The 57,692-nt window shown below is 45.9% G+C and overlaps 1 protein-coding gene across 1 annotated transcript; it reads right to left on the minus strand.

Moving 5' to 3' along the window:
• Window positions 1-15,481: 15,481 nt before the first annotated feature.
• ACADS (acyl-CoA dehydrogenase short chain) lies at window positions 15,482-44,122 on the minus strand. Its single transcript, XM_068238683.1, has 10 exons — window positions 44,014-44,122; window positions 43,788-43,936; window positions 40,370-40,519; window positions 25,351-25,462; window positions 23,710-23,861; window positions 18,707-18,877; window positions 18,495-18,632; window positions 18,328-18,423; window positions 18,189-18,245; window positions 15,482-15,790 (listed from the first exon to the last, which is right to left on the minus strand). The coding sequence occupies exons 1-10, from the start codon at window positions 44,051-44,053 to the stop codon at window positions 15,638-15,640; spliced, it is 1,218 nt and encodes a 405-aa protein (XP_068094784.1). The 5' UTR covers window positions 44,054-44,122; the 3' UTR covers window positions 15,482-15,637.
• Window positions 44,123-57,692: the final 13,570 nt, after the last annotated feature.

Here is a 57,692-nt window from a genome sequence, read left to right on the forward strand (position 1 = left end):
ATATGCCTCGGCAAGCGTATCTTTTTTACTGTGGAGGAGAAATCTCGTCCTACAGCGCTGCATGCACTGATTTTGTGCAACCTGACAGAAGCGCAATGCTTCTGTCAGGATGCACCATCAGTGCTGCAGCTGATTGGTCGGTCGGTCGGTCTGGATAGAGAAAAGAGAGAAGAAAAACGAAAAAACAAAACAAAAAGGAGGGGAAGGTGTCCGCCTGGACATAGGAGCTGCCACCCCAAAAATCCAAACCCACCAGCTCGTATGCCCAGGCAATCCTGATTTATTAATCCACATTGATCGATGTGAATGGAGAAATCATTGCTTGAGTTCTTTTTTGATACAAAGTGCTTGCCAAAGCATATGAACCCCAACACCACACCTTGGCCCATATGCCTCGGCAAACGTATCTTTTTTTTTTACTGTGGAGGAGAAATCTCGTCCTACAGCGCTGCATGCACCGATTTTGTGTAACCTGACAGAAGCGCAATGCTTCTGTCAGGATGCATCATCAGTGCTGCAGCTGATTGGTCGGTTGGAAAAAAAGAGAGAAGAGAAAAAAAAAAAGCAAGCAAGCAGCAAAGCACTTCAATAACATTAACTTTTTAAACTTTATTAAATATGTTCAAACCAAACAATAACATTGGTAACCAAATATTAACTTTTTTGCTTACCTGTTTTTTTTTTTTTGTTTTTTTACCTGCGAGCTGAGGATAAACTTCTCCTCCCCCATGGGTCAATGTGCAAAGTGCAAATCGCACAGATATGTGGCGAAGTACATTATGCATTCTGGCCCAAGTGAAAGGAGAGGTTTCTGGCAGGCCAGTGTATTTGGATCTCTCAAAACCTGATGTTTGGGTTCACACTGCATACTGGCCTATCCGGTCGGTCGAGCCCGCCGCACCGTCTCGCCCAAAATAGATCTTCAGGGAATACCACAAGAGTAGCATTCGGCCTAGTAATTAACTGCGTCGCCGTAAACTAACATGACTTCCGGGCCGACCCAAATTGCCGCAGAAGCCACGCAGTAACGTAGGCATTCACTAGCGTTAAGTCAAGCACTTCCGGCGTAGGGGGGGGGACCGCAAAGTGTGACTTTTGCTAGGCAATTTGCCCTAACGCATCGCACCAGTGTGAAATAGCACTGAGAGACCCTTGTGTGCCTACTGCTGTGTCTGTAGTTCCCTAGGTTCTAAAAGTGTGCCTTCTCGTGGTACCTCTCATAACACTCCCCTAGGCATAGGCCAGGCTGGTCAGGACAGCGGGGACAGTAAACGGGGGTGTCACGCCTTATTCCAGCCTTGCTGCAGACACGACATCTTTTTCTGGGGTTGCGTTGAGTTGGGGTACTGGGAATCGGGTAGGCGTAATGCCTTCCATGCAGCCGGCTAGTTGCATTTGGGGGTTGGGCTCTGGCACCTTCTGGATAGAGGAGTGCCGAAACGATCTCTTCCTGGAATTGAAGGAAAGATCCAGTTCTCCCAGCCTTACTGTAGAGAACAAAGCTGTTGTACATCGCCAATTGAATTAAATACACAGACACTTTCTTATACCAGCGTCTGGTTTTCCGGGAAATTAAATAGGGCCCTAACATCTGGTCATTGAAGTCCACCCCCTCCCATGTTGGCATTATAGCTGTGGACGGCGAGGGGCTTTTCAATTACCTCTGTTGCCCGTGTAATTTGTACTGTCGTGTCTGTGTGAATGGTAGACAGAAGGTAAACGTCCCTCTTGTCCTTCCATTTCACCGAGAGCAAGTCATCGGTACACAAGGCGGCCCTCTCCCCCCGTTGAAGTCTGGTGTTAACGAGCCGTTGGGGGAAGCCCCGGCGACTAGGCCGCACGGTGCCACAGCATCGGATTCCTTCTAACTTTAAGTGCTGAAAGAGGGCCACACTTGTGTAAAAGTTGTCCACATAAAGATGGTACCCCTTCTGGAACAAGGGTGACACCAAGTCCCACACAATCTTTCCACTGCTCCCCAGGTAGTCAGGACATCCGACCGGCTCCAATTTTGAGTCTTTTCCCTCATAGACCCTAAAACGAGATGTATAGCCTGTGGCCCTATCACAGAGCTTATACAGTTTCACCCCATACCGGGCGCGCTTGCTTGGGATGTACTGTTTGATGCCAAGGCGCCCGGTAAAATGTACGAGGGACTCATCTACACAGATGTTCTGTTCAGGTGTATAAGCCTCTGCAAATGTGGATGACAGGTGGTCTATGAGGGGCCGAATTTTGTGGAGCCGGTCATAAGCTGGGTGGTCTCTTTCATGACAGGTGTCGTTGTCATTGAAATGCAGGAAGCACAGGATGATCTCAAATCGCGTCCTGGACATGGCAGCAGAGAACACGGGCATGTTATGTATTTGGCGTGTAGACCAATAAGAGCGCAATACATTTTTTTTGGTAATACCCATGTTGAGGAGAAGGCCCAAAAAAATTTTAAGTTCGGAAACTTGGAGTGGTTTCCACCGAAAAGGCTGGGCGTGGCAGCTTTTCGGATGGGCGGTTATAAATTGTGTGGCATATAGGTTGGTCTCAGCCACAATTAAGTCAAGGAGATCCTGGGTGAGGAACAGTTCAAAAAAGTCTAGGGCCGATCCTAGTTCAACTGTCTCCACCTGGACTCCAGACTGGGCGGTGAAAGGGGGCAGTATGGGTGCGGCGGGATCAGGGGAATGCCAATCAGGGTTTGCCAGCACCTCTGGAAAACCAATGGGAGTACGGGCCCGTCTACTTGGTGGCTGCGGATCGGATCTTAATTCACGTACCACCGAACCAGTTTCTACTTCCAGGATGGTGTTCGCCACTTCATCAGGGTCTTCTACGGAAGTACTGGTGTTGATAGGTCCAGGAGATGCTGCGCTGCTGGTGCATGCCTCACCAAGAAAAATCAGATCAGCGCCACTCTGCTGCCCTTGAGACTGATCTTCCGCCACCTGCAGTCCAGTGACATGGGGTGTGGTACGCCTGGCTCTAGCCGGGACCTCAACCTCGTCATCGGAACTATCGGTCAGAGAGCCACTGCTGTCTACAGGATCGTACTCTGAACCCGAAGATTTGTCGAATAAGTCGACCCAATCATCCTCATCCGACTGGTCCATGTACCTGTAGATGTCTTCATTGGAAAACCTCTTTTTTGCCATGGTGGCCTGCTAAATTTAGGAGGTATTCCTCTGAGACTACCCAGGAAAAGAGCACCTACCTAGCGAAAGGGAGTACTTGAGAGGTAGAAAGCTGTGGTCACTGAGTTTAGATAAAAAAAAAATCAAAACTGATGTTTACAGTGCCACAGTGTTTTTTGCAGTGATCAGAAAAAAAAAATTTCTGTCACTGCAGTGGGGCAGGCTGAACGCAGTGCAGGCGAACGATCAGGTCTGATCGGGCAAACACTGCGTTTTTTTGTGGATCCTAGTGACCCTAATGTAGATCTGACTGTGATCACTAATAATCACTTACAGATACTATATAGTACCAATGCTGATTAGCGACAGTGATGACGCTAATTAGTGACTGTGGTGCAGTGGGCTGAGCACTAACTGACACTAACAACCCTTTTGCTTAGCTAACTGGCCTAACTGTTTGTTACCACTAGTGATACTAAAAAAGTTTTTAGATCACTAGGATAGTGATGGTGAGGGGGGGGGGGGGGGGGGATCAGAGAGCAATCACAAAATCAAAAACAATCACGAGACAATTACAACACAATTACAGCAATCGGCGTAATCAAAGCCAATCACGGACCAATTGAATCCAATAACGCGACAATCAAAAACCAATTACGTGACAATTGAAGCCAATCACACGACAATCGATGCTAATCACAGGGCAAAACAGCCAATCAGTGGGCAATTGGCACAATCAAAACCAATTACGGGCAATTGAAGCCAATCACGCGACAATCGAAAACCAATTACGTGACAATAGAAGCCAATCACACGACAATCGATGCCAATCACAGTGCAATTGAGACAATTGTAGCCAAACAAAGCACAATCAAGCCTTACAGACAGGAGATAAGATACACAATGGCAGGGGGGAGAATATACGCAATCAATGAACTAGGACGGTGTGGGGAGGATCGGAAGGGGTGGGGGGTGATCAGATACCCCTAAGGGGTAGTTGGGGGTCTAATCTGATGGATAGGAGTGACAGGTGGTGAGAGGGGGTGATAGATGGGTTATTGACGAGTGATAAGTGGGTGTTTACAGGGAAAAACAGAAGTAAACAATGGACTGCTGATGTGATCAGGGGGGTGTCTTGGAGGGATCTGAAAGGGTGGGTGATCAGAAGCCCCTAATGGGCAGTTGGGGGTCTGATCTGATGGGGGGCAGTGGCAGGTGGTGACAAGGGATGATTGACAGGTGACTGATAGGTGATTGACAGCTGATCAGCGGGCAATTACAGGGAAGATAGATAGATGCAGTATACGGGGGGGGGGGGGGGGGAGATCTGAAGGGGTGGGGGGTGATCAGATACCCCTAAGGGGTAGTTGGGGGTCTAATCTGATGGATAGGAGTGACAGGTGGTGAGAGAGTGTGATAGATGGGTTATTGACGGGTGATAAGTGGGTGTTTACAGGGAAAACCAGATGTAAACAATGGACTGCTGATGTGATCGGGGGGGGGGGGGGTTCGGGGGGATCTGAAAGGGTGGGTGGGTGATCAGAAGCCCCTAAGGCAGTTGGGGGTCTGATCTAATGGGGGGCAGTGACAGGTGGTGACAAGGGATGATTGACAGGTGACTGATAGGTGATTGGCAGCTGATCACTGGGGAGATAGACAGATGCAAGGGAGATAGATAGGTTCAGTATACAAGGGGGGGGGGGGTCGGGGGGGAGATCTGAAGGGGTGGGGGGTGATCAGATAACCCTAAGGGGTAATTAGGGGTCTGATCTGATCGATAGGAGTGACAGGAGGTGACAGGGATTGATTGATGGGTGATATGGGGGGTGGTTAGGTAGAAGCTGCGTGCTGCAGGGGGGTACAGGGGGGTGTCTGATGGGTGCTGCGGGTGATCGGGGGGTCTGTGGGGCTCCTAAGGTGTGCGTGTGTGCTTCTATACTGTGCCTGCTCTCCTCGCTGGTGGTCGATCGCTAAGTGTGACCACCAGCGGGAGGCAGGCAGTATAATACAGTTTGTTACGTAAACAAACTGTATTATACGCGTTCTATTGGGTAATTTGAATGTTTACAGCCCGCCGGCGCTGCTGATTGGCCGGCGGGCTGAAGTTACAAGGAGGCCTGAAGAGTGTGACGTAGCGATCGCTCGTTAATTAGGCTGCAGCCGGCGACGCAGTTCTGCGTCGCTGGTCCTGCAGCTGCCACTTTGCCGACGCACGGTATAAGCGTGCGGTCGGCAAGTGGTTAATACAGATTACAGGGGTTGGACAAAATAATGAAAATACCTAACATTTTGGCATCCTAATCTTTGAACATGTTTTAAGCAATCAAAACTCGACATGTCAAAATTTTTTGGGTTTATTTTGTTATTAGATTAATTAAAATATTTTTTTTTTTTATATTCAAACAAAAGTTGGTTATAATGTATAAAAATGGCAGATCTCAGACTTTCAGAGAGGCTAAATTGTTGGTGCTTGTATGGCAAGAGCTATTGTAACAGAAACTGCCCGAATGCTTGGCATTTCAAGAGGTACTGTCTCAAAAGTAATGACTGCCTTTGAAAGAGAAGGAAAAACGTACTTCGCAAAGTGCAGTTGTGGCCGAAAGTTGAAGTTGTCTGAGAGAGACCGTCGGACTGTAAATCGAATTACTAGAAAAGCTTGCAAGACCACGGCTCCTAAAATCACTGCAGAGCTGAACGAACGCCTACAGAACACAGTTTCCACAAAAACTGTTCGTTGGGAGCTGCTTAAATCTGGATTCTACGGAAGAACTGCAATTAGAAAACCTCTACTCTCAAAGACAAATGTTTCAAAGCGTTTAGAGTGGCGTACAGACCACCAGAATTGGTCCCTTGAGCAGTGGAACAATGTGATTTTTCTCTGACGAATCATTTACCTTATTTCCGACCTCCGGCCGCATGCACGTTTGGAGACAGCCGAAAGAAGCATTTCATCCGGGGGGGGGAGGGCGGCGCGGCGATCGGTGTGCACACGCAGCTAGCAAAGTGCTAGCTGCGTGTAGCAAAAAAAAATTATGCAAATCGGCCCAGCAGGGCCTGAGAAATCCTCCTGCGCGGCTTACTCCGAGGTTACCACCAGGAGGGTTAACAGCCACTATGCCCTGATTTTGAGAGGAGACAGTTGGTTTAACCTCCCTGGCGGTAAGCCAGAGCTGAGCTCGGGCTATGCCGCGCAGGAGGATTTCTCAGGCCCTGCTGGGCCGATTTGCACACTTTTTTTTGCAACACGCAGCTAGCACTTTGCTAGCTGCGTGCACTCTGATCGCCGCCGCTCCGATTAGCCGCCGCCACTCGCCGCGCCCCCCCCCCCCCCCCCCAGACCCCGTGAGCTGCCTGGCCAATCAGTGGCAGGCAGCGCTGAGGGATAGATCGGGACTCCCAATGACGTCACGACGTCGATGACGTCATGCCGCCCGTCGCCATGGTGACGGGGGAAGCCCTTCAGGAAATCCCGTTCTTTGAATGGGATTTCCTGATCGGAGATCGCCAGAGGCGATCGAAGAGGGTGGGGGGATGCCGCTGCACAGCGGCTATCATGTAGCGAGCCCTGGGCTCGCTACATGATTTAAAAGAAAATAAATTACAAAAAAAACTACTCTGTTGCCCCCTGGCGGTTTTTAATAAACCGCCAGGGAGGTTAAAGGGACCCAGAGAGGAACGGCAAATAAAAATAGAACAAGCTTTTATACATACCTGGGGCTTCTTCCAGCCCCATAAGCCTGGATCGCTCCCACGCCGCCATCCTCCGCTTCCTGTATCGGCGGTACCGGGTCCCGTCACTTCCGGCGGACGCGGCCAATTGTCCGCATCACAGGGGCTCCCTCCATACCCGTACGCATGAGGCTGCGCAGTAGGCAGCCTCATGCGTACTTATATGTAGGGAGCCCCCTGTGATGCGGACAATTGGCCACGTCTGCAGCAATAACTGCAATCAAGCATTTGCGATAACTTGCAACGAGTCTTTTACAGTGCTCTGGAGGAATTTTGGCCCACTCATCTTTGCAGAATTGTTGTAATTCAGCTTTATTTGAGGGTTTTCTAGCATGAACCGCCTTTTTAAGGTCATGCCACAACATCTCAATAGGATTCAGGTCAGGGCTTTGACTAGGCCTCTCCAAAGTCTTCATTTTGTTTTTCTTCAGCCATTCAGAGGTGAATTTGCTGGTGTGTTTTGGGTCATTGTCCTGCTGCAGCACCCAAGATCGCTTCAGCTTGAGTTGACGAACAGATGGCCGGACATTCTCCTTCAGGATTTTTTGGCAGACAGCAGAATTCATGGTTCCATCTATCACAGCATGCCTTCCAGGTCCTGAAGCAGCAAAACAACCCCAGACCATTACACTACCACCACCACCATATTTTACTGTTGGTATGATGTTCTTCTGCTGAAATGCTGTGTTACTTCTACGCCAGATGTAACGGGACACACACCTTCCAAAAAGTTCAACTTTTGTCTCGTCGGTCCACAAGGTATTTTCCCAAAAGTCTTGGCAATCATTGAGATGTTTTTTTAGCAAAATTGAGACGAGTCTTAATGTTCTTTTTACTTAAAAGTGGTTTGCGCCTTGGATATCTTCCATGCAGGCCGTTTTTGCACAGTCTCTTTCTTATGGTGGAGTCGTGAACACTGACCTTAATTGAGGCAAGTGAGGCCTGCAGTTCTTTAGATGTTGTCCTGGGGTCTTTTGTGGCCTCTCGGATGAGTTTTCTCTGCGCTCTTGGGGTAATTTTGGTCGGCCGGCCACTCCTGGGAAGGTTCATCACTGTTCCATGTGTTTGCCATTTGTGGATAATGGCTCTCACTGTGGTTTGCTAGAGTCCCAAAGCTTTAGAAATGGCTTTATAACCTTTACCAGACTGATAGATTTCAATTACAGTACTTTTGTTCTCATTTGTTCCTGAATTTCTTTGGATCTTGGCATGATGTCTAGCTTTTGAGGTGCTTTTGGTCTACTTCTCTGTGTCAGATAGCTCCTATTTAAGTGATTTCTTGATTGGAACAGGTGTGGCAGTAATCAGGCCTGGGGGTGAGTACAGAAATTGAACTCAGGTGTAATAAACCACCTTTAAGTTATTTTTTTAACAAGGGGGGGGGGGGGGGCAATCACTTTTTCACACAGGGCCATGTGGATTTGGAGGTTTTTTTTCTCACTAAATAAAAACCATCATTTAAAACTGCATTTTGTGTTCAATTAGATTATCTTTAACTAATAGTTAACGGTTTTTGATGAGCAGAAACATTTAAGTGTGACAAACATGCAAAAGAATAAGAAATCAGGAAGGGGGCAAATAGTTTTTCACACCACTGTATATGTCTACTTTGCAGTTCCTGTTCTACTAAACTGGTGCTAGAAAAGGTATGCTGCATAAAGTGACTATGCACTATCCTATATAATAATAGACAACTGTCCCTGCGTACAGCAGGGACAGTTGTCTCTGTGTGGCTCAGTCCGTGCTTTTTGCTACTGCGCATGTGCGCAGCACGGACCCAGCCTCACACAGGCAGAACAGGGACGGAGCCAGGCGGGCGGGTGTGCGTAGACAGACCTAGCCCGTTTTTAAACAGGTTAACCACTTGTCGACCGCGCACTCGTACCGCGCGTCGGCAAAGTGGCAGCTGCAGGACTAGCGACGCAGTATTGCGTCGCCAGCTGCAGGCTGATTAATCAGGAAGCAGCCGCTCGCGCGAGCGGCTGCTTCCTGTCAATTCACGGCGGGGGGCTCCGTGAATAGCCTGCGGGCCGCCGATCGCGGCTCGCAGGCTAAATGTAAACACAAGCGGAAATAATCCGCTTTGTTTACATTGTACGGCGCTGCTGCGCAGCAGCGCCGTAAGGCAGATCGGCGATCCCCGGCCAATCAGTGGCCGGGGATCACCGCCATGTGACAGGGGACAGCCTGTCACTGGCTGCACAGGACGGATAGCGTCCTGTGCAGCCCCGATCACCGGGGATGAGCAGATAGGAGAGGGAGGGGGGAATTTCGCCGCGGAGGGGGGCTTTGAGGTGCCCCCCCCGCAACATGCCAGACAGGAGGAGCGATCAGACCCCCCCCCCCCGCACATCATCCCCATAGGGGGGGGGGGAAAAAGGGGGGGCGATCTGATTGCTCTGTGTGCCAGCTGATCTGTGCTGGGGGCTGCAGAGCCCACCCAGCACAGATCACAAAAAATAACGCTGGTCCTTAAGGGGGGGTAAAGGGTGGGTCCTCAAGTGGTTAATCTTACCCATCAGCCATCTTTTTCGCTGGTCCCTTGGCGCCTCCCACGATGCGTTCCAATCTGGCGTCATGTGACTATACACTTCCTCCTTCAGTCCGGAAGGAGGAAGTGTATGTAATCACATGACGCCAGATTGGAAGGCATCGTGGGAGGCGCCGAGGTACCAGCTAAGAAGATGGCTGATGGGTAAGATTAATCGCCCTGCCCCCCCCCCCCCCCCCCCCCGCACAGGTGATTAACACCTATTCGGATTTCATCTGAAGTCATTATTTGAGCATCCCTGGTGCGGAATGCTCCCAACATGCAGGATAGCCCATGATTGGGTGGGGTGTAGACTTTAATTTGTTGTAAGTGAAAATCTTTGTCCTCCCCTCTCAGGTAAGCTTTAAAGTACAACTGTAGTGAAGTATATGAAGGCTGCCATATTTATTTCCTCGTTACCTGGCAGTCCTTCTGATCTATTTGGCTGCATGAGTGTCTGAATAACACCAGAAACAAGCATGCAGCTGATCTTGTCAGCCCTGCCTATAATGTCAAACACCTGATCTGCATATGCTTGTTCAGGGTCTACGGGTAAAAGAGAGAGGATCAGCAGAGCTGCCATGCAACTAGTATTGATTGAAAAGAAATTCTGGCAGCCTCCATATATCTCGGACTTCAGTTGTCTTAACTATTTAAGGACCGTGGTGATTTGAAATCTACGCTCTGTTTTTGCGCGTGCATCCGCGATTTCCGTTGCTCCCCGCCAATCGCACTGCTCAAACCCGACGTCTCTCGCCGCAGCTTACTGGCTCTGCCTGTCTCTATGAAGGCAGAGCCATGTGAGCCGGTCAGGAGCCGATTTCATTGGCTTACATTAATAGTCACTGTCAGGAGCCAATGAAAGCGGCTCCTGACCGGCTCACATGACTGCCGTAATAGAGACGGCAGAGTCTATGTCAGGAGGATCCCGGCGTGCGGCAATTCGTCAGGATTCCGTCGGTATTGTACCAGCGGTCTCTGGCCCTTAAAGTGAATGGGAACCGCATTTTAAAAAATGAAATAGATACTTACCCAATTAGAGGGAAGGCTCTGGGTCCTATAAAGCCTTCCCGCTCCTCTCCTGGTCCCCTCCTTCCAGTTCTGGCTCGCCCGGTAGCAGTATTTGACTAAATTAGTCAAATACTGCTTTACCCGGCCGAAGGAGGCTTCAGAAGTCTTCAGGGAGCCTGAGTGCTCCTGAAGAAGGGCGGCCCTGTACTGCGCCTGCGCAAGCACGCTCTCTTGCACACTCACGCCTGTGCAATATGGAGCCATACGTCTTTGGGAGGACACGGCTCCCGAAGGAAGACTTCCAAATACCCTTTCGGCGGGGGATTGAAACGGGGGGGTGGAGAGACAGCCAGCACAGGATAGAGAGCACCAAGAGAGTAGACGGAAGGCTCTATATGACCCAGAGCCTTCCCTCTTCTTAAGTATTTGCTTTATTTTTATTTTTTTTTAATGCGGTTCCCATTCACTTTAAGTGGGCAGAGACCGCTGGTACTTAAGTAGTTAAGCAAACATATCCATGCAGTAGTTTTGGGAATTACTTTAACACAGATGCCATTACTTTGGAGCAAAAGCAAGTCGTACACCTGTATGGGCAATAGAGTAGGGAGGCAGGTTTTGATGCATATTATGACTGTAATTCCATTCTTAAAAACTGCAATGAGCTTTAACCATTGACGCCCACAGTACTAACCCCCCTAAAGACCAGGACATTTTTTGCAGTACTGGGCTGTGCAGGCTTTTCAGCCTCCTGCAAAGCCCAGCTATAGGGCTCAGCGATCGGACTCGCCTCCTTTATTTGTCCCTAAGGGGACATGCTGCTGTTGATCATGATCGCTGCAGCCGTTTGTTTATTTTTTCCCCAAGCCTCTATGACGCTCTCCCTCCCTCCTCCGCCATCAGCACTGGAACAGGATGGCGATCCGTCCTGTTCCACCTCTCAGGGGCATAAGCCTATTAGAGGACGGCGCTCCCCGGCCAGAGGCTGGGGATTGCCGATCTTGTACAGCGCTGCCGGAGACTGCAGCGCTGTACAGTTGTACACAAAGGGGATTTCTTTCCCCTTTCGTTTACAGCCTGCTAGCTGCAATCGGCGGCTAGCAGGCTAATCCCGGAACTCCGTTCCGTTCGCGCGCGGCCGTTCCCTGTGAAACTGCAGCCCCAGGACTTGACGCCAATTGGCGTCAGGCGGTCCAGGGGCTGCCGCCGCGGCCACGCCCATTGGCCAGTAACAATCATCTAGGCATTAGTTATGGCAGATAAGGAAAAGGGAAATAATATAATGAATTATGAGCTTGATAGTGTTTGTTGGGCATTTTATAGCCCTGCTGCATTAAGACTTGAGCAGTTTTCCAGGATAAGCCCCAGTCCTTCTCTTGCAATTTGCTTGTTTGCTTGGTTAAAGGCAAGAATGCTTATCTAGTTATCACTAATTCTCAACACAAATATTACAACTGGTTAGTGAGCTTCAGAAATATTAAAACTTTCTGCAACAGGTAACATTTAATGCACAACAGAACTACATTTTTTTTTTAGCTACCATATTTTTTGGACCATAAGACGCACCTAGGTTTAGAGTACAAAAACCAGGGTAACAAAAAACTAAACCTGGTGTGTCCATGGTGCAGGGGCATCTTGTGGATTTTTGATTTTTTTTGCTCAATCCCCTCTAATCATTACCTCTTGTATCCTTATGTCCATCTGTGTCTCTTCTGCCCTGTCATCTTGTGTCTCTTCCCAGATGCCTCTTTAGTCCCCCGTATGTTCTCCATGTCCCCAGTGCCACTTTTGGCCGTGTCCTCGTCCACCGTGTCCCCAATGCCTCTTTTGTCCCAGTGTGCTCCATGTCCTCCTTTGGTCCCATGAATGGCCTCCAGTAAGTAACATACTTTACCGAGGCAGCTGTTGAGTCCCACGATGAGCTGATACTGGAATTCCTTCCTTGTCTCTGTGCAGCTCCAGCTTACTGGGACCTTGTTCTAGACTGAGTTGCCAATCTGGCTGGGCCCTGCAGGGGATCCATCAAATCAACGGTCCTTGCTGTTCTAACTTGATCGGATAGTCCCGCCGGCGGACCAGAGCTTCTTCACTGGCCAATCACTGAACTCCAGCAAGTGAAGTGATTAGCCAGTGAGGGAGCTCTGGCGAGACTATTAGGTCCAGTTAAAAATAGCAGGGGGATGCTGATTGGATGTTTCCCCTGCAGCGCCCCCTCCAGCTTGGCCACACAGGTTTAAACAAGGACCTACTAAGCTGGAGCCATGTGAAGACCAGGAAGGAATCAAAGTATTGTTTCATTGCGGGATTTAATGGCTGTTTAAGTATGTTACCTTCAGGGGGCCATTTGTGGAAGACACGGGACAAAAAAGACAAATCTGGGGACACAGACACACAGGGACGAGTGGAGATGGAGGATAAACAGGGCACAAAAGAGGCACTGGGGAAACACAAGGACAAAAGAGGCAGGGGGAACAGGCGAGGCACCAGGGGACAAAAGAGACTACTGGGGACAGCACCTTCAGACCATAAGATGCACTGACTTTTCCCCCACACTTTTATAGTTAAAATTCTTCGATGGTGTAGAGGTTTCTGAAATCTTTATAAAGCCCACCATTCCAGCTAAGAGTTCTTCATCTTTTGCATGCTCAGTAAACCGAAGCCTCTCCTGTGTGGCCTTTCCCCTTTGTTAGACCTTACTCACTCACGCACACCCAGTTGGGATGCGCTTGTCCATGGCTGTACTGGCACCCAGAAGAAACCTATTCAACTGGCAGCAGGCAATTAGGTTTAGAGTGACCCAGCAGTGGAATAGTGGGCTGCAGAAGTATCCAGGAATTCTCTGGACCATCCAGAGGCTTCATATTACTGAGGTAAATATCTACCTTTTTACTTTTTCCACTTAGGGGAGAGGGAGAGAACAGGCCTAACCTTACAACATAAAATGTTATGTTTACATAAAATAAAAAAAAACAAAAAAAAAAAAACTATGATGTATCAGTTATAAAGGAGTTGAAATATGATGTTTTTAAACATTCTCATTCTCTTATTTTGTTATTTTTATTACCGTCTGTGCATGGCTTAAGTGGTCGGAATGAGGGCTGCAAAATAGTAATTTTATGCAGTTTCAATCAAATGTATTTGTATCTGTTCTTAGGCTGCATGAATTTGCATACAATTAGCCAAATTAAAAAAAAAATATTTTAAAAACCAGGACGTCATTTCACATCCCATAGTTCAACTCAAACATGACTGCTGGGTCACATTTACAGTAAACCAGCTAAATTAAAATTAACAGAGGATACTTGGGCACTAACTTATACTGACAACTTTTGGCAGCCACCTGGTCAAATTCTATTCACTAATGATATTGAACCATCCTTAGAAAATCAAAGCACTTGGCTTTTTTTTTGCGCTCCAGATTACAAGTCCTTGCAATGCACCATTTCCAAGTTATTCGCTATTGAAGTATAAATGTCCTCTGTACCTGGCTGCCATTTCCACTCCTGGCAGCTGATGTCCTTCGGGGTGCCATTGCAGAGTCAAATCTTTTCCAAAGAGGAGTTCTCCAGGCCTAGAGGCTCAGCCACAGCAGCAGAACACGTAGATGACCTGTCAGGCACAGTACACTGTTACTGCAGCGGGCACTAGGACAGCCAACAGGACCTGAGCAGCACCGACTTCTTTGCTTCAGGAACCTGGAGATGCATCTTCTTCCTCCGCTGCTTTATTGCACCTGTAGGCAAACCCCTGGCTCTGGCCTAACCCGCCCCCTCCTCCACGATTTGGGACTACGGAACCAGCAGCTATTATACCAACTAGCTTCTCACGGTGCCCAGTCCGAGTCAAGGCTACCAGGTATACCTCATATACCGGTCACCAGCTGGCAATTCTGGGGCAGCAGGAGTGAAAACAACCAGGTACAGTGGACACCCATCCAATGGCGATTTGGAACATGGTGCAAATAAAAGCGAAGACCTTCAGCTTTCCAACATTGATTTGATCTCACCAGGGGAGTGAAAAGAAGTTGACCAGGAGGCTGCTGTCAAGTATTTAACGTTGTATTCCTTTTATATATCATGAATTTATATCTTTTGATTTATTCCTAACCCATAGTCTAAAAATTACTGTTGTATAACCAGTCTTATATCACGCATAGAGTGTAATGATGTGAAACTATTCTCATGTATTCCCACACTTGGTTTTTCTCATGCTGCAAATGACGTAACTAATAGCTGAAATATTTTAGCAAGTAGCTAATAGTTGGCAAGGTCTCCTAGAATGACTCATAAGATAGAAAGTAAAACCAAAAGCACATTACATCATCGGAATGAATTTCTGGAATGTGATGTGCTGACATACGCGTATGTTAATCAGCAGGAGGAGTTAGATTTCTTTCTTTGTTCTAACATTATAAAGATAGGTAACGAGAGATTTTTAGGCTGCTGCTCTTGCTTAAACGGTCTCTAGGAACTGGTAATGTATCTCATGCAATATCTTTTTTGGTGGACCTTATAATATGTTAGCAGATATCTTAGTAATTGGCATCTTAATCATAACTTGCTTATATGTAATTTTTGTATATTCTCTGTATATTATCACAAGAATACATTATATTTAGTGATAATTCTCTTGTCTGCGTGTTCTGTTTATTTCAACCTGGGATATGCTAAAAACAAATATATGCAAGCTTTCAGTGGCTTAATACCCATTGATATTAACAGATTAAAGTAGTAACGCTAAATGAAGAGTTGCACTTCTTTCTGTTAATAATCCTACCTAATGTGTAGGAGCTGGCAGCTGCCACAGTGGTTGACAGTATTAAAATACGTACGTACCGCCACTTGCTTTCTACTCAATAGTAGCTGAAAGGAGTCTTGTGTTTGCAGCTGCTTGGATCAAGGTGAGCTGAAGATGAGGTGAGAGAGCAGGTTCCAGTGGTCTGGAAGCAATCTGTATAACTGCTTTGGGAATACAGATATCTTCAAAACATTTTAGCTGTTAAGTGTATAGCATTGATGTATATCACACTTCGTTATTAAGCATGTGTGCTTAATCCCCAAACAAATCCATTTACAGTGCAGAGCCAATAGAAAAATCTATAAACTGTTTAATTAGTTTTCTTCAGGGGAAATCTTGTACAGAAATCCTGAATGATTTGATCACACTGTGATATCAAACTGTATTCATCGCAACAATCAGTGCGCATATCATAAGTCCCAGATTTCTGAATTAAGGCTGTGGGGTATTAATGCTGATATTCTTTAAGTAATTGGTTGGCAATCACCAGTCTCTGGATCTCACTGGTGCCTTCATAGATTTCAGTGATTCGTGCATCCCTGTAATGACGTTCAGCAGGCATCTCTGTCACATATCCCATGCCACCAAGGATCTGAATGGCCTAGAAAGAGGAAAGTCACACATCAACTCTGGAATTAACTGGAAAGATCACTAAACCCAAAGTTCTGTGCAAATGTACTGCACAAAAGGGCATTATTCAACTACATGCGCAGAAGCCAGACTGGACGTGACTGAGCTGTTACTGGGGCTAATGCGGCTGAACGGCACACTGCAGGAGGACAGCGAGGGACTCACACATGCTTATATAGGGCTGTAGGAAGCCTTAGGTAAGTATCAATTCTGCCGTTTATACCAACTCTGGTGTACTTTAAATCTCGGGAATTTTCTCCTCTCAGGGTTTGCAAGAATGGTTACTGTGCTGGTTACTCTGCAACTTTAGTACATCTTCCAGCCATCATTTTACAGTTTTGAAAATTAAACAAAAATTAGTGGTTTCTATGTTCAAAGTAAAAAAAATACTTTCTATATAAAACACCCCAATTATATTTTTTCTCAAGATGAGTTATACATTGGCCTCAATTCTGGTAGCCATGTGAGGTAAATATTTTTTAGTAGGTAAAATATCTCATGAGGTATTTTCTTCTTTATAACTGAAAAGAGGAACTTAAACCCAGGATTGAACTTCATTGCATTCAGTAGCCGATCGGAGTAAAGTCCTGGGGCGGGGATTTGCAGGAGATCCCACGCACATCTCCGCTTGGATATGTTTATTTATTTAAAAAAAATAGAAAAAATATTTATATAAAAAAAAAAACAAACATCCTGGGAGCAATCAGAGCCCCCCACCAACAGAAAGCTCTCTTGGTGGGCAGAAAAGGGGGGGGGGGATCACGTGTGTGCTGAGTTGTATAGCCCTGCAGCGAGGCCTGAAAGCTGCAGTGGCCTATTTTGTAAAAAATGGCCTGGTCACTAGGGGGGTTTAAGCCCAGGGTTCTCAAGTGGTTAAAAACATGTTGGAGCCTAAAGGAAGACCGCTAGAAGCAATGCGACCACTCTAGCCAACCACGAGACAGTAGATTTAACAAATAAAGGGGCAGGCACTTGTGTTAACCTGCTTTTTACCAATGATTTTTATGAGTGTATAGATGTCCATAGAATAACATAGGGTTGTGGAGGGTACTCTAGTGATGGTCAGTGGCCAGTAACTGCATGCTGAAGGTAATTTTTAAAGCTGGCACACAATCAACTTTGTATAGATATGGTTACTGCATTGCATTTTATCAATATCAGAACTGCTATATAGCCATTCTGCTACACAATTAACAATGGTGTTGGTGGAACTACTAATCTTTGTGGAGGACTGGTGATATTTTTGTTAATCAGATGAAATGTGTCCTATAGTGACAAGAACAGGTAAGAAGGTAGCAATTTAAAGCAAGAAAATCACAAAGTTTCTATCACAACAAAGATTTCAGTGCAGTAACATGGAGGAGACTACCTGTGTAAGTAGTGAAAATATGGCACAGCAAACTCGTAGGAAACAGATTTATAATAAATATGCAACAATAGAGCAGGTAGTATTTCCAGCTTGCCTGTAGCTTCAAATTAAGCCAATAAATATTGGCAGCCAAGTACATTAATGACTGGCCTAGTGTCAAGCTGCATACAATTTGCATGGAAGAAGAATTAGCCTCTCACTGACCATCTCTAATAACAAGCACCCCACAGTATGATTTGGCTGAAAATACACTACAGAATTCTTAGAAAAAACATTGATATGTTCTTGTGGCCGCACTTCCCACCGTGTACAAGTGTAGCCATACTGCGCGTCCACTAGTGGCTCCGTACTTATGCAGACACAGTACGGCCACAAACTTTCAGAGGGTCCCGGGCAGTAGTGCTCTTGAGGAGTAAATGGGAAGCAGTGTCTGGAAGATCCAGACTTCCCTCTTCTTATGCAAGTATTTATCCTTTTATTTTTCAACTGCAACAGGTTTGCTTTAAACATTTTTCAGTTAACATAATGAAAGGTAGGACATTTTGTCAGGCTTTTATGGCAGGCTGCACATCTGCTGAAGTGTCTTTCCTCACTTCCTGCCCTGGATACCCGTTTCTGTGTTCCGTTTTTTCCAAAAATGTTGAAAGTGTTGATATAGCGTAGTAAGTTTGTGACAAGGATTAAGACGGCGTAAATAATAGTACTCACAGTGGAGTATCATTGTAATGGAGCCTAGCGCCTCAGAGACCAATAGAGCTCATTGGAGATTTGACACTCTTTATATGCCTGAAGAAGCAAGAACTTAGTCCTGAGAAATGCATTGCAATCTATGAGAGTTTTGTTTATTTGTATCAATGATATTACAGTTTTTAAACAATCCATCGAGTTTTTTTTTTCCACTCAAGAGGTGGTAAGTTTATCTTTACCTCCTCTATTTCAAACTGTTTTAATTTTATTTCACTTTGGCGCCTCTGAACTACGTAAATACAATAACTTTTACCTGGTGAGAAATCTGTGTTGCAGCTTCTGATGCTGCTAGTTTTGCCATTGCAGCCTCCTAACGAAAGAAGACAGGTAGATTATTAAAAGGTGGGAGGAGACTAGTTTACACCTCACATCTTGGGATACTGCCAACTCACCTTAGTGTAAGGCTTCTTGTTATCTTTTAGCATTGCCGCTCTCCACGTAAGCAGTCTGGCACTCTCCAAAGCCAAGGCCATGTCTGCCAACTTGAACTAAACAAAAAGGAGCATTTTACCACTGGAAATCTACAGCAGAAAATGAGGCGATAAGTATACAACCCTACCTGAATAGCTTGTAGTTTAGTGATTGGTGCCCCAAATGCAAGTCTCTTCTCTGCATAGTCTACGGCACAGTCCAGAGCAGCCTGAGCAATTCCAAGAGCCTGCGATGCAATTCCAATCCTACCAGAGTCTAAGGTTTGCTGAAAACAAAATGCAGCAGTAAGAAAGGTACCAAGTACAGACAGGTACTTCACCAATACCCTGTTAAGGTTACCATTGCAATTTTGAAGCCCATTCCTGGTTCTCCAAGAAGATTCTCGCGAGGTATTCGGCAATCTTCAAATATTAAATTTGCTGTAGAGGAAGCTCTGATCCCCAGCTTATCTTCCTTTTTCCCAAGCGAAAGACCTGGGAACGGCATCTCAACCAAAAAAGCACTAATACCCTGCAAAAGAAAAGGATTGCATGTAATAGTTGTGACGCAATGCATTAAAAATATAATAGGCAATAATTATGGGTGTGGTAAATATAAGATGGTAGTTAGTGTAGTTGGCTAAGGATGTGTTTCAACTCAAATAGTGATTTTGCATACGTCTTCAATAGCAGCACAATGTAATTTAAAGGAGAAACGCAAACAGAGAATGGAAAAAAGCCTGCTGCAAGTTTTTTTTCTGCTCTTGAAAAATGCATCATATGTGAAACAGCTGATTAATATAGGCTGTCAATCTAATGCATTTCGCCATGAAGAAATAAAATGCATCCAGTAGAAATTAGCCACTAAACTCTTGAGCATCAATCTGCCTATAGATGAGCAAGAAAAGCAGCACACAGCCAAATGGGCAAATTAACCACTTCAGCCTCCAGTGTCGAAAATCGTATGTATCCGAGCAAAGTTCACCTCCCATTCATTCGCCAATAACTTTATCGCTACTTATCACAATTAATTGATCTATATCTTGTTTTCTTCTGCCACTATTTAAGCTTTCTTCAGGTGGTACATTTTGCTAAGAATTATTTTTTTAAATCCATTTTACCAGGAAGATTAAGAAAGAAATGGAAAAAATCATTTCTCAGTTTTTGGCCATTATAGTTAGAAATTAATACGTGCTACCGTAATTAAAACGGATGTATTTTATTTGCCCATTTGTCCCGGTTATTACACCGTTTAAATTGTGTCCCTATCACAATTTATGGCGCCGATATTTTATTTAGAAATAAAGGTGCATTATTTCAATTTGCGTCCATCACTATTTACAAGCTTATAATTTTAAAAAATATAATAAGATACTCTCTTGACATGTATATTTAAAAAGTTAAGAACCTTAGGTAACTATTTATGTTTTTTGTTTTTTTTAATTGTAATTTTTTTTAATAAAAAAATGAATTTGGGTAATTTTTGGTGTGGGAGGGAAACAGATAATTTTAAATATAAAATAATGTATTGTAATGTAAAAAATGTATGTGGGTGTAGTTTACTACTTGGCCACAAGATGGCCACAGTCAAAAAAGAAAGTCCTGGAGCGTACGATCACGCTACCAGGAACTATAAGGAAGCTGTAATTTTTTTTTGCAGAAATACCGCGCTCTCTGATTAGAAATCGTCGTTTTTTTCTGCGGGGAACTTAGATAGGTGAATTGGAATTATATTCCCATTCACTGATCGGGGGGATAACGGCAGGCAGCGGGCGCCTCAGGCAGCGGCAGCTGCACAGTCTATCTGGACAGATATATCCGTCCAGATAGACTTACCGTATTTTTCGGACCATAAGACGCACTTTTTCTTCCCCAAACATGGGGGGAAAAAGTGCCTGCGTCTTATGGTCCGAATGTTGCAAATTCTGCCCAGCCGCAAATTGTCCCCCGCCTTAAAATCATAAGTCCCCGCGTTTGTCCTATCCTCCCGTCTATCTATGCAACTGTGGGGGGTTTGCAGTCTGTGGAGGGGCTTGCAGGATCCTAATCTGTTTGTTATCCCGCGGCTGTCCCGGCCCTCTGCATTGGCGTGTTCCCGCCCCCAAACGCCGCCCCCCGCCCGGGTCCTCCTCTGCCCGGTCCCCTCTGACGCCTTTCCCCGGCTCTCTAAATGTTGTGTGGGGAGTGGGAAGGCTGCCGCTTACCGCCAGATGATAGCGATGTCCTCGGTGAACAGCGGTATCCTCGCTGTTAACAGCCGCTGGGTGGTCCGGGCACAATGCGGAAGCCTCTCTGCCTTCACTTCCGCTTACATCACCAAAGCGGAAGTGAAGGCAGAGAGGCTTCCGCATTGTGCCCGGACCACCCAGCGGCTGTTAACAGCGAGGATACCGCTGTTCACCGGGGACATCGCTATCATCTGGCGGTAAGCGGCAGCCTTCCCACTCCCCACACAACATTTAGAGAGCCGGGGAAAGGCGTCAGAGGGGACTGGGCAGAGGAGGACCCGGGCGGGGGGCGGCGTTTGGGGGCGGGAACACGCCAATGCAGAGGGCCGGGACAGCCGCGGGATAACAAACAGATAATGATCCTGCAAGCCCCTGCACAGACTGCAAACCCCCCACAGGTGCCTGAGACAGAAGGGGTAAGAAGAGGTATCACAGGGGGCCACTAAGAGCACACAGGGGGCCACTCAGAGCGCACAGGGGGCCACTCAGAGCACACAGGGGGCCACTCAGAGCACACAGGGGGCCACTCAGAGCACACAGGGGGCCACTCAGAGCACACAGGGGGCCACTCAGAGCACACAGGGGGCCACTCAGAGCACACAGGGGGCCACTCAGAGCACACAGGGGGCCACTCAGAGCACACAGGGGGCCACTCAGAGCACACAGGGGGCCACTCAGAGCACACAGGGGGCCTCTCAGAGCACACAGGGAGCAACTAAGAGCACACAGGGAGCAACTAAGAGCACACAGGGAGCAACTAAGCGCACACAGGGAGCAACTAAGAGCACACAGGGAGCAACTAAGAGCACACAGGGAGCAACTAAGAGCACACAGGGAGCAACTAAGCGCACACAGGGAGCAACTAAGCGCACACAGGGGGGCACTAAGAGCACACAGGGGGCCACTAAGAGCACACAGGGGGCCACTAAGAGCACACAGGGGGCAACAGAGCACACAGGGCCACTAAGAGCGCACAGGGGGCAACTGAGAGCACACAGGGGGGCACTTTAGATAACACAGGGGCACATAAGAGTACACGGGGGCATTTAAGTGGACACAAGGAGCACATATGAAGACACAGGGACAGAGGAGGACATAAGGGAGACACTAATCGTACACTTAGGGGACACAGGAGGTACAAGGGGGCATATTAATTGGGGAGGGGAGAAGATCCATAAGATGCCCCTGCACAATGGATGCACCAGGTTTAGTATTTTTTTTTCCCCTGGTTTTTATCCTCTAAACCTAGGTGCGTCTTATGGTCCGGAGCGTCTTATGGTCCGAAAAATACGGTAAGTGGTTAATGAATTAACCACTTCAGCCCGCAGGTGTTTTCACCTTCAGGATGGAAGCAATTTTCCCGTCAGGGCTCCTCCCATTCATTCGCCAATAACTTTATCACTACTCGTCACACGTAAATGATCCATACCTTATTTTTTTTTGCCACAAATTAAGTTTTTCAGGGGTAATACTTGTTTACAGTAATTACTCTGTTTTTCTATGCATTTTCTAGGCAAATACAAAAAAAGAAAAGAAAAAACACAATTTCTCCAATTCCATCCATAATAGTTTTAAAATAAACAATGCTACTATAAATAATAACAAAATAGTCCACAGTGCTAATTTAAAATGTAATAAAATCTTTTAATGAATGAAAACCAATTAAAAGCATAAAGTACCAGAACCACAAACCCAATAGGGCAACTGTCCCTTTAAATCAATCATACATCCCACGCATCATTACCCTCACTTGGACTCTCACTGCAGTGAGCAGATGTATAAGGAAAAAATAGGGTCCAGTTCAAAAATCTTTCACTTCACCTAGATGCAACAAATATGCAGTCACTAGAGCAGTGACAGTCTGCAGCAATCTGTGATATCTGACAACTTGTTCCTGAAAACTTCCACGTGCGGCGGGGCACTACAGAGTCTGCAGCTACACAGACGAATACCATCAGCCGTGCCATGCACAGCTATGGGATCCGCAGCCTCCTGCACCATTTCGAATGGCAATGTCAGCTGAATCGCTAGCGCAAGCAATTCAGCCGGTGGCGCCATTGTATCCTACGGCAGAGTTTCCCAGTGCGATTTGCCTGAGGAGAAACTCAGCAGATATGGGCTCTTAATCTTCCACTGTTATTATATGGAGAGTTCTCTCAAAAAGTCAATGCAAACGCAGTGCATAATGCTCAGAAACAGTGTTCATAATCATGGCTAGGCAATGAAAGCAGTTGGGTAAACGTCCATATGTTACCCGTGTAACAGGAAGAAAAAGTGTTGCTGTAAAACGATATCCTCACTTCTACCCACCACTGCAAGCGGCCGTTCGTGACAGTGGGGAGAGACCAGAAGGACTCCAGCCACAGCTATTAGTTTGCGAAGCCTAGATACTGGAAATGCTCACTGATTGGATGAATAGTCCTTGCTAGAACGACGTCACTCAAGCACAAATGATAGATGCTAATGTTTTAAGGGGTCCGCCCCTCTTCTTCACAGCCAATCATTAGAGCCAGCCTTTAGAGGTCACACCCGAGCAATTTAAATAATTTAAAAAATCCACTTACCTGGGGCTTCCTCCAGCCCCTGCCAGCCGTTCTGTGCCCACACCGCTACTCCACTCCACGCTGGTGGTCCTGGGTCCCCTCCGGTGCACGTTTCCTACTGTGCCGGCGCAAGCTGCTCTCAGAATAGCGCTGAACCAGTGAACCGCACGTTGGAGCGCAGAGGAAGCCGACCTGCCGAGGTCAGCTTCTCCACCGGCTTGGACCATGAGCCACCGGAGCTGCGGCGAGGACACGGGACAGATGCAGGGGGCTGGAAGAAGCCCCAGGTAAGTGGATTTTTTATTTTTAAATACCTCAAACATTCCCTTTGAGCACAGCTCCCGCAGTGAATTGGAAAAGTGTTGGGAGAGCAATTATTTAATGTGCAGCAGTAGGAACGGGTTACACAAGCTCTCAAATGATGAGTTGGAGGGTAAGTACATTTAAGGCAGGTAGTGGCACATGTGTGGTTCTACATGAGGGAACCTTCACTTTGAGCCCTATTTCCAGGAAGAAACATTTACCTACCATCCCTAAAAGTATTCTCACAGCACTCTGAATTTATAAAACAATACAGCATCTGGTCCACATACCTTGTGTTTTAAAGACTTGTTTGTGGTAGCAAAAACCACAGTTGCAGAAGCATCCCATGCGTTTGTGATCCAGGATTTTGTTCCATTCAGGACCCAATGGTCCCCATCCTGTCTAGCAACTGTGCTTGCTGCTCCAGCGTCACTGCCATTACCTGCAAATAACAACTAAGTTGTCAATGTCAACACAAGCATGTCATCAACTAGGATACTGTTAATAAAGGAGACCAGAGATCAAGTTATAGAAAAAAATCGTTACTTACCCGGGGCTTCCCCCCCCCCTTATAAACAAGTGCGAGTCCCACGCCGTCCTCCCACAGTCTGCCATTCAGCCGCGATCAGCCCCGGTAACTTGCTCAGTCGCGTCAGTCCGGGTCTACTGCGCAAGGTCTGCGCATGCTCAGAAGACCCAGACTGGACGTGACTGAGCAAGTTACCGGGGCTGTTCACGGCTAAACGACAGACCGTGGGAGGACGGCGTGGGACTCACATGTGCTTATGAGGACGGGAGGAAGCTCCGGGTAAGTATCGATTTTTTTCTGTAACTTGATCTCTGGTACACTTTAAATATGTAACTTGTGATTTTACCTGACAAGCAGTAGCACTAGGTGCAAAAACAGAAGCACTTACAAGAACAAATTGCTTTGTTGACATAACAAGTGAAACAACTACACAATGAATAAGCGGCATGAGATTAGAGAATACAGTCTGGGATACGGTACTGTACTTGACTGTCTTATGAAAGTGAATAAAGTAGTAAGACTGTATAATCAATAACACCATAAAAAATGGAACGCAGAGATTTTTGAGAACAATCATTATTTCAACTGTGATAAGTGCTGCATTTTTCACTTTATAAGACCCACTCCCCCCTTACCCCAATAGGGATTCCCATGGCCCCTGCTGAGTAATAGCATGAGCGTGGGGTACACTTACCTGTCCAGCTGGCATGCTCCCTCCTGTCTGTGTCCTTCTGTCTTTATCCTGATCCAAAGCAGTGTTCTCCCCAGACTCTTTAAGCTGGGTGTCTCACACAGTTTTGGTGAGCACCCGGCTGTCATCGGCTCACCTCCTCATATTCTGTAAGCAGAGTTGCACACGGAAGCACCAACCCTGCATTTTTTCATTTTGCCCCACCCGGCTACTTTTTCATGCCACCCGGCTGGAAAAAAAATCCAGGGAGAACACTGCAAAGGCATGTACATACTCATGTCCATGGCACCAGATCATGAAGAGGGGGCGCCAGAGGATGAACCCAGAATGACACAGGAAGGAGAGCACGGGCCGTTCAGGTGAGTATATTCCACGATGCTGCTAATCTGCAGGTGGCACCATTAGCTTGGGGGTGGGGTCCCATCTGTGACCCACCAGAAGATACCCTTGCACCCTGAAGATGCAGCTGGTTAAGAATATTTTTTTTTCTAGTTTTCCTCTTCTAAACCTAGGTGCACCTTATTGCGTGAAAAATGTGGTAGCTGTTTCTAAGGTTTCCACTCCCATTATTTCACTTGTACTCAACTGTTGCAAGCTGTAGTCCTCTTGTACATGAGCAACAGAGGAAATGTGCAAATTATATGTATCCTCAAAGCTTGCCTGTATGAAAAACCAAGCCAAAGATTTGGTTTAATCAGTGTATTGACATACCTGGTTCACTGAGTGCAAAGCAGCCAATCTTGTCCCCATTACAAAATGGAGTAATCCATTTCTTTTTCTGTTCTTCATTTCCATGCTTTAAAATTGGCCCTAAATAAAGAGACTAAACAAGATGCCAGTTAATAGAAAGTGCTTTCTTTAACCACTTCCTGCAAAATTGACATTTATAAAAATACTACTCGTGCACTAATTATTGCAAATAGGAAATTTAATAAACGCCCATTCTGCCAAAATGCACGTGCATGTAACCATTTTAACCTTTCAATGCATGGTGTGACTATAAGAAATGGAAGGTGGGATGAAATGTACAACCCTGTATCCATGAAAGCTGCGATGGTCTCTAAATTGCAAACAGGATTTGTTGCATATCATTCAAACCCTTTAAAGGGACTCTAAAGTGAGAAGGATATGGAAACTGCCATATTTATTTCCTTTTAAAACAATTCAAATTGCCTAGTGGTTCTGCTGATCATCTGCTTCTAATACTTTTAGCCATACAGGGAGTGCAGAATTATTAGGCAAATGAGTATTTTGACCACATCATCCTCTTTGAGTCCTATGGGAGAAAAGCGCTATAGAAATGTTATTGTATTGTATTGTTGTATTGTATTTATGTGTGTTGTCTTACTCCAAGCTGTATAGGCTCGAAAGCCTGCTACCAATTAAGCATATTAGGTGATGTGCATCTCTGTAATGAGAAGGGGCGTGGTCTAATGACAACACCCTATATCAGGTGTGCATAATTATTAGGCAACTTCCTTTCCTTTGGCAAAATGGGTCAAAAGAAGGACTTGACAGGCTCAGAAAAGTCAAAAATAGTGAGATATCTTGCAAACTGATGCAGCACTCTTAAAATTGCAAAGCTTCTGAAGCGTGATCATCGAACAATCAAGCGTTTCATTCAAAATGCGGAAAAACCAAGGTGCAAAATAACTGCCCATGAACTGAGAAAAGTCAAGCGTGCAGCTGCCAAGATGCCACTTGCCACCAGTTTGCCCATATTTCAGAGCTGCAACATCACTGAAATGCCCAAAAGCACACGGTGTGCAATACTCAGAGACATGGCCAAGGTAAGAAAGGCTGAAAGACGACCACCACTGAACAAGACACACAAGCTGAAACGTCAAGACTGGGCCAAGAAATATCTCAAGACTGATTTTTCTAAGGTTTTATGGACTGATGAAATGAGAATGAGTCTTGATGGGCCAGATGGATGGGCCCATGGCTGGATTGGTGAAGGGCAGAGAGCTCCAGTCCGACTCAGACGCCAGCAAGGTGGAGTACTGGTTTGGGCTGGTATCATCAAAGATGAGCTTGTGGGGCCTTTTCGGGTTGAGTCAAGCTCAACTCCCAGTCCTACTGCCAGTTTCTGGAAGACATCTTCTCCAAGCAGTGGTACAGGAAGTAGTCTGCATCCTTCAAGAAAAACATGATTTTCATGCAGGACAATGCTCCATCATACGCGTCCAAGTACTCCACAGCGTGGCTGGCAATAAAGGGTATAAAAGAAGAAAAACTAATGACATGGCCTCCTTGTTCACCTGATCTGAACCCCATTGAGAACCTGTGGTCCATCATAAAATGTGAGATTTACAAGGAGGGAAAACAGTACACCTCTCTGAACAGTGTCTGGGAGGCTGTGGTTGCTGCTGCACGCAATGTTGATGGTGAACAGATCATAACACTGACAGAATCCATGGATGGCAGGCTTTTGAGTGTCCTTGCAAAGAAAGGTGGCTATATTGGTCACTGATTTGTTTTTGTTTTGAATGTCAGAAATGTATATTTGTGAATGTTGAGATGTTATATTGGTTTCACTGGTAAAAATAAATACCGTATTTTTCGGACTATAAGACGCTCCGGACTATAAGACGCACCTAGGTTTAGAGGGCAAAAACCAGGAAAAAATAAAAAAATACTAAATCTAGGTGCATCTATGGTCCAGGAGTCTCCTATAGACCTTTAATCTCCCCCTAAGATGTTTCTATCTAAGTTATACTGGTCAGCTACACTAACCACTTCTGCCCCAATTACACTAACAACTGATGCCTCACCCCCAGCTACACTACACTTCACTAACCCCTGATGTACCCCCCACCCAGCTACACTACACTTCACTACACTACACTACACAAACCCCTGTCACCTCCCCCCACCTCCAACCTAACTACACTAATAGCTACACTAAGCATTTCAATTAAGAAAGCTCACCCATCATAATGAGGTTCCTGGTGAGGCTGCAGCAGCAGTTATCTGGCGCCGACTGTGTTCTGTGACAGCATAGCAGCAGCTGCAATGAACGTTATGCTGGTGTCCATTGTCCTGCTTGTCCCTCCGAGCGGCGGCAGTGCGATCAGCTGTACAACTCCCTGGGTGGCATAGCAGCAGCCGCTGCAATCATCTGCAATGTCTGTGTGTGTCTGCCGGCTTGTCCCCCGAGCGGCTCCAGCAGCAGCGTGATCCGTGATAAGTCCCCGGGAGGCATGGCAGTAGGTGCTAATAGGATCGTGTATGTATTCCCCTCTTCTGCCCCGCATCAGCCATGCGTCATTGTAATGCAGGCACAGCGGGACATCTTCAGCCACATTACTATCAGCGTCTGGCAGAGACCTCTGAACTGCTTCCTTATTGGCGCCCTCTGATGACCTGCGTCGCATGTGCGCCGGGGTCATGTGGCTAACCAATAAGGAAGCAGTTCAGAGGTCTCTGCCAGACGCTGATAGTAACGTGGCTGAAGATGTCCCGCTGTGCCTGCATTACAATGACGCATGGCTGATGCGGGGCAGAAGAGGGGAATACATACACGATCCTATTAGCACCTACTGCCATGCCTCCCGGGGACTTATCACGGATCACGCTGCTGCTGGAGCCGCTCGGGGGACAAGCCGGCAGACACACACAGACATTGCAGATGATTGCAGCGGCTGCTGCTATGCCACCCAGGGAGTTGTACAGCTGATCGCACTGCCGCCGCTCGGAGGGACAAGCAGGACAATGGACACCGGCATAAAGATCATTGCAGCTGCTGCTGCTATGCTGCCACGGAACACCGCCGGCGCCAGATAACTGCTGCTGCTGACACAGTGCCCGCCCGGACAGGTATATTGTTACATTTGGACTATAAGACGCAGTTACTTTTTCTCCCCACTTTTGGGGGAGAAAAAGTGCGTCTTATAGTCCGAAAAATACGGTAATTGAAATGTGTATATATTTGTTTTTTGTTATGTTGCCTAATAATTATGCACAGTAATAGTCACCTGCACACACAGATATCCCCCTAAAATAGCTAAAACTAAAAACAAACTAAAAACTACTTTCAAAAATATTCAGCTTTGATATTAATGAGTTTTTTGGGTTCGTTGAGAACATGGTTTATGTTCGATAATAGAATTATTCCTCAAAAATACAACTTGCCTAATAATTCTGCACTCCCTGTACACCTTGAACAAGCAAGTCAATCAGGTGTTTCTGACTGAAGTCTGACTGGATTAGCCGCCACATGCTTGTTTCAAGTGTGTGTGATTCAGACACTACTGATTCAAAGAGATCAGTAGGACTGTCAGGCAACTGGTACTGCTTAAATGGAAATAAATACGGCCCGCCTCCATATCCCTCTCACCTCAGGTTCCCTTTAATTAAAAATTGACATATGTGTTGTCAAAAACTGAGAAATGTTATTGTTTTGTGACACATATCACACGTTATAAATTATCTCACAACTAATTCGGTCAGCTAGCCACAGATCAGTACCTACTGTATATTTGGTATAAAAAAAAAAAGTCTTCCAGACAGGCGGAGGCTCTCTGAAGTAATTACTGGGAGGCATACATCACCATGAAACACTGCTTGTTACAATACTTAACCACTTGAGGAACTAGGGCTTTCTACCCCTTAAGGACCGGCCACTTTTTTTCCATTCAGACCACTGCAGCTTTCACGGTTTATTGCTCGCTCATACAACCTACCACCTAAATGAATTTTGGCTCCTTTTCTTGTCACTAATACAGCTTTCTTTTGGTGCTATTTGATTGCTCCTGCGATTTTTACTTTTTATTATATTCATCAAAAAAGACATGAATTTTGGCAAAAAAAATGATTTTTTTAACTTTCTGTGCTGACATTTTTCAAATAAAGTAAAATGTCTGTATACATGCAGCGCGAAAAATGTGGACAAACATGTTTTGGATAAAAAAAACCCCATTGAGTGTATATTTATTGGTTTGGGTAAAAGTTATAGCGTTTACAAACTATGGTGCAAAAAGTGAATTTTCCCATTTTCAAGCATCTATGACTTTTCTGACCCCCTGTCATGTTTCATGAGAGGCTAGAATTCCAGGATAGTATAAATACCCCCCAAATGACCCCATTTTGGAAAGAAGACATCCCAAAGTATTCACTGAGAGGCATAGTGAGTTCATAGAAGATATTATTTTTTGTCACAAGTAAGCGGAAAATGACACTTTGTGACAAAAAAAAAAAAAGTTTCCATTTCTTCTAACTTGCGACAAAAAAAATGAAATCTGCCACGGACTCACCATGCCCCTCTCTGAATACCTTGAAGGGTCTACTTTCCAAAATGGGGTCATTTGTGGGTTGTGTTTACTGTCCTGACATTTTGGGGGGTGCTAAATTGTAAGCACCCCTGTAAAGCCTTAAGGTGCTCATTGGACTTTGGACCCCTTAGGGCAGTTAGGCTGCAAAAAAGTGCCACATATGTGGTATTGCCATACTCAGGAGAAGTAGTATAATGTGTTTTGGGGTGTATTTTTACACATACCCATGCTGGGTGGGAGAAATATCTCTGTAAATGACAATTTGTTAATTTTTTTTTACACACAATTGTCCATTTACAGAGAGCTTTCTCCCACTCAGCATGGGTATGTGTAAAAATACACCCCAAAACACATTATACTACTTCTCCTGAGTACGGCGATACCACATGTGTGGCACTTTTTTGCACCCTAACTGCGCTAAAGGGCCCAAAGTCCAATGAGTACCTTTAGGATTTCACAGGTCATTTTGAGAAATTTCGTTTCAAGACTACTCCTCATGGTTTAAGGCCCCTAAAATGCCAGGGCAGTATAGGAACCCCACAAATGACCCCATTTTAGAAAGAAGACACCCCAAGGTATTCCGTTAGGAGTATGGTGAGTTCATAGAAGATTTTATTTTTTGTCACAAGTTAGCGGAAAATGACACTTTGTGAAAAAACACAATTAAAATCAATTTCCGCTAACTTGTGACAGGAGTATAGCGAGTTCATAGAAGATTTTATTTTTTGTCACAAGTTAGCGGAAATTGATTTTAATTGTGTTTTTTCACAAAGTGTCATTTTCCGCTAACTTGTGACAAAAAATAAAATCTTCTATGAACTCACCATACTCCTAACGGAATACCTTGGGGTGTCTTCTTTCTAAAATGGGGTCATTTGTGGGGTTCCTATACTGCCCTGGCATTTTAGGGGCCCTAAACCGTGAGGAGTAGTCTTGAAACGAAATTTCTCAAAATGACCTGTGAAATCCTAAAGGTACTCATTGGACTTTGGGCCCTTTAGCGCAGTTAGGGTGCAAAAAAGTGCCACACATGTGGTATCGCCGTACTCGGGAGAAGTAGTACAATGTGTTTTGGGGTGTATTTTTACACATACCCATGCTGGGTGGGAGAAATAACTCTGTAAATGGACAATTGTGTGTAAAAAAATCAAAAGATTGTCATTTACAGAGGTATTTCTCCCACCCAGCATGGGTATGTGTAAAAATACACCCCAAAACACATTATACTACTTCTCCCGAGTACGGCGATACCACATGTGTGGCACTTTTTTACACCCTAACTGCGCTAAGGGGCCCAGAGTCCAATGAGTACCTTTAGGCTTTACAGGGGTGCTCACAATTTAGCACCCCGCCCACTTGCCAGGACAGTTAACAAACCCCACAAATGACCCCATTTTGGAAAGAATACACAACAAGGTATTCCATGAGGGTAATGGTGAGGTCATTGAAAATTTTATTTTTTGTCACAAGTAAACGGAAAATGACACTTTGTTAAAAAAAAATAAAAAAATTCTGCTAACTTGTGACAAAAACTAAAATCTTTTATGAACTCACCGTGCACCTCACATAATACTTTAGGGTGTCCTCTTTCCAAAATGGGGTCATTTGTGAAGTCTGTCCTGGCATTTTAGGGTCTCTGCAATCATTACATGTATGGCCAGTATTAGGAGTTTCTGCTATACTCCTTATATTGGGTATACGGGTAATGCACTCTGGGCTGAAAGGAAAAATGAACGGCAAACATACCTTGCTCCACATCAATGGCAGATCTTCCTCCACATCAATGGCAGTGATAACCTCAGGAGAGAGACACTCCGTGCCACCCTGCACTCAGGGTGAGCCACCAACTTATGTGACTGGGCCTCAGAACTTTAGTATACAGCATTATGCCTGTAGGATACAGCAATATGCCTGCCAATAGAGATGACTCTGTGTGGCATTAAAGCATCACCATAGGCCCAAATCACATATAAACCGGGGGTGTCCACACTCAAGGGAAATTCAAACATGCCGTCTTATATCGCCAACCCAGGACAGATCAGCAATATCAAGCATGGAAACCGATCCTTCTTCCGACTTTTATGCTTACCTGTTTGGTTTTCAAGCTTACCTCTCCTCTCCTCTCCCTGCGACAATGTGCGAAAGACCACTGAGTGTGTGCCTACTTCTGTGTCTGGAGTTTCCTAGGTTCTAATAGTGTACCTGCTCATGGTACCTCTCAAAACACTGCCCTACGCATAGGCCAGGGTGGTCAGGACAGCGGGGACAATAATAAACGGTGTCAGTCCTTGTTCCAGCCCTGCTGCAGACACGGCAACGTTTTCTTCGGATGCGTTGACCTGGGGCACACGGAAGCTGATAGGCGTAAAGCCTTCCATGCAGTCGGCTAGTTGCATCTGGGGGGGGGGGGGGGGGGCCTGGCACCTCCTGGATACAGGATGTCCAGAATGATCTGCTCCTGAAATTGGAGGAAAGATCCAGTTCTCCCAGCCTTACTGTAGAGAACAAAGCTGTTATAAACTGCCAATTGAATCAGATAAAAAGACACTTTCTTATACCAGCGTCTTGTTTTCCGGGTAATTAAATAGGGCGCTAACCTCTGGTCATTGAAGTCCACCCCTCCCATGTTGACATTATATTCGTGGACGACAAGGGGCTTTTCAATGACCTTAGTTGCCCGTTGAATTTGGACTGTCGTGTCTGTGTGAATGGTGGACAGAAAGTAAACGTCCCTTTTGTCCCTCCATTTCACCGCGAGCAGGTCTTCAGTACGCAAGGCGGCCCTCTGCCCCCGTTCAAGTCTGGTGGTAACGAGCCATTGGGGGAAGCCCTGGCGACTAGGCCGCGCAGTGCCACAGTATCGGATTCCTTCTAACTTTAAGTGCTGAAAGAGGGCCACACTTGTGCAATAATTGTCCACAAAAAGATGGTACCCCTTCTGGAACAAGGGTGACACCAAGTCCCACACAACCTTTCCACTGCTCCCCAGGTAGTCAGGGCATCCGACCGCCTCCAATTTTGAGTCTTTTCCCTCATAGACCCTAAAACGACATGTATAGCCTGTGGCCCTTTCACAGAGCTTATACAGTTTCACCCCATACCGGGCGCGCTTGCTTGGGATGTACTGTTTGATGCCAAGGCGCCCGGTAAAGCGTAAGAGGGACTCGTCTACGCAGATGTGCTGTTCAGGGATATAAGCATCTGCAAATGTTGATGACAGGTAGTCTATGAGGGGCCGAATTTTGTGGAGCCGGTCATAAGCAGGGTGGCCCTTTTCATGACAGGTTTCGTCGTTGTTGAAGTGCAGGAAGCGCAGGATGGACTCAAATCGTGTCCTGGACATGGCAGCAGGGTACAAGGGAACATGATGTACTGGGTTCGTAGACCAATACGCCCGCAATACGTTCTGTTTCATTAGTCCCAAGTGAAGGATAAGGGCCAAAAAGATTTTAATGTCGGAAACTTGGACTGGTTTCCACCCGAAAGGCTGGGCATACATGCTCTCCGGGTGCTCGGTGATGAATTGTGTGGCTTTACGGTTGGTCTCAACCACAATTAAGTCCAAGAGAACCTGGGTGATGAACAGCTGCAAAAAGTCTAGGGCCGTTCCTAGATGAGCTGTCGCCACCTGGACTCCAGACTGGGCGGTGAAAGGGGGCACTACGGGTGCGGCGGAATCAGGGGATTGCCAATCTGGTTGTGCCAGCACCTCTGGGAGTCTATGGGTACTACGGGCCCGTCTTCTTCTTGGTGGCTGCGACGGGGGTACTACTGCACTTGCCACCGTACCAGTTTCAACTTCCATGCTGACGCTCACCACTTCGCCAGGGTCTACAGAAGTACTGGTACCAAGTCCAGGAGATGCTGCGCTGCTGGTGCCTGCCTCACCAAGAAAACTGTCAACAGCGCTAGCACCACCCTGCTGCCCTTGAGGCGGATCCTGCGCCACCTGCGGTCTAACGACTTGGGGTCTGGTAAGCCTGGCTCTAGCCTGGACCAAAGCCTCGTCATCACTTTCGGTCAGGGAACCACTGCTTTCTACAGGTTCAAATTCGGACCCGGAAGATTCGACGGATGATTCTTCCCAAAAGAACTCATCCGACTGGTCCATGTACCTGTATACCTCGTCATCGGAAAGCCCCCTTCTTGCCATTGTGGATTGCTAAATTTATGGGGTTTTCCTCCGAGACTACCCAGAAAAAAAGAGCACCTACCTAGCAAAAAGGGAGTATTTGAGAGGTATTGGGGTTGGTGGGAAGTGGGGTCTCAGAGGCAATCAAACAATCACGGGACAATCAAATACAATTACAGCACAATCGAATCCAATCACAGCACAAGCAAATCTGATGCACTCGGAAGGTGGTGGTTGGAGGTGGTGGGGGGGGGAGGGTGGGGTTGGGTGTGGTGGGGGGGGGAGGGTGGGGTTGGGTGTGGTGGGGGGGAAGGTGGGGTTGGGTGTGGCAGGAAGTGGGGTCTCAGGCAATCAAACAATCACGGGGCAATCGAAGCCGATCACAGGACAATCAAATACAATTACAGCACAATCGAATCCAATCACAGCACAATCAAATCTGATGCACTCGGAAGGTGATGGGGGGAGGGTGGGGTTGGGTGTGGAGGGAAGTGGGGTCTCAGAGGCAAACAATCACGGGGCAATCGAAGCCGATCACGGGACAATCAAATACAATTACAGCACAATCGAATCCAATCACAGCACAAGCAAATCTGATGCACTCGGAAGGTGGTGGTTGGAGGTGGTGGGGGGGGAGGGTGGGGTTGGGTGTGGTGGGGGAGGGTGGGGTTGGGTGTGGTGGGGGGGAAGGTGGGGTTGGGTGTGGCGGGAAGTGGGGTCTCAGGCAATCAAACAATCACGGGGCAATCGAAGCCGATCACAGGACAATCAAATACAATTACAGCACAATCGAATCCAATCACAGCACAATCAAATCTGATGCACTCGGAAGGTGATGGGGGGAGGGTGGGGTTGGGTGTGGCGGGAAGTGGGGCCTCAGGCAATCAAACAATCACGGGGCAATCGAAGCCGATCACGGGACAATCAAATACAATCGCAGCACAATCGAATACAAGCGCAGCACAATCAAATCTGATGCACTCGGAAGGTGATGGGGGGTGGGGTGGTGGTTGGTGGGAAGTGGGGCCTCAGAGGCAATCAAACAATCACGGGACAATCGAAGCAGATCACGGGACAATCAAATACAATCGCAGCACAATCGAATACAAGCGCAGCACAATCGATACAATCACAGCACAGTCAAATACAATGCACTTGGACGGTGATTAGGGGGGGGGGTCTGAGGGCGATTTGAGGGGGTGGGGGGTTGATCAGGAGCCCGCACGGGGCAGAATGAGTCCTGATCTGATGAGAGGCAGACACAGGGGGTTACTGATCAAAGATCAGTTAGTGATTGCTGGGGAGGATAGATGTAAACAAAGAGCAGGGGATGTAATCAGAAGGGGGGTATGAGGGCAATCGAGGGCCTGGGCAGGTGATCGGTTACCCCCGCGGGGCAGTTAGGGTCTGCTCTGATGGGTGGGGGTGCTGAGGGGTGATGGACAGGTGATAGACAGGTGATCAGAGGGGGATCAGTGGGTAAGGTAGCTGTATACAGATGTATACAGTATACAGGGGGGTAGTCTGAGATGGGGTGTGGGGGTGATCTAAAGGTAGGGGGGGGGGATCAGGGGTGACTAGGAGGCAGTAAGGGACCTAACGCAGGGGATAGCGTTTAAAGTTAGTGATAGGTGGGGGGGTTGGGGGTTTTAAAGGGGTGCAAGGGTGTTGGGCAGGGGTCTGCTGGGGTGATCAGGGGGGGTATGAGGCCTGGGGTGGGAGATCAGGGCTGCTGCGGACAAAAAAAAGCACTGTGTTGTGTGGATACTCACAAGTGGTTCCTCCTCGCTGGTGGTCTCTGCAACAATGAGACCACGAGGCGAGGAGGAAGCACGTATAAGGCACTTTGTTTACCTAACAAAGTGCCTTATACTCCCTGATTGGTTAATTGTGCGGATTCCTCCGCTCGCCGGCGCTGCTAAGTGGCCGGCGAGCGGAGACAAAATGCCGGTGCATCGATCCCGGGCGGAGGATCGCGTCACGGATGACGCGATCGCTCCGCCCATGCCCCTACAAGGACCGCCGCCTCTGTGGGTGAGCCGGTCCTTAAGGGCTCCACTTCCCGGCCGCCCCTGTGCGTTAGGCGGTCGGGAAGTGGTTAAGATTAATGTTCCTCAACATAAAACTGCAATGAGTTTGGGAATTTTATTATCGGCAATATATCATAAAAACATCTGTGAGAATCCAGAGAAGTCTCTGTACAAGGACTAGGCTAAAAGCCAGTATTGGATGGCTGAGATCTTCAGTGATCTTAAAGAAACTCTGAGGGCCCATTCACACTAGAGTGTTTTGCCGTCGATTTCGGCAAAACGCTCAAACGCTAGTGCTTTTAAAAGCGCTGGTGTAATAAAACCCTATGGGCCCGTTCTTACTTGATCGATTTGCGCTAATCGCTGCAAATCGCCCAAAATCGTGAAACGCAAATACGTAGCCAGCACCATTTTCAGGCGATTTCTCGGCGATCGCGTTTCAGTGGTATAGAAGCGCTAAACGCAATCGCGGAGAAATCACTGCACTGTCCAGTGATTTTTCCACGTGAAATCGTGGAAAAATCACTACCACAAAACGCTGGCAAAAATCGCCGGCGTTTTGCGCTTCTAAGTGTGAATGGGCCCTGAAGTCTCATAAAATTCAGGTTTTTATTTTTAACATTTCTTTAACCACTTGTCCACCGCACGCTTATACCGTGCGTCGGCAAAGTGGCAGCTGCAGGACCAGCGAAGCAGTACTGCGTCGCCAGCTGCAGGCTGATTAATCAGGAAGCAGCCGCTCGTGCGAGCGGCTGCTTCCTGTCAATTCACGGCGGGGGGCTCCGTGAATAGCCTGCGGGCCACCGATGGCGGCTCGCAGGCTAAATGTAAACACAAGCGGAAATAATCCGCTTTGTTTACATTGTACGGCGCTGCTGCGCAGCAGCGCCGTAAGGTAGATCGGCGATCCCCGGCCAATCAGCGGCCGGGGATCGCCGCCATGTGACAGGGGACGTCCTGTCACTGGCTGCACAGGACGGATAGCGTCCTGTGCAGCCCGGATCACCGGGGAGGGGACAGGTAGGAGAGGGAGGGGGGAATTTCGCCGCGGAGGGGGGCTTTGAGGTGCCCCCCCCCGCAATATGCCTGCAGGCAGGAGCGATCAGACCCCCCCTGCACATCATCCCCATAGGGGGGAAAAAAGGGGGGCGATCTGATCGCTCTGCGTGCCCGCTGATCTGTGCTGGGGGCTGCAGAGCCCACCCAGCACAGATCCCATCAAACAGCGCTGGTCCTTAAGGGGGGGTAAAGGGTGGGTCCTCAAGTGGTTAACATCAATGCCCTAACTAAAACACCGCATCCCCGCGGCTGAACACTAAATCACCCCAAAATCCCCAGCAAAAATCCACGACTTTCTTGGTTGTGGATTTTGCCTATCAGGGAGGCAGAGCTTTGAGCTGCAGCTCTGCCTCCATGCGCGTCAATCCGCGCGTATCTCCGCCTCTACCCCGCCTCTCTGTGAAAGAAGACAGAGAGAAGGGGAGAGGCGGCGTGTAGAGGCAGAGCTGCAGCCCAAAGCTTTGCCTCTTCACGGAAGCGCTCCCCGCAATGTGGCCCGGGGAGTTTGGGGGGATTTAGTTAGTGTGCAGCCGCAGGGATGCAGCATTTTAGTTAGGGCATTGGTAATAAAGAGATCTTTAAAATAAAAACCTGAATTTTGAGAGACTTCAGTCTCTCTTTAAGGCCCTCAAATGCATTGCATTAAAAACATAATGGGTTTAGGAACACTTCCAAAAACAAACGCAGTTTGTCACTGCATTCACACTTGCAAATTAAAACTCTACTATGCAAAGAAGAGAGGGCCCATTTAACTTAGCATCAGTGCACAGTTCAAAAGACAGCATCTAAGATAGTATAGGAGTACATCACGGAGCATAGCATGGGTAGTCTGCAGATCTAAGAATGCAGCATATACACTACTGGAACAACATATGCTGCCATCCAGGATACTTTTTGTTCTCTCAGGAAAGGCCTTGATTATTTCAGCAAGACGATGTCAAACCACATATACTATGTATTACAACAGCTTGGCTCTATAGATTCTGGGTAATAAACTAGCCTGGCTGAAGTCCAGACCTCTCACCCACTAAAAACATTTGGCGCATTATGAAATGGAAACTATGACAAAAAAGTCCCTGAACTATTAAGCAGCTGGAATCCTCACACAAGAATGGGGCAACATTTCACTTTCAAAACTAATATCAAATGGTCTCCTCAGCTCTCCTTTACTAAAGAGATGAAGAAACATAGTGATAGATATGCCCGTCTCAACACTGATGCCAACTTCACTATCGGCTGGTGCACACCAGAGCGGTTCTGGAGCGTTTTTTAAAAATGCATGCAGGGGGAAAACCGCTTGGCTAATGAAAGAGAATAGGATGGTGCACACCAGAGCGGCTCGTTTTTTCCACAAACGCAAACTCGGGGGCTGCAGCATTTTTTTAGATTTCTGAGGCGTTTCTGCCTCAATGTTAAAGTATAGGAAAGTGGAAAACCGCTCTGAAAAACGCTAGATCAGAGCGGTTTTCCAGGGGTTTTTGTTACAGAATCTGTTCAGTAACAGCTTTACTGTAACAATATTTGTAATCTGCTACACAAAAATGCTCTAAAAAACGCTAGGCATGTTGACTAGAATCGCTCTGAAATCTGCTTCAAAAACCTCTAGCGTTTTGCGGATCTGCTAGAGGTTTTTGGTGTGCACTGGGCCTATTACAAAGTAGTTGTACCCGACCATACACCCCTAATCATTTATGAAGTGCAACAATCCAGCCACCAGAGCACCAGGTGGCAATCAACAATTTGTATCTCAAAAAGATCAGCACACTCAGCAGTATATTGCAAAAACTTCAAGCTCTTTTAATACAAAAAAGTTTTCATAAATACACTTCTTGTTCAACAAGGACCAGCAACTCGCAGTAGATAGACGCCAAGGACACCCAAAGTCCATCAAATGCCTGCTGGCCAACTTGTATAAAGAGACGGTGAGGGAATAGAGTCCGAGATCCACACTTCCCAGGAAAAGATGCGTTTCTTAAAACATGGCGACAGGCACTGGCCTAATGATGTTTCGGGCATCAGCCCGTCTTCAAGCCGATAAATGTACATTTACTGTCTTGAAGACAGGCTGATGCCCAAAACAGCATTAGGCCAGTGTCTGTCGCCATGTTTTGAGACATCTTTTCCTGGGAAGTGTGGATCTTGGACTCTATATACAAGTTGACCAGCAGGCATATGATGGACTATGGGTGTCCTTGGCATCTATCTCCTGCAAGTTGCTGGTCCTTGTTGAACATGAAGTGTATTTGTGGAAACTCCTCACATGTCATACAGTTATCCTACTTGATTGTGTCCACAAACAATATCATCAGGCATGGGCTCACGAGTCCCGAAAATTCGTAATTTAAATGAGACTTAATTGCCTCAGGTGTGCGGCTGGGTGAGAGGGGGTTAATTACCCATAAGTCTGTTGTCTTGTATGCGTTCCAAACATCTTGCAGGCGTCCTATTGGACGTGCTGCAAGACTCACTACTGCGCACTTCCTCCTTCAAGCTGGACGCGGGCAAGACGTTTGAAAAGCATAGAAGACAGCGGACTTATGGGTAAGTAACCCGCTCTCTCCCAGCCGCACAGCTGAGGCATTAAGCCTCATTTAAGTCATGAATTCGAGTCCTTGCGTACTTGTGAGCCCACCACTGAATATCATCTGTGTAAAATCCACAGGTCCTTACCAAAGTCACTGAATCCTGATGAAAAGAAAAAAAAAAAAAAAACCTGTTCTGAATTTTTTTAGTCTTATCAGCTACAATTAGTGTTCAAAGCTTCAGAATCAAGTGAAACACGGTCTATTAAGTTTTTCCGTTACTTTTCATCAACAAATTGTTTGTCCCTGACAACTACCATGGCACATCTAGTGTTTTGGAGAAAATACTGGAGAATCTCCGTTCATTAAGGCATCTGTACAGCGCAGGCCAAAAAAAGTGCAGTGTCCATGGAGGGTCTACTGATGGCTAGTTTGTTGGTCTACCATCTGCAGGTCTATGTTCAAGAATTAATGAGGCAAAGCCTTCAAATATTATGAATACATCTGCAGACATCAGTGCTCGATACTGTGGCTAAAGCCAGAAGTAGACTACTGCTAGATCCAAGAAAACATTTTTGGAAATTACACAGTATTACACAGCACTACCCTTCCCTTTCCTCCCTCACTTAGTGACATTATTTAATCAGACCTAAACTTACAGGCTCACTTTCATGTGTAGTTATACTAACTAAATCAATGTATTTTTATCCTCACATTATTCACACTCATGATTACTCCAGTGGAGGCACATCCACGGCTGATTTCCTCTATAGCGATAGAATAAGCCAAGTAATCGAGGCCAGCACCACCCAGCTCCTCCGGGACGTCCACAGCCATCAATCCCATCTGTCCCATTTGCCGCACCTAAAGAAATAAACACATCTTCAAAAACGGTGTGTTTAAGAGTAGGATTGCAAATTATGAGCACAGACTGCACTAGTTCACATTTTGCAGTGCAAAATAACTAGGAAACATAACAATGCATGTGTTTTACTTAACCACTTAAGGACCACAGTCTTACACACACACACCCCAAGTGACCAGGTTTTTTTTTTTTTTTTTTTTTACAATTCAGGGCTCTGCAGTTAACAGCTCGCTGTAGAGCCATACAACTTAGCACACAGATGAATCTGCCCCCCTTTTTTTGCCACCAACAGAGCTTTCTGTTGGTGGCATCAGATTGCTGCTGCGATGTAAATGTTTTAATTAAATTGCGTTATTTTTCTTCTATTTACATTCCTCTGCCCTCTAGACCCTCCCCAAAGATCCAATCAGTGATCACTTCTCACAGACATCAGTCTATGGGCCATATGCAATTCAATTTTTCTCCTGAGTTTTCTCCTAGGTGATATTTTAAAACTTGTTAATAAAATGCCTTTTAAGCCACCAGAAAGCAAGGCAATACGTAAAATAATTTTGATAGTACTTTTTCACCTACTTTTTGATACTTTTTTAGTTGAAAAGTGCTGGAAAGTTATTTAAAATTGAAGAGCTGCACATAGATCCTCACGCTGTATAAAGAGAAATACGTTTTTTTTTCTTCTACAGCCTGCTGAGCTCCGTAACTAAAAAGGGGATACGCAATCCCTGCTAATCTTCACCCTCCGATCTTGATGCCGTTCGGCATTAGGTGGTCCTGGGGCGGCCACCTTCCTGACGCCTATCGGCGTTAGGCGGTCAGGAAGGGGTTAAGTGGATCTGTAAGAAAAAATAAATGCCCCAATGGGATCCCACCAAAGTTTAATTTGGTCCATTTTTACATGTATTTGCATAATCCTGCATCAAATCAGAATTATTTGCATCCCACTGATCATCCGCAATGAGGATACCAAGTACTGAGGTATCTAGCTTCTGCTGACCCCCCCCCCCCCCCCCCCCCCCCCAGGTATGCTTTAATCAGGTAGGCAATTTTTTTCTAAGGTTATAATTTTCCTATAAAACATTTTAACCCTATAACAATCCTAACATTCATAAAGTGCTCAAGAGCTGCAGCCACTATGGGTGCGCTCAAAGGGCCACCTTGTAGTGTTAGGAAGTCTTGCCCAAGGACTTCTTACTGAATAGATAATGATCCTTATGCTGGGAATACATGGTTCATTTTGTAGCGGATTAGATGGTTCGACAGATAATTTCCAACATGTCCGATGTCACTTCCGATTGTTTTGCCGCTCGATTTCTGATAGAAGTTCAGGGAAAAAGATAAGAAAAATGAGAGGAAGATAAGAATCGAGAGCTGAATCGAGCGGCAAAAACAATTGAGAGCAAAAACGCACGGCAGAAACAAACCGTGTATTCCCAGCATTAGCCAGGATTCAAACTCTGGTCTCCCATGTCATTTTGTGCCAAGAAACACAAGGGTACCTATGTATTAGCCTGTTGACCTAACAGCTGATTTGACAGTGGCTGGGTAGGACTGGGAGAGCTTAGTGTTAAAGGGAATCTGAAGTGAAAATAAACGTATTGATATAATGATTTGTATGTGTAGTACTGATAAGAAATAAAGCATTATTAGCACAGATATGAGTATCATATTGTTTCCAGTACAGGAAGAGGTAAACTTCAGTTATCTATGCAAGAGAGCTTCTCTAGCTCTGCGACTTAATACATTTGTGAACAGCACTGTCTTTTGAAGCACTTATCTCAACTGTCTCATTGTTTCTTATTTGTTTGGTTTTTTTTCTGCAGAGAAAAGTTCAAAGGGCCAGTAGCCTGCTTTGTGAAACCATTTACACAAAAAAAAAAATAGTGCTCCCCTAAGGTCTCTGCAAAGTACTTGTGGCAGTTAAAGAGGAACTCCAGCCTAAACAAACATACTGTCATTAAGTTACATTAGTTATGTTAATTAAAATAGATCGGTAATATAATCTCTTACCCACCCTGTTTTAAAAGAACTGACAAAGGTTTGTGATTTTATGAGCCATCTTTTTGGTTGAAAGGAGGTGACAGGGAGCATGGGACACAGTTCCAACTGTCCTGTGTGCTGATCACCCCTCCCAGTTTCTAGGCAACGTGAACAACAACATAGGAAATCCCATCATGCTTGGCATAGCATCAGGGGAAAAAAGCCCAGGCAGTTTTCTTTGATGGGCGAAGCTTAGCTAAAAATACAGCTAAAAATGATGCTTTGGTAAGAAAAACAAAGTTCTGATGCTGTGAAACTGTTAAAGAAACACCAAGCCTTTTCAGTGCTGCTGAGTAGATTTTTAGTCTGGAGGTTCAATTTAAGCAAACTCAACTGTCCATCCGGTGCTCCCTCCGGTGTCCTTCCATCTACATCTCCCTGGCAGCATGTTACTTGCTTCCAGGTCACAAAGAATGGGCAGCAGCAAGGATGAAGACAATGGTGGGAGCGCAATGACCAGACAAGTGAGTCCGCTCTGCTGCCATGAATACTTCTGCAGAAGTCCCAGGGGAGCACTATTAGCTTTAGCGTTGTCCTTTAAAGTAAAATGTGCCCCCTTCCCCCCGATGTAACGTGAGTGCCGGCAACCACATGGGGCTTGTGTATGTGCACAGAGGATGTAGCAGGTAGCCAGCGGCAGACATCAACAGGTGAAGCATACTGCACGGGAAACATTTTACACTGGGGGGGCAGCACAGGGGGCTCCATTGCTCGTCCTAATGTCACACGCCCTTGCCGCACACCCGATCGAGCATGTTGGCCCTACATCTTGCAGCATGTCCGATTGATACATGGTTCGCGTCGTCCATGCTCTTGGAAGCACCAATTTTAATCCGATTGTAATAATCAATATGATGGTTGATCGGCTGCCAAGTCATCTGATGTATGGCCACCTATGTCTTTTACTGTACTTCTGAATGAATTGTGGTAAGGGTGACTAGGTCTGTGGTGGGGCATGAAGGTTTGACAGGGGCATGGTTAAAGGTGTCCCTCTTTCTTATATCAAAGTTGAGGGGTGTAAAATAATTCATCTCTAATTAGAATTTGCGCTGTGGGGAGTTGGTATTTTGTACCCAGGGCAGATAAATAATGTGTGATGCACAAGAATGCACAGTCAGAGCAGCAGGCAAGCTTTATTGACAGCACTGGAGAGAGGCTGGGCACATAAGCAGCAGTGGGTGAGAGGTCACTCATGCCTCTGACATTGCTAGTAGGTCACGTCCAGCACACCTGTTCCTGCGGGTAGCGATGCTCCCGGTCCAGCTGAGCAGCTATGGGCTGCAGTTCTCTCTCGGCGAACTCCCGGCATGTGTCTCGCAGCATACGGTGGGTGTCAGGCAGCTCGGCACTCTGGTAGACGGTGTGCAGACAGCGGGCAGCTGAGAAGACACAACACATACAGGTTAGCCTGTGGTCATAGGTCATGACAAGGTCACACATCGCGACAAGTTCTCACCGGAGCACAGCGGCCTCCATGCTCGACACGCAAGCATCATCCCGCTATGTATGTCAGCTCCAATCTGACAACACACCGGGAGGACGGACGCTCCGAATGACGTCAAGACGGAGTTCGCCTGTAGATGACGCTTGGGAAGCCCCTCCCCTTTTGTGATGTCAAGTTCTCATTTTGTCATCCATAAACACGCGAGCACGTGGTTTGTGGATAGGGCTTGCTTTCTCTTGATTTTCACACTGCTTTCATACTAGAGATGGGAAGTTCGGATCTTTTCAATGATTCGGATGGTTCGAATCAGATCATTGAAAAGATCCGGATCTTTGATCCGAATCTCGAATCATTTTTACTAGGGAAGCATTCGGGGGTGAAATGACTAGCAGGACCGGTGTTCCAACATTTTAGCATACCCGACAGAATAGCATACAAATGCTACTGAGCATGTGCAAAGTCATGCAGGGCATACATGAACCCCATAATACCCATCAGCAGCATTAACCTTTTCAACCCCAGTTAGCTGCCTGTGTGCTGGTGTGCAATCTCCACTATCCAAGTGGACATAGAGTTAGAATAAAAAGTTGTCCGAGCGAAGCGAGGACCGAGCCCGCAGTCCAGCGAGCGAAGCGAGCGGGCAAGGGGAGACTGATTCTACTAACAAAGGGTATATCACTCTAAATGTATGCTATTCTGTCAATGTATGCTGTTAGTTGGAACACCGGACTTTCCCTGCAGTGGAAAGAGAAGGGGAGGGGGTGGACAGACAGAGAAGGGGGGATGGTGGACAGAGAAGGGCAGGGAGTGGACAGAGAAGGGAGGAGGTGGGCGAAGAGGGGTGACCAGAGAGCAGCAATTTTTTTTTGCACACATTACCCAAATGTTGCAATCATACAATATATTTCACCTCTATATGTTAGAGTGACCAGATTTTTGTGGATCCGACCGGGGGGGGGGGGGGGGGGGGGAAGGGGGGGGTGACGGTGGGGAGGACTGAGGAGCGCGCAGCGGCGAAGACTGGGGGGGGGGGATGGGCGTGGCCATGACATTGTATGGGCGGAGCTAACGTAATGATGTAACAGCGAGGCATAAGAAAGCAGTGTTTACGCCATGATGTGGACAAACGAGACTTTGCATCATGGGTGTGCAGAAACTGTGTGATGCTAATAGTATACCGTAACCACAAAGCAGCAAACATAGCCATCTATGACCATTAAATAATAAATGCAGTAACAGTTACCCCAGACACCAGAAAATAAACGCAATAGGCAACATGTCAGCACAAAATAACCGCAATGCGTGCAACATGTCAGTATAAAATAAACGCAATGCGGGCAAACATGTCAGTACAAAATAAACGCAATGCGGGCAACATGTCGGTACAAAATAAACGCAATGCGGGCAAACATTTCACCAGAAAAGAAACGCACTGCGGGCAAACATTTCACCAGAAAAGAAACGCACTGCGGGCAAACATTTCGCTAGAAAAGAAACAATGCGGGCAAACATTTCACCAGAAAAGAAACAATGCGGGCAAACATTTCACCAAAAAAGAAACAATGCGGGCAAACATTTCACCAGAAAAGAAACGCACTGCGGGCAAACATTTCACCAGAAAAGAAATGCACTGCGGGCAAACATTTCGCTAGAAAAGAAACAATGCGGGCAAACATTTCACCAGAAAAGAAACGCACTGCGGGCAAACATTTTGCTAGAAAAGAAACAATGCGGGCAAACATTTCACCAGAAAAGAAACGCACTGCGGGCAAACATTTCGCTAGAAAAGAAACAATGCGGGCAAACATTTCACCAGAAAAGAAACGCACTGCGGGCAAACATTTCGCTAGAAAAGAAACAATGCGGGCAAACATTTCACCAGAAAAGAAACGCACTGCGGGCAAACATTTCGCTAGAAAAGAAACAATGCGGGCAAACATTTCACCAGAAAAGAAACGCACTGCGGGCAAACATTTCGCTAGAAAAGAAACAATGCGGGCAAACATTTCACCAGAAAAGAAACAATGTAGGCAAACATTTCACCAGAAAAGAAACAATGCGGGCAAACATTTCACCTGGAAAAGAAACAATGCGGGCAAACATTTCACCTGGAAAAGAAAGCATTTACTCACCTGGCAGAAGTCTCCGGCCTCTGGCGCGCTGCTCCTGGGACCGTCAGTCTCCCGCGCTGACAGCCTGGCAGAGCAGGGCTACGGCAAGATGGCGCCCGAAGCCCTGTACTGGAGACACAAATAGGTCTCCAGTACAGGGCTTCGGCAGCCATCTTGCCGTAGCCCTGCTCCCCTGCCGGTGTCGGAAACAGACACCGGAAGAGGAGGCTGGAGCGGGGCTGCAGGCAATGAACTGGCACGGCGTCTATAGACGCCGCTGCCAGTTCATTGAGGAGAGAGTGGCCAGAGTCCCGAGGCCGGGACGTCCCGCTGCTGAAAGCAGGACGTTTCCCGGGACCTCATTAAGCCTGGGACAGCGGACCCTGAATCCGGGACGTGTCCCGGGCAATCCGGGACGTCTGGTCACTCTATATATGTGCATCTGTATAATTTGAATGCAAATGTCTCACAGTGAAGGAAAGCATTCCCCTTTTCTCACCTCGAACACATCATAAATTTAGGGAGAAGTGAAGTGCAGCTGTTTAGAGCAGAGTGCAGGAGGATCATGTTGCACTACAATCACAGTGCCTGCCCTGTTATTCTATCCCAGCGCGCTGTCTGTAAAGATACTGAGCTGTGCTTCTGAGCCAAAAAGTTCCCATTTGTTCACTATGCAGCACTGCACTACGGAACAGACAGCCTAAAATCAGCAGCACATTATAGCCAGTACGTGTGCTCTACACATATCTGCCAGTGGCACCCATGTCCCCTCCGTGAATCCCTCCACTGGCTTCCTATCCAGTCCAGAATCAGATTCAAGATATTGTGTCTGACCTACAAATCCGTCCACACACTAGCTTCGTGAGGAGGGTGCGACCCGCACCAGGTGGGGTGAGATAGTGGCAGGGCAGGGGTGATGTGGGGCTGAGGCTGAGCGCTGTTGGGAGGGGGGAGTTAGCCGCGGGGAGGGCAGCCCCGCCCCGACCTCTCCCTCCCTCTCCCCGGGCTGCCCTCCGTGCTCCCCCCTCCGACTGCAGAGTTAGCCAGGGAAGCGCTAAACTGCCAGCAACTCACCTGCCAGGTTCCAAGCGCCGCTCAGTCGCCGCTGGTCTTCTCCTCTGCATAGCAGCGTGTGTATCCGCGTCTATGCCGAGGAGAAGACCAGCGGCGACTGAGCGGCGCTTGGAACCTGGCAGGTGAGTTGCTGGCAGTTTAGCGCTTCCCTGGCTAACTCTGCAGTTGGAGGGGGGAGCACAGAGGGCAGCCCGGGGAGAGGGAGGGAGAGGTCGGGCTGCCCTCCCTGCGGCTAACTCCCCCCTCCATTATGGGGGGGCACCTACCTAAACTATACTGGGGGGCACCTACCTAATCTAAACTATACTATACTGGGGGGCACCTACCTAATCTAAACTATACTGGGGGCAGCTACCTATCTAACCTATACTGGGGGGCACCTACCTAATCTAAACTATACTGGGGCAGCTACCTATCTAACCTATACTGGGGGGCAGCTACCTAATCTAACCTATACTGGGGGGCACCTACCTAATCTAACCTATACTGGGGGGCACCTACCTAATCTAAACTATACTATACTGGGGGGCACCTACCTAATCTAAACTATACTGGGGGCAGCTACCTATCTAACCTATACTGGGGGGCACCTACCTAATCTAAACTATACTGGGGCAGCTACCTATCTAACCTATACTGGGGGGCAGCTACCTAATCTAACCTATACTGGGGGGCACCTACCTAATCTAACCTATACTGGGGGGCAGCTACCTATCTAACCTATACTGGGGGGCACCTACCTAATCTAAACTATACTGGGGGGCAGCTACCTATCTAACCTATACTGGGGGGCAGCTACCTATCTAACCTATACTGAGGAGTACCTACCTAATCTAACCTATACTGGGGGGTAGCTACCCATCTAACCTATACTGGGGGGCACCTACCTAATCTAACCTGTATTGGGGACACCTACCTACCTAGCTAGCCTATACTGGTGGCAACTATACTGGCTACCTATATTGGAGAACCTACCTAACTAACCTATATTGGGGGCACCTACCTCTCTAACCTGTGCGGGAGGCAACTATTCTGGCTACCTATATTAGCCCACTGCCTTACTGATACAAGTTGCATTACAGTTAGCCCCGCCCATTTTTTTGCCGCGGCGCACTACTCTTTTTTTGTGTGGGGGGAGGGGTGTCAGTAAATTATCCGCACCGGGTGTCAAATACCCTAGCTACACCACTGCTGTCCAACCTACATTTCTGATCTTACTCAGAGATACACACCAAGCCGCTCACTCCGCTCCTCCAATGAACTTTGCTTGACCGTCCCCCGCATCACCCAGTCCCATGCACACCTCCAAGACTTCTCAAGAGCCGCTCCAACACTATGGAACTTCCTACCTCCACCCATTAGGGCAGCCCCCTCCAACACCTTCAAGAAGGCCCTCAAAACTCACCTTTTCACTCTGGCCTACCACCCCTCACAATTGCTCTAAACCCACAGCTGAACTTTGGTCCCCTACCTCTCAAGTCCCTACCTCTCCCTCTAGATTGTAAGCCTTTGGGCAGGGTCGTCCTCCTTTTGTGTCCTACCTGATCATGCACCTCCATTACTGTGCACCCATGCTATGCATTTGAGTGAACCTAAGTAATACCTTGTACTCATACTGTGCTGTGTGACTTGGTTTTCTTGTATTCCTGTATTGTCATATTGCTGTTTGTCACCCCTAACTATTGTCTGTAACCTAAATTAATGTCCAGCACTGCGTAATATGTTGGCGCTTTATAAATACAATAAATAATAATAATGTCCCCTCTCTCATCTACCTGTCCCTGTGCAAGGCTGGTTCCCCTCCAACTGAGCGATTCATCTTTGTTCTGCTTCCAGGACCCCATCCCCCCCCCCCCCACCGGATGAGAGGGAGGGCGTGCCGCTCCTGGCTCCAACTCCTTTGTGATCCAAATCGTTTATTTTGATGATGCGGATGATTCGACTCACAAAAGAGATTCGGATCGAAGATCCGAATCGTTCATGACCGTTCATGGTCCGGACAACACTATTTCATACCCGGGAATGGGCTGCCTGTTGATAAACCATCTTGTAACTTGCAGACTTCGTAATTCCTCATTTTCCATGTCACGCTAAAAATACGAAAGTGTGTTTTTACCAGACAACTATCATGTACATATCCAAGGTTATTAACCACTTCGCATCCAGACCGTGTTTCCCACCTATGAACCAGAGCAGTTTTGACAGTTTAGCTTTGTCCTTTGTCCTTATTTAACCACCCTGGCGTTCTGATAAGATCGCCAGGGCGGCTGCGGGAGGGATTTTTTTAAATAAAAAAAAAAACTATTCCATGCAGCCAACTGAAAGTTGGCTGCATGAAAGCCCACTAGAGGGCGCTCCGGATGCGTTCTTCTGATCGCCTCCGGCGGCCAGAAGTAACACGGAAGGCCGCAATGAGCGGCCTTCCGTGTTTCGCTTACCTCGTCGCCATGGCGACGAGCGGAGTGACGTCATGAACGTCAGCCACCTCCGATCCAGCCCTTAGCGCTGGCCGGAACTGTTTGTTCCGGCTACGCTGGGCTCGGGCGGCTGGGGGGACCCTCTTTCGCCGCTGCACGCTGAGGCGGCGATCAGGTAGCACACGCGGCTGGCAAAGTGCCGGCTGCGTGTGCTGCTTTTTATTTCATTAAAATCGGCCCAGCAGGGCCTGAGCGGCAGCCGCCGGCGGTGTTGGACGAGCAGAGCTCGTCCAGACCGCTCAGGTGGTTAATCAGAAAGAACTTTATCCCTACTTATGACATAGAAATTATATATATATATATATATATATATATATATATATATATATATATATATATATATATATATATATTATTTTTTTTCAAGACAAACTAGGCTTTCATTGTATGCAATTTTTTACCTCAACCAATTTTGTTTTCTATGAATTTTAATGGGAAGACAAGGAAAAAAAATAGAAAAAAAAACACATTTCTCAGTTTTACCAATTGCAGTTTAAAAATAACAATGCTACTATAGATAAAAAAAACACAACTTTGTTTGGCTATTCTTACCGCTTATCACAAAACTTAGATTATGTTCCTGTCAAAATTTATGGTGAAGATATTTGATTCTGAAATAATGCTACAGAGTGTGTTTTTCACTATGAACTGAGAAAATAAAAGTATTTTTAATGGTAAAAATCAATCTCATTCGCTCAGGAAACATATATTCCCATTCACCACTTAGTGCCGTTTCAGATAGTGCCAGAAATGTGCACAGGAGCAAGCCCAATCCTGCACAGCACTGCTTCTGCTGTAAGACATATATCTGACTCGTGGCTTAGATGAAGTCACAGAGGACGTAGATATACTGTAGTGGTGGATAAAGTGGTTAGGTAAAGTGCGACACATCAGTAGCAAAGTTATTTAATTCAGATGGGATTGTAGTAGACTATCATCAGACTACACTTTAGGCCAGAAACCCATTAGGAGCGATTTCTAATTGCTAGTGATTTGAAAAAGCTCTTGCTAATGCAATGCTATGGGGGATTTTTACAAAATCACTTTGCTTAAAGGAGTTATCAGGCAAACTAAGAAAATAAGCGCTACTTACCGGGGTCTTCGCCCAGCTCCAAGCTCCCAACACATACCTTGCCGCAGCTCTCCCTTCAGCCGTTCGCCGCAGATCCGTCCCAGTCGATGACTTTAGAGCAACCTCCAGATCGCTCTGTACTGTGCCATCGGCGCTGTCAATAACCGCCACATGGGCCGGAGCAGACTGCGCCGGCGCAGTAGTTCTGCACCTGCGCAGTCCACTCCGGCCCACGTGGCGGTGATTGACAGCGCCGATCGCGCAGGCGCAGTACAGAGCGACCTGGAGGTCACTCTGACGTCATCGCCGGGGACTGGGACGGACCTGCGGCGAACGGCTGAAGGGAGAGACGTGCTGGGAGCTTGGAGCTGGAGGAAGCCCCCAGTAAGTAGCGCTTATTTTCTTAAAGTTTGCCTGATAACTCCTTTAAGTGGGATCACACCCATAGCATTACATTAGCAAGAGTTTTCAAATCGCAACCCGTTCAGAAAATCGCTCCTAGCAGGTTTCTGGCCTCATGTTCCAATTAGTAAATATAATCTTAACATTTGGTCCTATTCTCTCTCAGGCTAAGTTCACAGTAGGACATTGCGGAGCTGCATTATAAAGTCATATAACACAGCTTTCCACACTGAATACATTGTAACATGTAGCGTTACCAGGTACAAGAAAGCATACTTTTCATTGACTGTATGCTTTACCGTATCCACTTTATGCAATGGTAATGCAGTGTTAATCTGCGTTACCACATTTTTGTTATGTCATAATGCTGTGTTGCAACTTTCACATCACAACTCGTCTAACTGTGAACCTAGTCTCATGCTAGGTACACACCATACAATTTTCTGTTAGATTTACCTGCCAAATCAATTTTTTTTTCCAACATGTCCAATCTGAATTTCAATCAATTTATCAATTTCCTGACTATTTTCTAATCGATTTCCATAGAACTGAAGAAAAATTGAAAAAAAAAAAAAATAAAAAAAAAAAAAAAAAAATTCAGAATTCATATCAGACATGTTATAAAAAAATCGAGCTGGCAGGTAAATCTAACAGAAAATTGGATGGTGTGTACCTAGCATTAGGCACTTTCAGCCGGGATCAGCAAAGCACTGCAGCATAAGTAATCCTTTAGGTTTCCTTGGCATTGTAGATACAGTTATCATCCATGGCAAACAAGCCACATCTAACCAAAGAATCTGTTTTATGTGCCAGGGGCCTGCCTTTTTCTAAACAGTTCCACTGAGTTTATTAGCTGGGACATGAGTAGTAGTTTCAGAGGCTTTACTAAGTGACAAGCTATAATAAACATTTTATCAAAAAGCGGGAAGTCTGAGGCTATGCTCCCATTTGAACATAAAATGGACATATCTTTGGGCAAGACTTCCTGAAGCTGGCCACTAACAAAACAAATCATTTACAAACAATCCTTTGTATGAACAATCATAAATTATCATTTTGGACCACTAATGGACAAAACTCTCCTAACCAATCTGATCAGATTAATGAAATCGATCCAAAAATTGGAACAATTTAATCTGATTGGTTAGGAGAGTTTTGTCCATTAGTGGTCCCAAATGATCATTGACGATTGTTCATACAAAGAATTGTTCGTAATTCAGTAGTAGTTCATTAATTTGCATCGGTAGTGGCCATCTTAACACTGCAGGGTGTCCTACTGAGTGCACCCTTAGTGGCTGCAGATCTCAAGAGCTTTGAGTACGACGCAATTTTGCATAATGATGTTCAGTGATTTTGTGCGAATTGTATTTCGCGATTCTCATTCCAACAAATGAGGATTATGGATTCCCAACTCCTACTTCTATACCAAGTCTCCATACAATCTGCATCAGAGACCACCTCATTCTAAATACTGGTATCAACTGGATGTGATGTTAACTACTTGCTCAAATTATAGTGTGAATTGTGACATGTATAATTTTAAGAGGTGTGCTGCAAGATCACACAGCATTTCTATAATGCAAGAAAAAAAAAAAAAAGGAAAGAAAAAAGGCAACCATACACAAACGTCAACATGTTGTCAACCCAGACAAAGGAGCGTTTTTGCAGAAATCTTCACCATAAATCAGCAACATGAAATATAAGAAAACAGCCCTTGAGGAATGCAAGTTCCTGTTAAACTAGTTACTGCACAGCTGTATCTACCTAAACAAAAAAAAGCAGATCCTTAAAGGGATACTGTAGGGGGGGGGTCGGGGGAAAATGAGCTGAACTTACCCGGGGCTTCTAATGGTCCCCCGCAGACATCCTGTGCCCGCGCAGCCGCTCACCGATGCTCCGGCCCCGCCTCCGGTTTACTTCTGGAATTTCTGACTTTAAAGTCAGAAAACCACTGCGCCTGCGTTGCCGTGTCCTCGATCCTGCTGATGTCATCAAGAGAGCACAGCGCAGTCCCAGTATGGTCTGTGTCTGCGCAGTACACTCCTGGTGAAAAAAAGGTGAAAAAAAAAAGCTCGCTATATTGCCAGACACTGCCAATGATTTCTGTCTGCATCTCAGAGAAGCTACGCAAACTGCAGCATTAATGTTTGGGCTGGTTCACACCAAGAGCACTTGTGTGTTTTTGAAAGTGCAGCATTTAGAAAAGCAATTAGCAAATGTGTTTGTATGGGCTAGTTCACACCAGAGCGATGTGATGCTTTTTTTCCCCCAAAATACAAGTCTTGTAGCATTTTGAAGGTGATTACACATCAATGTAAAGTACTGAAAAACTGAAATTGCTTAAAATAAATAAAATCACTGAACAGAAAGATGTTTAAAGTGTTTTTTGCCAAAAGCGGTTCACTTCCAGGTCAAAATAAATGTATGTATATACTCACACACACGGCTAACCAACTACACAAGAGACTAGGCTTTATCATCACCTTCACCCCTGCTTGAGTGATATCCCCACGGAAGAGGGTGATGACATACCACTGCCTAGGTTTTTTGGCTCTGATATATCTATTTTAATATACAAATAACCTCAAGGAAAGGAGGTAATCTGCAGAAACAGCTGTGCATCGCATCCCTCAGCATCCTGTGTCGTAAGGGGCAATACACCGCTAACATTTGAAAAAGGTGCAGGGTAGCAGTAGAATATCAGTACATTTACTGATATCCTACTACTTCATTTAAATAGTCAAATATTGGTAATATTTTATATTTGACTATGATTTTGCTTCTCCCTTCTCACACAAACAACAAAACAAAAAAAAACAAAAAAAAACAAAAAAAAAAAAAAAAAGAAAATTGGAAGAAACCTATACTTTTTATTTGTATGTATTTTAAATTTGTACAGAGTAAAATGAGCTATAAATTACTTTTCTCCTATGTTGCTGTCCCTTACAGTAGGTAGTAGAAAGACCCAATAGGTTTCGGACTAGCCGATCTCCCCATAGGGGATTCTCAGGGTTTTCGTTTAGTTTCAAAAGCACTTAGTGAATAGCAGTTGCTCTTTCCAACTGCCAAAAGAGTGTGCAGCGAGCAGGGAGGCTGGCCAGCATCATTGTATAAATCTTTTTTAGGTAATATCTTTATAAAGAATATAAGCCTTGCTGAGAATCCCCCATGAAGACGTAGACTAGCCCAAAACCTGTCTGTTCTGTCAGATTTCTACTACCTACTGTAAGTGACAGAAACATAGGAGAAAAGTAATTTATGGCTCATTTTACTCTGGAAGAAACATACTTCTTGTTTGTAAGCATTTATTATTAAACATAAATTATTTAGTCAGTCAGTGTTTGCCTATTGTAAAATCCTTTAAATCCCTGATTTACATTCTGACATTTATCACATGGTGACATTTTTACTGCTGGAAGGTGATGTAGCTGCTGCTTGCTTTTTTGGGCAGCTGTAAACAGCTATTTCCCACAATGCAACAAGGTTCACAGACAGGAAACTGCTAGGACCATGGTCCTCAGTTTCTTGTCGGAGGGGTTTCACCACAATATCAGCCATACAGAGTCCCCTGATGATCCGTTTGTGAAAAGGAATAGATTTCTCATGTAAAAGGGGGTATCAGCTACTGATTGGGATGAAGTTCAATTCTTGGTCACGGTTTATCTTTAAAACATCCAAGCACCCCCCCCCCCCCCCCCCCCTTGAGCAACTAACCTTAAAGAGACACTAAAGCGAAAAAAAATTATGATATTATGATTTGTATGTGTAGTACAGCTAAGAAATAAAACATTAAGATCAGATACATCAGTCTAATTGTTTCCAGTACAGGAAGAGTTAAGAAACTCCAGTTATCTCTATGCAAAAAAAAAAAAAAAAAAAAGCTACACGAGTAGATGCGGCCGCGATGCTCCTTATCAATTGAGCCGCTGATGCGGCTCGATTGATAAGATCCGACAGGACGGATCTCCGCATCGCCGATTCCCTGCTCGCTCCCCGCGAGGGGACAATGGTAGGGAATCGAGCGGAAGATAAGCGGCACCGGCGGGCACGAGCGGGGAATCGAATGCGGCGCAAGCGGGGACGCGGCGGGCACGCAGAAGAGGCGATCCGGCGGCTAATCGAGCTGCCGGATCGCCGCAATGTCTCATAGTGTAGACGGGGCTTTTGACTTTCAAAGTCGTGGAGAGGGCTGTCTTCTGACTTTTATTATCTCAACTGTTTACTTTTCCTCTGCCAGAGGAGAGGTCATTAGTTCACAGACTGCTCTGAAAGAATCATTTTGAATGCTGAGTGTTGTGTAAACAGCACATATTATACAATGATGCAATGTTAGAAAAAACACATTATACCTGAAAATAAAAATATGAGAATATTTTCTTTGCTGCTAATCTTCTAGTAATTATTCATAGTACACAACCAATTCACTATATCATATTTTTTTCCGCTTCAGTGTCTCTTTAAAGTGAACCAGAGATGAAGCGTATGTATGTATGTATGTATGTATGTATGTATGTATGTATGTATGTATGCTAGGGAAAACACCGACCTTGCTCTGTGTTTCATTCTTCACTGCTCAGCCTGCCTGTTATCAGCCCTGATAAAATCCCCAACTGAGCATTCAGTCTGGATTTGCACAGGAATCATAGCTGAGTCATTGTAGCAGAGCCAGAAGGGGCAGGGCTTGGGCTTGAAAAGACATCAGAGAAGACAGACTCAGCTATAATGATTACTGAGCAAAGCCAGACTGAATGCTCAGTCATGGATTTATCAGGGCTGATAACAAGCAAGCTGAGCAGTGAAGAATAAAAGAGCAGGCTAGGTGTATTCTCTAATGTTCCCACTGATCTATATGGTAAAATACATGAGGGTGCTTTGTCTCTGGTTCACTTTAACCACCCATCTCCCTCCCACACCTAACCTTAACGTATCCAGTTTAGAAGGGAGCCCATTATAATAGCAGACACAAGGGCCACCCGCTAGGCTAACCACAGCTAGCTATTTGTAGCCACAGTTCTTGTACCAGGCTGCCCCTGCTATTATTGTGGGCGTCCTTTTAAAACAGGAGGCCGCCCACACCCTTTCCATCTTCTCCGCCATGCACTTTCCCGTCAGGCGCCAACAGCAACTGTTTGGGAAATAAATAAGTCAGAAACAACTTATTATAAACTTTATTATTTATTACAGAAAAATACAAGATCTTATAAACAGCCCACTGTCTACGGGCTAACAAAGTATCACACTAAAGGCAAGAACTGTCTTTGTGCTTAAAATTGTACCATCCAAACAGATTTGCATTCTTTAACCATCATCAGCAGTTAAAGAAAAAAATAAAATATTCAACCATGTCCTGCTTGACCTTAAACACAGTTAAAAAAAAAACAAAAAAAAGTCCAGAAATCATATTTTGCAGAAGTATCTTGAACCATTTACACTTTATCAATGAAATCCAGTAGATCCCAGGATAAGCAGCATATTCTCTTGAATCTTCTATAAATCCTTTACCACTATCAACAAGTCAGTTTTCAGGAATGAAAACATGGCACAAAGAAAAGTACACTTGAGAACCGGGGATCTCAGTATAAATTAAAACAGGCTACTTGGCATTGTTTGAATGTTCAAAGAAACAAAAAAGGAAGGGCAGCATATTTTTATAATACAGTGCAAACTGTAGTTGTAGCATTGTTTCAATCTTAGTACCACTCATGCTACAGACTAGCGTATTGAAAATCCAGATGTGTTAAACTGTAATCAAACCCACCAGATTTTTATTTCAACATGGAAGACTGTTAGGTGCTCTGGTTTTCACCCATTCCTCAGTATGTATGGTTTGACACCACGACTGGTATACAGGTAGCAAATTATTGCTCATAAGTTCAAAGGAAGCTAAATATAAGTTAAAGCTCTAAATATGATGCCGTTATACTAAGAACTATGAAAGAAGTTAGAAAAAAAAAAAAAACAGGCACAAAGCACACAGTACTCTTCAAGTCATTACAGAGAAAAAACAAGAACCTTGATGTAATATAAATTTGTTATTTGGATCTTTGAATGCTAAAAGGTTTTAAAGAACTTTAAAGTAATCAACTATTAAAAGAAGAAAAAGAAAACCTTTTTCTGCTATAAAAAGGACACAGACATCAAATTCCCTCAGCTGATATACAGGTGAATCGTTGCATGCCAAGCTTTCTCTGCATCCACTAGCATCATGGTACAGCAAATGTACCTTGTTACTTCCTTACTGGTCAACTGGCCATAAATTGACAGACTAGGAAATACCAAGTAATGCACTGCATACCACTAGAGGCTCCAATAAGATCCTTAGCAGAAATCCAGATGGAATTAATACAATGTTAAGTTTTGTATTATACCGCCTAATGCATCTGTTATATAGCTAGTCCACCACTGCCTATAGAGCTGAATTTCCCCCTAAAAAGAAACTTAATATGACTGATCATTTCTATAGAAAGTAAAAAATTTTACAGGCACATTTTATCAAAACGTTCAAGTTTCTATTATTCAGGCCAGTTACTTTGTCTTTAGGCGCCTTTCGTGACC

Source organism: Hyperolius riggenbachi, chromosome 1, assembly GCF_040937935.1.
Source record: "Hyperolius riggenbachi isolate aHypRig1 chromosome 1, aHypRig1.pri, whole genome shotgun sequence".
Classification (NCBI taxonomy): Eukaryota; Metazoa; Chordata; class Amphibia; order Anura; family Hyperoliidae; genus Hyperolius; species Hyperolius riggenbachi.

Excerpts from the sequence above, each read along its gene's own strand:
- ACADS (XM_068238683.1), bottom strand. The coding sequence starts at position 44,053 with ATGATGCTTGCGTGTCGAGCATGGAGGCCGCTGTGCTCCG. Across the intron at positions 43,937-44,013 it reads ATGGAGGCCGCTGTGCTCCG|CTGCCCGCTGTCTGCACACC; the intron begins GTGAGAACTTGT and ends GTGTCTTCTCAG. Across the intron at positions 25,463-40,369 it reads TAATCATGAGTGTGAATAAT|TCTCTTTATTTAGGGCCAAT; the intron begins GTGAGGATAAAA and ends CATCTTGTTTAG.